This window comes from Castanea sativa, chromosome 11 (assembly GCF_040712315.1).
Source record: "Castanea sativa cultivar Marrone di Chiusa Pesio chromosome 11, ASM4071231v1".
In the NCBI taxonomy this organism is placed as follows: domain Eukaryota; kingdom Viridiplantae; phylum Streptophyta; class Magnoliopsida; order Fagales; family Fagaceae; genus Castanea; species Castanea sativa.
The window spans coordinates 45,462,635-45,534,723 of NC_134023.1; the positions used below are offsets into that span (position 1 = coordinate 45,462,635).

General features: G+C 35.8%; 4 protein-coding genes across 6 annotated transcripts in view; 1 reads left to right on the forward strand and 3 right to left on the reverse strand.

Moving 5' to 3' along the window:
* LOC142615774 (vesicle-associated protein 1-2-like) overlaps positions 1-4,190 on the reverse strand; it is a 6,165-nt gene extending 1,975 nt beyond the window's left edge. Inside the window, exons 1-6 of the mRNA XM_075788602.1 lie at positions 3,935-4,190; positions 3,687-3,757; positions 3,460-3,541; positions 3,171-3,286; positions 2,886-3,050; positions 2,698-2,751 (exon numbers count right to left, since the gene is read on the reverse strand). Of these exons, the coding sequence (XP_075644717.1) occupies positions 2,698-2,751; positions 2,886-3,050; positions 3,171-3,286; positions 3,460-3,541; positions 3,687-3,757; positions 3,935-3,986 (540 nt within the window). The 5' untranslated portion in view covers positions 3,987-4,190. The remainder of the gene's footprint in view (positions 1-2,697; positions 2,752-2,885; positions 3,051-3,170; positions 3,287-3,459; positions 3,542-3,686; positions 3,758-3,934) is intronic.
* Positions 4,191-10,202: 6,012 nt separating this feature from the next.
* LOC142617747 (uncharacterized) lies at positions 10,203-15,391 on the reverse strand. Of its 3 annotated transcripts, XM_075790701.1 has the most exons (3): positions 15,292-15,353; positions 12,823-12,897; positions 10,203-11,603 (listed from the first exon to the last, which is right to left on the reverse strand). In XM_075790701.1, the coding sequence occupies exon 3, from the start codon at positions 11,557-11,559 to the stop codon at positions 10,552-10,554; it is 1,008 nt and encodes a 335-aa protein (XP_075646816.1). In that variant the 5' UTR covers positions 11,560-11,603; positions 12,823-12,897; positions 15,292-15,353; the 3' UTR covers positions 10,203-10,551. The 3 variants fall into 3 exon arrangements, with proteins under 3 accessions (XP_075646816.1, XP_075646814.1, XP_075646815.1); XM_075790699.1 differs by lacking the exon at positions 12,823-12,897 and having other exon boundaries at positions 15,292-15,391; XM_075790700.1 differs by lacking the exon at positions 12,823-12,897 and having other exon boundaries at positions 10,203-11,587; positions 15,292-15,373.
* An 18,064-nt stretch (positions 15,392-33,455) lies between these two features.
* Positions 33,456-34,017, reverse strand: LOC142616572 (uncharacterized). Its single transcript, XM_075789396.1, has 2 exons — positions 33,979-34,017; positions 33,456-33,869 (listed from the first exon to the last, which is right to left on the reverse strand). The coding sequence occupies exons 1-2, from the start codon at positions 34,015-34,017 to the stop codon at positions 33,456-33,458; spliced, it is 453 nt and encodes a 150-aa protein (XP_075645511.1).
* A 34,305-nt stretch (positions 34,018-68,322) lies between these two features.
* LOC142616573 (uncharacterized) lies at positions 68,323-71,481 on the forward strand. The gene is made up of 6 exons (XM_075789398.1): positions 68,323-68,399; positions 68,507-69,270; positions 69,502-69,931; positions 70,022-70,213; positions 70,367-70,622; positions 71,377-71,481. The coding sequence occupies exons 1-6, from the start codon at positions 68,323-68,325 to the stop codon at positions 71,479-71,481; spliced, it is 1,824 nt and encodes a 607-aa protein (XP_075645513.1).
* The last annotated feature ends 608 nt before the right edge of the window (positions 71,482-72,089 follow it).

Genomic DNA, 72,089 nt, shown 5'->3' on the forward strand with positions numbered 1-72,089 from the left:
CAATATCCTAAAAATTGATCCACCAAGTTCTCCATAATTAAGAAACAACCTCTAGTACACCATTCTAGTAAAATTTAATAAAAAGCTACTTACTAAATGAATAGCTAAAAGTACTGCCCAAACAAGTTAAAATAACACTCAAGTTTCATTGACATGTTGAAAGAAGGCCCTTTCATTAGTGGCCAAAACTTTAAGGACGGAAAAATCCAAGAAGATGTGCTTTCATGGCATTACAAGCTCAATTTCTTCTTGTAATATTCCAAAATTTTTTAATTTTCATTTCAAGCAAAATGCGTGTTACAATTAGTCCTTTGGATCCAAAATGCAGAATTGGAAAACAATTACAGACTGCTGCTGGCGGCAGCAAATTCACACAAATTGGATGATTAAGCAAAATCTCAAAAGGGGCCAGTGAATGGTGTAAATCAGTTAAATGCCTAAGAGATTCTCAGTAAGATAGCAGGTTTCCTCTATATGATTATGTAAGCTGATTCAATGGGTTGGAGTCATTGTTCAATGAATAAAGTATGACATCAACTGCCCAGCTGGCTTACGTAAATAACCAGCCAGGCCATGAATAACTGGTTAGGTGGACCTGGCTGGTAAAAGTGGCTTACAACAACATCAATAAGCTGAATACAAGTGGTCAGGAAAAACAAGAAGAGGGATTTGAACTGCCACCTGACTTAAGATGGAAATTAGGCATAAGGTCACTTAAAAAAGGAAATCAGGTATATTAAAAACAAGATAACAAGGTAAAGAGAGAATATGGTCTGTAAAGGGGGAATAAATGCTTGAAAATGATGCAAGAAACAAGGAGATTTGACATTATTTGAGGAATTATTGTTCTATTCAAACTAAATCCAGGAAGTAATTTCCTCATTTCACATAATGCATTTCTCACATTGGACATTGGAGGAAGTCTCAGAGAGAGATAACCAATGGTCAAGTTCCCATTGAGCAAGAACTTACCCAAAATATAAAAAGTTCCTATCGAGGAAGAAAGAATATTTCCCTCAACTAAAGCAACCATAAGGGGTATAACTAATGAAATTAATGATGATAAATATATGGTCAGAATTAAAATCATCAGCTGCCCTGGACTGAGTTATTTCTGACAATGTTTATAAACATACATAGATATTCATAAGATATAATGATATATATATATATATATGTATGTATGTATGTATGTATGTATGTATGTACATATGCCGGCATATACATATGTGAATTGCATTTCATAGATTTGCTTCAAGATGTTTATCAGTCATTGTATAATAACATTAAAAAGCTATAGAAAATAATAATAAAAAGGCTTTTGATGTCGTTAACTACTTTAGATACACAACCTAGCAATTAACAAGAAAGTCTACAACAATCCCGATCAATTCCCTTATGAAAAGATTTAGATTTTTACTATATTGACTGTGCAAAGTTGGAGCATAATATGAAATTTTCATACTATAGATATTGCACATCAGAAAATGAAAAGAACGAGAGAGGGGCTTTAAGAAGCTGTTTCATAGAAAATCAAAATATCCCACCTTTGGTTTACAATAGAAAAGAAGGGCTTGTGGAAATAGCTATAAAAAATGTCTTCCTTCCTGTGTCTATTGGTGGTTAGTTTTTTTCTTTTTTTTTTTTGGGGGGGGGGGGGGGGGGGATATTAAAAGAAGAGACTCTTTGACTTTGGTGCTGGGAATTTACACTACGTACATCAATAACTACACTGTTGGCTTTGCAATGCAGCAATAAAGCATATTTAAACTTAAAAAATTAGAAGGAAACATATTTTTCCTAAAGAAAGAATTTATATCCTTCCTTATTTTGTTTGCCTTTAGGATGAAGTCAATACCAGAAAGCCCAAAGCTAGAGATTAAAGAAAAATGTATGTGTTTATGTTTAGATGTATGCATAACTAAAGAGAGAACATATATATTAAAGTTGTCCAAAGAAACAGTCCACTACATAGAAATTATCAGGTATAAGCTAAACAAGACCAATGTTCATGGTTGAAGAATATCTTATAAATGACAAAGTGATGGATATCAAAGAATTTTGTAAAATTAATATAAATTTTCAAAAAATTGAAAAGAAATAAAATCAATCTCCACTTGTTTTATGAGAAAACTAATAAAAGCAACAAAAAAAAAATAGTATTAATTTATTGTGTTGTTCTAAAAATTATTTTAACTAAACTAATTCTGTTTTTCATAAACTCAGGTTAGTGAAAGTTTGTTCTTTTCTGAGCTCCCACACAATCATATATCTACGATCAGGATCTCTATATCTCTTCTTCCTTTTTTTCCCCCTAAATCCTCTAGCAATCAAATAGATTTTGAATTTAGTGGACCCTATTATTGCTTGTTTAGCTGTAGATCAATCTAATCAAGGATAACAAAGTCCACAACTCCAGATGGAATTTTTCCCACTTATTGACTGTTTAGTGAAAGAAAATTCCTAAAATCCAAGATTGTGATTAAATAAACTTTGACTTGTTAGCTTTCAAAAGTCAAAAATTGTGTCAGTTATTAAACTGTACCAAATAAACAAATGGAAGCGAGAACCACACAAATAATTACACAAGCTTAGTATAATTTATGACCAACCACCAAACAGACCCCTAAATTCAACCAGACAACCACTTACTGAAAATACAAACTATTTCAAAATGAACAAGACGAGTATAATAACCTCGGGTGAGTTATCTTGATGCTCCGGTCGCGCCGCGTAAGCTCGTGATGTTACCTACAAGCACAATCACATGTATACAAAATCAATCAAACCAAAACACAATATGACTAAAACAATAACACCTTTTTTTTCTTATACAAAACTTAAACCCTTTTTTGAATTCACGCGCTGATCCATCAAATACTCACAGTTGTAAATTCAGAAGTATTAATGTTCCCGTTATCAGATACTGAAGCCCTAGGCGAAGACCCCTCTTCCGATCCTTCATGAACTGGCGATGGTGGTCGTGGTGGAGCAACATAGACAACCCGTAATTTGCTCTCCTCGACATGATGCCCTGACTCCTTATTAAACTAAAAGGCAACAACAAAAAATACCATTTCCTTAATCTATATATTTTCCCACTTTAAACTACTACAACAACCAACAAAGAAAAAACCCCACACAAGAGGTATCATTTTTTGTATTAGTACCATTTCTGGGGTTATATCTTTTGCAGCAGCTCCGGGACTCGCCACCACGCTTTGGAGCAAGAACTTGTCCTTGCATTGCATATCCGGCGGTACCTCCTTTTGAGCTTGCATTGTAACTGCATAATATATGAATTTCAAAGATACATCACTTAAGCACATAATATTGGTGACAACAATAGTTGTAAAGCTGAAAAATTAATGTAATAGAAACTATGATTAAACATAAACAAAATTAAAACATAAAATGTATTAAGCACAAAATTCAAGTAATTATTAGAGAGAGAGAGACCTATAACATCACAGGAAGACCTGGGCATCACAATTCCAGTATTGGGTCTCACACAGTACTTCTTTGGATTTGTAGTCTTCACCTATATATCAAACAAACCCATATCCAAATTTTCACACAAATCAATATTACAAATACCCAGAACACCAAAAACAAAAAAACCCACAAAGGGTGTTCAAAAAATTGGAAATTTGAAAGTGAATTATGAAGTAGTTTCAGTGTAGTACCTTGAAAGCCACGTAGTTATCGGTCTTATTGAACAGTTGCAAAGAGCATGAGATCTGCTTCCTCGGCTCAACTTTTTAATAATAATTTTTTTTTTTTTGTTCATGAAACAAAAACAAAAGGAAACAATTGGAAACACAGAAAACAAAAGCACGGATCTGAAAGCAGAAAAAAAAAATTCTACTTTGTAAAAGCAAAATAAAGAGAGAGAGAGAGAGAGAGAGAGAGAGAGAGAGTTGGGAAAGCTTACAAGGGAATTGGAGCTCTTGAGGCTCGATGCTGAGAAGGTCGCCGGTACTCATCCCTAGGCGATCGGAGAGAGACCGCCGGAGAGAGATAGAAACGGTTTACCGGTGATGAAGAGAGAGAGAGAGATTTGAGAGAGAGAGAGAGAGATGGAAGTTCGAATTTGAGAGAGAGAGAGAGAGAGAGAGAGAGAGACAACGATGCAAAAGCAAAGCAACAACGTTACGTGGGACAGTGCTGTATTTGTCTGTCTTTGGTCTGGGATCGTTGTTGCCTCCGGTACCCCTTTGTACACTTCATCAGGTTCCAATTATGGGGGGCTCTCTTGTCTTTTCACTTCACTTTTTTTTTTTTACCAAATAAATTTTATTTTTGAAGATACTTGACTTTTGACTTCTTTTTCTTTTTCTTTTTGGGTTTTTTTATAAAATATTTGGAAAATGACATTCTGAATCTTGAATAATTTTTTTTTTTTTTAGAAATAGATTTAATCTGTGATGTCAATTCAAAAGATTTTATTACTTGAGTTAATTGGAACTTATGATCTAAAGCATGCACAAATATATGTTTTTTTAATATAAATAAAAATTATATTTAGGGATTAAGATAGCAAATTGGAAACGTAATCCAAGAATTAAAAATTAAGAAAATCTTCATTTAATTTATTTCAAACATAAGTCAAGATTGAACTTATCACCACATTATATTACATATCAAATTTTAATTTTTTTTTAATATTCATTAAACAAGTTTGAGCTTGTTCTCAAGCTAATTAAATAACTTATTCCTTTTCCATTTTAATAAATATCATGACTAAATTTTTTTACTCATTACAAATATTTTGGCTAACAATTAATGATAAAATTATAGTTTAAACTTTAAATTTAAACATTAAATAATGTTAATTAAATATAATGCTTTTCGTATATAAAATTATAAAAATTCAACAGTAATTTTTACCCTAAAATAGAATATGTATATCATTAATAAACTTACAACTTATTGCTCAATTTACTATTAAATTTATCAATAAAAAAAAAGTGAACTTATGCACATAATCACGAGCTTGTTTACTTATATAATATTATGTTTGAGTCTGGCTAGTTTATAGTTTAAGCTTAAACCTAAGCATGAGCTGTCTCATTTGTTAATTAAACGAACATAAAAAAGTTTTTTTTTCTCCGGAAATAAACCCAAGTTGTTCTTAAATAACTGAATCTGTTTACAAACTAACCAACAATTCAGGAGAAGTTCCAAACTAGAACCTAAAATTTTAAGAGTTTCATTTCATTATTATTATTATTATTTACATGAAGTTTGTTGATGCACAAACATGTCTTGCTAGGCTAGCTACCTTCACTACTCTATTATATGTACCACACATGGTTCTTATCCTGTTATAACTAATAAAGCCGATTCAAGGTGTCATGACGGAAAAGGTAACAAACTCTTCACCTAAGTGCATGACACCACCAATGGATCCATGTATATCTTGACCTATAAAGGACAAGTTCAAAGGATCATAGAATGGTTATCTAAGGCACTTTTAGTAAAAGTTGGAGCATGATAAGCCTTTAAGAAAACTACTCCACGTATACATGTGCAGTCTATATATATATGACCACCTAAGTCCTCCCAAGATGGTCCATACTTGTGCTTTAACACTGGTTTGTTTTTTTCTTCGGCATTGGATATGAAAACAAGGTGGCCTTTATGGAATGCTCCACCAAAAACCAAGGCACCTTCGGAGGAATACAACTTTAAACCAAGGTACGTACCTACGGAGGAAGACACACTCCAATTGGAACACTACTCTTTTGAGGGTTACATTTACCTAAAGCTAACAACAGTAGCAGCTCCAAAAAAAAAAAAAAATTTAAGGGGTGGTTATTATAAAACTTTAATTATACAAAATTTAATAAAAAGATAACTTCATACATAAACAAAAAATCATTACATGATAGTCTCATTATCAATGTTACAAGCTACATCTCTTCAAAATTTTAGTTAAATAAAATTTTTCTTTGACTTTTTTCTTTTTATTTGTAAAGACCTAATATATTGTTAAGGGGACTAAAGTTTAAGAACAAAATTTGGCTACAAACTTAGTTGTAGTCACTCTCATTAAATGAATTAATATTGTTACATATTTTGAAATCATAATCGATGAATTGCATGTTTTCTATGTTCTTAAAACACGACAAAATTTCATGCTAATTGGATGTTATTTATCATTTGATCCATAAAATTATTTTTTATGTATAATTTTAGACTACAAAACTCGAAATTTAAATATTTGATTGACGACATAGCTATTGATCTTTTATCTTCCTGAAATTTTGCAAATATGGAGGATTTAAGAAAAAAATATAATTAAAAGGTGTATTTATTAAAATTCACATTCAATAAATATAATATTAAATAGAGTTGTAACCAAACTTGTTGCCAAATTTTGTTTAAAATTTTATTATGTTGGGCCTAAAAAAAAATTTAGAGTGGTCACAAATTTTTTTTTTAAGGATAAAGAAACCATAAATTTTTAACATTTATACATAATAATTTTTTTTTTAGGTCAAGGTGGTCCTGTGACCACCCTGTACTCTATGTAGAGCCGCCCCTAGCTAACAAGGTGATTGTACTCTATGCAAAGCCGCCCTTGGCTAACAAGGTGATTGTACTCTATGCAGAGTTAGGGTGGTTGTAAGGCCTCTAAGGTGCATGGATGTTGACCATCCCTTGGAAGTTAGATTATTATTATACCTTCAAACCTCCGCCAAAACATAATTTTAAGATTATAACAGTTTAAACTTTATAGTTTTTGTAGTTAATTTCAAATCGAATCTTGGATTGTTGCATTCAAATCATTTAAATCCTGAACCATCCAAATATGATTTTAGAAGTTAAATTTTGAATTTGATTGAGAATTTAAGTTGGTAAGATTTTAAAGTTCATGGTCCAATTAAATTTTTTTTTTTTTTAAAAAGAGAACTATAGGGTTTCATTTGTAACAAACTTTAACTTAGAATTTAGTTTGAAATTTTCAAAAGTATAAAGCTTAATTTGAAACCAATTATAAGTGTAGGATTTAAGCTTATTTTGCAATTATATTAATTGATTTCTTGTGATGCAATGTTAAAGCCAACAAACTTACATTTTTTTTTAGAAGTTAAAATCCAACACACTCTCTCTCTTTATATATATATATATATATATATATATATATATATATATATATATATATATATATATATATATGCAAAACTTAATGTGTAGTTCAATTTTTTTATTTTTTATTAATTGACTTTTTGTGATGCAATGCTAAAGCCAACACACTTAAATAAAAAATTAAAAAATTAAAAAAATTAAAAGCCAACGCTCTTGTGACTTATGAATTAATAGGTTCCCATGATGGGCATGAGTCACCGATTGTAAACAATCTTTCAAAACTTTCCAACATGTTTGTTGAAAATGTATTATTAGTTATCATACGATTTGGTGATTTCAGTAATACGTTCCTACAACTATAATATATACTCATAAATCTTTAGAAGTACCCATAAAATAAAATAAATTAGAAGTAAATTGTTCTACAATCTACATAATAACTTATAAATTCAACAAAGTTTTGCTACGATTCATTAAAATCCCACTCATACCCTTCTATGTGTTTCAATAGCGACACCTGAATGAGTCTGATATGTCCCAAGTTCCAAAGACATTCCAATTATAAGATTGAGTTTATATGCCAGCCAGTGGGAAGAGGCCAAAAGAAAATAGTTTAATTTGGATTTATTGGACAGTAAATTAAGAACCATAAAAGTTCTAGAACCATAGTCAAAAAGTATATTAGGTGCTTCTTGATGGGCCAGACTTCTCTTTTTTTTTTTTGTTGGTAACAAAGGATTTTCATAGGAACATTGCTACAAGTACATGCCCAAAACGTCTAAAGATAATAATAAAGTAACATCTGTAGCCTGTAGGGGTTCATAAAAAATTACTAAATCGATTATAAAAAAAATTAAAATAAAAAATTACTAAATCATGCTCATGCTTAACGTCCCTTTTGGATTTTGGTAAGCATTAACACACTTGTTGTACGGTGAATATTTATGAAATAAGAAATTATATGAATATTAGTGTGACATCTGTTACTAATTCCACTATACTTAAATTATTGAATATATTTTTAAGAGAAAGAAATACTTTTACTTTTTGGTTTTTTCTGTTTGGAATACTTTTCCCCCTCTTTATAAAGAATCTTTATAAACTGTAAAGAGGAATGATTTTCTAAATCCTTTTTTCCTAAAGGGGTTTTTCGAAATTTTATTGTCATGATTGATAGGGAATAATGGTTCTAACAGCCGATATGATCCTAAGAATGATATCATTAATTCGTGGATTGATTAGACTTTAGGATAGTTGAATTGAGTCAAGAGTCTTATAACTCAATTTACACTTTTTAGTAACTAAAAGAATGATAGAACCCACTATTTTTTATTTATTTATTTCTATTTTATATTTACTACTTTTTTTTTATTTAAAATTAATATTAATATTAATATTAATATGCTTTTTTTAATATCTAGTATCAATATCAATATTATTTCTTATTTCGAGGTAAAATGCCTATAAAAAAAAAGAAAAAATCGTGGGCGGGAAGGTTATAGTAGCAAAAGCCGTTGGAGTTTTTATTTTATACATTGGAAGGATCCGTTTTGTTATTAACAAACTAGTAAAGGGGAAGGGAATAACTGAATTCAAATCCAATATAACACCTATGCATTTGTATTGAATTGATTTTTTAGTGTAATATCCAAAGTTCAAATTCTCCTCTTTTTATTTATTTTTTATTATGGACGTTCAAATTCTCCTTCTCCTATCATACTATCAATTTTTATTATTTAATTTTTTGTTATAGATCGATTAAACTGAGTAAATTAATGAAGAGGACTAGATGCTGACCTCGTTCTTATCATTATGAGATTATGTACAAGCCAAGGTGACAGGCATATACATATATAATAATGCAAGTGAAGTATTTGTAGACAGACAGACTCGATTAAAATTACTTTAACGTAACTTCAAATAGAAACAATGGGATGTTGACGAGTTACTTCATCTTGAGTTTTGACCCTGAAAGGAAAAGGAAAAGAAAAAAAAATGAAGGTAATGTTTAATTGATTCTCATGATGGTATTTGTTAAGAGATTCGACGTTTGACCAGAATAAAAACCACGAGTGAAACTATTCACATAATTGGTTTGGTGAATCTAATAGCAAAGTATGTAAAGTGGGCAACATTACTAAAAGAATGGTGCAAATGTAATCATGAAAGGTCGCGAATCTATGCTCGTAGTGCCTCTTATATAATTTTTCATACACATTTCCTAGTTATATAATAAGTTTATGGACTTTGAATGTTTATGTGACATTTGCCAACATCATTTACAAGTAGTCTATGGCCATAAAAAAATTATATTATTATTTATATTAAAAAAAAAAAACTTTTTCCTCTTATTTTCTACACTACTTTTAAGTTTTAAGTGAATAATCAAATCGGTAAAGTTTAAGCAAATTAACAAAGTCCATCTAATTAGATGTGTTCATGTTCGATAGTCTATTAATTGTTGGAATTTTAAAGGGGCAAGCACACTGTTTTTCTCAACGCTTAGATCCTGTCTTGGGTTTAATCATTGCAAATATATAAACACTTATATATGCCACTTGTTCAAGACTTTAATGGAAGAATTTTTAAGCTTTATGACTTGGCGTTATGATTCTACTAAAATGGTGAAAAAGAAAAGTCATATATCATCATGTCAATGTACTCTTTATTTTCATATTTGCACATGATATATACATTCTTTTGCCAGAAATTATGTGAACTAGTCCCGAATTCTCACAGATAAGTGGCGATGATGATAGCAGAAAGTACCCTTTAAAGTTCCACTTTTATTTCTTAAATAATTATAAGCAACATCAAAGTTGCAGTGGCAATTAATTTGGAAATACATGGTCATAATTCGGACAAACTTGTCCAACAATAATCTCAAGCTCATGATTTGTTTGTTTGATTTGACATAGACCATTGACCAAAATAGTTAAACAGCACAAAAGGACCATTTGAAGAATATATCCATTTAAAAGAATTGTACAAAAAGTGAAAACATTCCCAGATGAAATTGTCATCCTACTCTTGGTACACATTCTATTTGTAAGGAAACTTCATTTTCTTGGATCATGATGCATATGTATTTTCACATATTGCTGTCCTTTTACCCAAAGGTCCACAACTATTACATTCACATAATCAATTTGATGTTTACGTACCAAACCATACAACAAATCTATTGACACCTCTGACATAATACAGCCCATGACTGATGTACATCAAGCCTTAGTATCAAACTAATTACAATTAGTGAAATCATGACCTAATCTTTATATATATGTGTGTGTGTGTGTGTGTGTGTGTGTGTGTGTGTGACTAGATTTCTCTTAACATAAATAAGAATGAAATGAACATGGTGATTGAACATGTTTTCTGATTTACAACTTATTCAAATTGTGTACTAAAAAATCATATCGGAAGATACGAAGTTCTCCCTGAGGCTGGATATTGCTAGCTTTCAGCAGCAGGAGACTGTTGTGGACGAGCTCGAGCAGTGAAACCAGCAAACCAAGCAACCCTCATGAGTTGCATACCTAGAATCAGCACCCACCAGGACACCAACCCACGAATTGTGTGCATAGTCCATGCCGGTGCACTCAGTTCGGCCCCAAGCTTCAACCCCCTCATCAGCTGCAACACACGGTAAGCCTCATACACCACAGGGGTCACCAGCCATACTGGAGACTGCCAATGCCACGTGAGCATCTCAGTCAGAATCTGTATTGACAGAAGCAGAAGGTATGGACCCAATAGAACAGCAAATGAGATGAAAGGTAGCTGTGGTTGGAGGACACCCTTTTGGGATCCATAAAGCAACATCAAAGGGATGATAAATCCAGTTACAGTTGCAACCATGTTCCAAAATTGGTAACTAAAAGGAGCTTTGCTTTTGCAAGCTTGTGATGGCTGCTTTGGACGGGCACAAGAATCAGCCATGAGGAGAAAGAGGGTTGCACCAAGATTAAAAATGCAGTCAAGTCCAATCAAGGAGAGCAGACTGGCTATGTTGGGGCCAAGGAAGATGGAAGATATAGGTAGCCACAAGGTTGGAACCATGCCTGTTGCAAGTAGAAGAGAAGGGCCCAGAAGCCACATCGGCCATTTGAGGAACTGAAGCTGTACTACTGGCTGATTACTTGAGTCAGTAACATCTTCAGTGTTGGTAACTGGTTTTTCATCTGTATTGTTAGAATTAAGGGTTTCAAATATATTACTGGTTTCCTTCAAGAAGTTATCACTGTCACTCTCAGTGGGAGCATATGTGACTTGTGGAGATTCCCAAGGAGTCAATTTTGTGCAGCCAACCTGGGTTTGTTTAATGCGAACTTGAGGGAAGTTGAGTACACGGAGCACATTTGATGATTTCCACAATTTTAGGCTTCCAGGGTGGATGCGGGAAAAGGTAATGGTTGACATTGTGGAATGAGGCCTGACTAATGATGAAATTCCTTGGTTCATGGGTCAACTTTTGCAACTTTGCCTGAAACTACAATTTTCATTCTCTAAACATATGCCATTAAAAAATATGGGGTAAGAAGAATATAGCAGAAGCCACTTGCAGACATAGGCAAGATAAAAGAAAACTGATGTTACCCAGTAAAACATTATAAACACTGACAAGAAATCAATTCCTCATATACAGTTACAAAAACAACAGCAAAGCCTTAATCACAAATTTTTTGGGGTTGGCTATGGATTCTCAACATATTAGTTGACCACATTATTTTTTTCCTCCATTTTATTCTATTTGATGTTATAGTCTCTATTAATTCTTTAAATGACATGTCCTTTTTTAGTACTCCTAATGTTATTTTTGGACTTCTTCTGCCCTTTTTCGTTTTCTCAACTTGAATCAACTCAATCTTTCTTACCGATTCATTAGTTGCTCTCCTCTGCACATAGATGAACAGATATACTAGTTTTCTTTTTTGGATAGGTAATAAACATAGATACTACTTAACTAAACAAAAAACAGAAAGAAACATAACCTTCTGATATACAAGGATACAATTCAATTACAAGAGCTTCTTTACAGATCCTTTTAGATTAAATTTGGTAAATTAATCACACACCTAGTGGGTATTAAGTTGGTGGCTGCATTACCCTCCACTCCTTTCTCATGGATGAAGAATATGACATGTGAGCTAGAGCTCATTCCCAAACCCTTAGATTTTAACATGCGAATGTTAATTTACTCTTATGAATGATAATTTCATTGATCAAAAACACAAATAGTGCACAATGCTGAGCAGTAAGCACAAACAGACTCCACCAATCAGAACAGAGAACCACTCAGAGACAAACCAGAAACAAAGCAAGAACCAAAACAGACCACTGACCAAAAAAACAGAAATGAAAGCACAGAAAGACTCAATACGGACCAAACTCAAGATGCTAAAGCAGAAATAGGGACAATAATTCTTTATTAGTTCCTTACAGCATATAGTTTCATTTTAATTGCTGAAAGACTGGTGAATTACAATTAAATATACTTCATAATGTAAAAGCACTGGACTTGAAGATGGGTTAAAGTCACTGACAATAACATAAATAAAAACTTGTTAAAATTTTAAAGCAGTCACATATTGGAGAAAATAGAGATGGAATCAAGGATCAAATATTAACAATGGTGTCTAGTTTAAGCTTAATTACTTCTTCGTACTCCAAAACATACTAGTTCTTTATAAGGGAAGTCATCATATGTATCAAAGGAAAGCTTACACTAGGTAAAGGAGAGTGAGATGAAGCTGAACAATGGTTCTGTTCCTCACAGACACAGCTCAACAGCAACAATGTCTGTTATGATGTAAAGGGTTATATATGTTTAGAATCAAAGTGAATATAAATCTGGTAAGTTATTCAAACTACTAAGGTATCACAATCCTTTTGGAGGGTGAAGTTCACTCAAACATCCACATTTAATCCAATCGTATTGATAAAAGAATTTCAGAGAAAAAATTCTCTTCACTTAAAAAAAAAAGAAAAAAAAGAAAAGAGAACAAATTCTATTGATGAAGAGTTATTTTCAGCTGATCGCTGAAAGACTCAAATTGTACTTAATATTTAGGAAAGTATAACCTAAATGGAGTGCAGCTTAAGTGTACATACAAACTCAAATACAGTAGCATATAAGATATACAAGAATTGAAACATATGTATTAGGAATTGAAAAAAAAAAAGGATCAGATATCAGGTAATTCACACACAACAAGTTTTTGCAATTTAGATTTGGATTGACGCTCTCTTTTATTTATTTATTTTCTCCCAATAATCAACTTGGATTGATGCTCAATTCAACTAGGCAGCAATCTCTGGCTAACCTATCAGAATGAACAATCAACAAAGTTTTTTTGATGAATAACAATCAACAAAGTTACACTATGCCACCTAAAATATAATAAGGAACCGCCGGGGGGGGGGGGGGGGGGGAAAGGATAAGAAACAAAAAGGAGAACCACATCACTCATGGCTATTAGGTAATCAACTTCCTCTTCTCCCATGCAATTCTGTAAAAAGCTACCCAGCTGAAGCCATTAAGGCACAAACAAAAGCACAGACAACAGATGCCATTTCCCGAGATCCTAAACATGATCCAAAAATCTCATGCATGTGGAGTCATGTGCAGTGCCATGTGTTTTAGGACACAGACACATCCTAAATGAAATGAAAGAAAATATTGTAAAAACACATTAAATTTAAATAAAACAAAAGAAAAGAAAAACTCTCCAAGGAAGCATATAAACACAATAGACTGTCCAAATACCTTTCTTGAACTGCAAGAAGATGCTAGAACCAATGTAACTACAACAGGAGTGTCAAACCACAATTTGATAATCATGCTTGTGAATACTAAGATACTAACACTTTCAATCTGTCTCAAGTACACCTCAACCCTAAAGCCTAACTTGTAAATTATGAATTTCAGTACAAATCAGCAAATTCTACAATTTTGTGGCAAGTTTAGAACTCTCATTAAAAGCCATGCTCAGCACCCAATTCATACCACCATTAAATGGCAGGCTCTCTAGTAACCCAATAAAAATGATAACGAATCCAATTTCCTAATTGACAATAGTATCTAAAACCACTCACTACTTTTGTCTTTCAACAATTGCACCATGCACTTTCTGTGATCTCTAATAGAATCATACAAGTTGAGGAACTCTTTCTATTGAGAAAATAAACCTTAGAGTGAGGACCTACAAAAACTAACTATTAAACGAAACGGAAAATCACACATTATATTTGGACTTGAGAATTTAAAATCAAGAAATTAGATGAAGAACAATTGCTGGTATATAACGCTTTATATGAAATATAACAATACATGACATAACACAAAAACCAACATCTTACACCTAATCATTTCAAATTAACATATTAATAAAGCTTAAATCCATCCACTGATTTCACAATAAAAACTCTGTACTTCTTGTATTTTATTAAAGCCCTTTAAACTAGAAACAAAAATCCAAACCCTTCTCCTCAAATACTTCCTTCCAAACGAAAGCAATTGGCATAATCAAAATTTCTCAACCCCACCCCCAAACAAGTGAACCGGGTTTCGAATCCTACTCACACCAAATACCAATTTGTGTCTCCTCCTGATGGTAAGGAGAAATTATCCGCAACAAATGTCATAAGTTCAAATTCTATGGTATCGATAAAAAAAACTATGGTCTCATTTATTAATTATGATTGGTCTCATTTACAAACACAAGACATCAAAACTTCACATATCCTAATTATGTTAAATAAAACAAACATAATTAATACAATCATAAAAATAAAAAAATAAAACAAAAAAAACAAAAAAAACTAGAGAGTAATTCTAATTCATGCTTTACACATGAAAACAGTAGCCCTTAGTAGTTAACAAAATCATCATTTTTATTAGAACACACTGTAAAATCAATCTGTATGACATGAAAGTATATCAACTTTAACTGAATACTACTAGTGCCCAACTACAAACACAGCTGTATCTAAAGAGAGACCAAACTACACATAAAAATTCGATTTTTGTCTCGTACTTCCTCGTTTTTTTTTGTCAAATCGATTTTCTGTCTGAGGAACCGAAGAGGGCATAATAAAGAAACAGACATGAATCGAGGAGGAGAATTTGTCGCTAATTATTAAGAACAGAAGTAACTGAGAAGAGAGAGAGAGAGAGAGATTAATAAATGGTACCTGTGGCTGATGACCCTCTTCGACAAAACCCTCAGTGCGGTTTCACTTTCACTTAAGAATCTTTGGCTGTCTGGGCTACTCGTTTAGGCCTAGGTTGTTACTGTTATAATCATTTATTAATTATCGTTTATTATTACGGGTGGATGATATGTTATCTATATTTTTATAATAAATTACAGGTAGTTGATTATTATCGGTTTAAATTTGAATATAAAAGGTTAAGGATATTTTTTTCTGTTCTAACAATAACAATCAATAATAATTTATTATTTAAAATTTATTGTAAAAATTTTATAAACATATAATTTTTTCATAATAATACTCTATCCAATATGGTACACTCGGTTTGGTGGGGTGACAAATTTTGTAAAATAATACTATTTTAATAATTATAATCTAAATTCGCAAGTTTGGAAATTTTCCATTAAAAAAAAAAGAATCTATTTGGAAATGTAGCTTTTTTTTTTTTTTTTTTTGAGAAAGCTGAGTGGTCCAAGATGGGGAAGAAGTTTCAAATCCATTATTTCATGGATATTATAAAGTTTTAGGAACTCTTAAGTTTTTTTTTTTTTTTTAAATTAGAAAAAAGAACCGTTAAGTTAATTGTTTAGCTTTCTCAAAAAAAAAAAGGTTAATCGTTTAGGATATTGAAAGGAGTAATGCTTAATCCATAACATTTTTCACAATGAATTCTAGGTTGTTAATTGATTCTAATTTGGACATACTGCTGAATCACTTTTTTATAGTTACTTATGATATGTTGTGAAAATGTTGTGTGCGTAATATTACTCTTTTAAAATCGTGTTTCTAAAATATGATTTTTAGTTGAAACTCAAGGGTCAATAAAAATTGTGTTTTTAAGACATAATTTTAAGTGATCAAATCCTGTTCTAAAACACGATTTTGAAAAATATGTTAGATCTCTAAATTCAAAAGAATTAGAACAATGACAATTTAAATAATTAATAATTAAAAATATATTATCTTATAATTTTTTTTATTAGTAGGTTCAATAGTCTTAAAAGACATTCTTTAAACTTGATCAAGTTCCACCTAGTGTATGTACTTTTGGGGTGCCTAATGAGTAATGACCAACGAAAAATATCCCTTTTTCATCCATAAAAATTTAAGTTATGTTTTCATGTTTAATATTCTAAAAGATTCATCAATTCTTTTTTTATTTTATCAAATTCAATACTTGGCAAAAAGAGGATTTAATGCTTATTGTAAGGACACAATTCAAATTCCCAATCTACGATCGGAAGGAAATGGGCTTAAAAAGCCTTTTTTTTACAATAAATTTGTAGAGGATGGGTTTGTAATCTAGATTTCAAGGATGGTTTAGATAACAAGGAAAAGAACGGGCTTTGGGCCCAATGGCACGAAAAAAAGAGTTATTTGCAAGAGTAAGATTGAAAGTTCCTCCTCGGACACAATCCGAGGATAGTTTATAATAGTATTTCCTAAGGTTGGATACAATTATTGATTATCATATACTATTGACCATTTTTCTTACTGAAAAAGCCTCCATACTCTTCGTAGGTCTTCCCCTTTATTTATACTTCCTCCTCTTCTCTTCATCATCTTCCTCCTCATGGTTACAATGCTGGTTTAGGATACTTGTCTCATCAATTTTTCCTTAAAGTCCGCTAGGGTCAAGGACCAAGTTCCAAACTTCATGCTCAGGTCCCATCTTTCCATCTATGCAGTCAGTATATCAATTACAGAGCTTTTAATGTATGGGCGGTGGTAGCAGCTTTACCTTAGATATTCCACCGCTCTTTCTATTGTCCTCCACGTGTACAGTGTATTCCCGTAGTCATAGGATTCTTTATAACATAACCCGGGGACACTAAACCTCTCTTCCTATGTCCTCAGCTTAACAATCCGAGAACAAATCTACTCCTTGGACATAATTGGTCATTCGTTTATCATATTTTTACTTGGCATTTCTTTATGAGATACATTCAGATACTCCAAGATCATTTTGATGTCTTCGGATTTGGGTTTCTAGCCCAAAAGACTTTGTTGGACCATCCTTGGTAAATTACTGGGCCCAATGCCCCTACAATAGCCCCTCGAGATTCTTTATTTCTTCACCTCGGGAGGAAAATAGGATCTCGACTTAAAACACCTTTTTATCTTGCGGAATTTTGGCAATATTGATGATGGGGAAATAACTTTTGAATTACCCGTCGCGTGTTCCCGATGCTTCGGTATGCGAAACACTCTCGAATTAATTACTGGCGCCTCTATGTCCCCCATGTTTCAAAGATGTGACACATATCCAACGGTTGAGAGCGATTCCTGTGTTAAGGTGGGAATTCGCCCGCTTCATAACTCCTTTTGATATATAAGTACTAACTTCCTTCAAAATTCTTCACACTACAGTAACCTTATAACGTACCTGCCACACTTACCATCTTCTCATACCTTCTCTTTTTATCAAATACCCTGTCCGAGGTGACCGTGCCTTCTTCTTTTTTAAAGTAAGTTCTTCAATACTCTCTCCCCTCCTTATCAGCTCTTTGTTTCTTTTGTTTCTTTCCCTCCCATCTTTTTCTTTTTCTCTGTATCTTTCATCCTCGGCGTAGTTCTTTTTTAGTTTTCTTCACACCCCCCTTTTTCAAAGATGGGTAGATTTGCGTCCCTGGTGGATTCAAACGAAAAAAATAGAGCAGTTCAAGGTTAAGTACAAAATCCCCTCGAACGTATCTATTAGGTACTGTAACGAGGAGGAATATTATGTAAAAAGAAAAACGGGGGAAGTTGTGATCCCGATGATTGCATTCATCGAAGGGGGAATGAAAATCCCCATAGGAACCGTGACTAGGGACTATCTTAGGGCTTTTAGATTAGCTCCCACCCAGTGCGCCCCAAATGTCTTTAGGATCCTAGGTTCCATAGATGCCTCAAATGAGAAGATGAACCTAGGGCTCACTCACCACGATGTGAACTAGGTTTATAACCTCCATTACCTAAGAAAGAAAGACGAATATTACCTAAAATCTAGATACCCAGAAGTTAGGCTAATTCAGTGTCTGCCTGAATCTAATAAGGGCCTAAAAAACGACTTCCTAAACGTATCAGGAAATTGGCACGACGGCCTCCCCTGTCCGACAAGGGAAGGGACTCCAGGTGAAGTTTTTTGGCTTCTATATAGAACCCTTAAAACCATTATATTATTATATACATACTATTTATTTTTTTTGTCTTTTTACTTATTCTTACCTTTTTCTGTTTGGATAACTCTACAGATCCACACGCAGCGGATCGTCATCCTAATCTTGTCGATTTCGGACGGTTGGACAGGATCCTACAAGTCGAGGTTTTTGTGCATACTGACGGCCAACTCTGAGCGGCTCATTTGATCCTCGGCTACACTCCGATTTCCAAAGCTTTTCAGGCGCCGAAGTGCGTGATCAAAGCCCACGACCCTCGCCTTCCTCGGATTAGCGTTGCCGTTGAAGGTTTCCTGCTACCGGAGGGGACTCCTATTTCTCAAGGTACTTTGGTCACCCAACCAATCCAACCACCACAACCTATTCCAGTTGGGATTCCCATAGTCCCTTTTCCTACACAATCCATCCCTGGTGAAGTTACGTCTTTCCACCCTACCGTAAAGGAAGAAGAAGAAATAGTTGAGGTATCTGATTCCGAGGACGAGTTCGAGGTTTTTAATCAACCCCACTCTCTGGAAGATTCAATTCCCATCCTCGGCACCTCCACACAAGTTTTGCAAGCCACTACTCAACAGCCTGATAACATGGGCATTCAACGTAAGATCAAGCCCAGCCTAAAAGATGTACTTGAGGGCGCTGACAAAGGCCTTAGAGCCCAAGAACCTCCTAAAGAGGTGCGCCCTCGGACCCAAGAAAAGGGTGTTGACAAAGGCCCTGAGACTAGGCTCCCTCCTCCCCCTCCTTCCCAAACTCAACGCATCAACACAGCTGACCTTAAAAGGAAAAGGGATCAGCCGAAAGGAAAGGAAGTGATGGAGGCAGGAAAGGGCTCTCTTCCTAAGGAGCCCGAGATTGAAAAGGGTGGTAAGTAGGCCCGCACTGTGCAGACCAGGTCGGAAAAAAGAACCTAACAGCAAGTGGTCGTGCGCGCCCCTTTATGGCTTCCTGACATGTCCATGGATGACCAAGCTATCACCGTGGACGTGTCCATCAGAAACTCCGATGAGGGGACAGCTGCATGTGTCGCAGATGCATTGGAGCAGACGCTGTTGCTCCCTGAGGACATGGGTGAGCTTAGAAAGAAAAGGGACCATAACGTTTTTATGATTTTGAAGAAGAAGCTTGCAATGGTGAGTTTTTTCTTCTAAACTTTGGCTATTATTATTATTATTATTTTTTGCTTTTAAATACATATATATATATATATATATATATATATATATATATATATATATAAGTTTTATATTTTTCATTCACAGGCCGTTCAATTTGCCCATAGGGCAGAAGAGATTGCCATCAGCTCCTATAAATCTTTGAGGGCCGAGGAATCAAGGCGTGAAACCGCCCAAAAAATTTCGAACCTTCAGAAGAAGAAGCTGCAGGAGGTCTCAGCCAAGTTGGCTAAGGCAGAGAGTGATAAGGCAGGCTTAGAGGCTGATCTGAAAACAACGACTAAACAGGCTGAGGATCAGCGCCTAATGCTCCGACAAGCCGACGATAACCTCTCTGCAGCACGAAGGCTTATTGAGGATCTCAAGAAAGATCTAAACGAGTCTGAGAGGATCAAAGAAGAGGCCATCAAGGGCAAAGAGGAAGCCCTTGAAGAGAAGAAAAGAGCTGAAAAAGCAAAAGAAGAGGCCGAGATCTCAAGGGACCGAGCTGAACAAGAAGGTTACGATATAGGTGTGAAGGAGATCACGGAAACCTTCAAGGCTCAGGTTCCCGAGGTATCTAGGCATTACTGCCTCCAAGTGTGGAATGAGGCACTTTCCCAAGCTGGGGTTGATGCCTCTTCCACTCTTTGGAAAGCAGAGAGTGTCTACTATCCTCCTGCAATTCGAGCTTCTACCATTCCTGAAACTGCTCATGAAGCCGCCCAGGTATCATCTCGAGGATAAGAGAGGCGATTTGGCTGAAGACTTAACTCTTCCCGAAGATACCCTCAAACAAGTTGATCCGGTACAAGAAAAGGCACTAGAAGACATACGCCTTTAGTGACCTTCGTAAATCTTCAAAGGATGAGGCTGGGTGATCAAGCTAATCTAATAACTTTGAAGGATGATCCCAAAGGCAAAGGAATTGCTTTGATGAGTCCTTGGTGCGGCTTCCACCTCCTCAAGACCCTAAAGGCCCTCTCGAAGATTAAGTGAAACGATCGCTTCTCCATAGTTTTTGTTGTTGCTTTTTTTTGTTTTATTTTATTTTTTAATTTTTAATTTTAAGTGTAATTTTGCAAGTTTTTTGTAATTGCAAAAGTACTATTTGAATCTAATATAAGCGCGAATGCTACTTTCTTTGTTAGATGGCCCTCACTTTTTGTTTTGTTTTGATCATATCACTCCAAAAGTACTATCTTTTTGCTCTCACTAAAGTTAAAGCCATAACCTGGATTGAAATTGATACTCTAGGCAGGTTTAATATGCCAGGAACTGCATTAAGTGATGCTCATGGATTTCTTTTCCATTTATCATTATGTCAGAGAGACTTTAAGTAATTGATTCTTCATTTTGGACTTCTAGTTGAACTATGTTAAATATATGAAATAAGGCATATGGTCTATTGACCTAGGCATGCAAAGCTTTGATACTTTAACAAAAAGAAAAGAAATGTTAATTTTTCCAAAGTAGATGATCCGAGGACCAGGCATAACTAAGGTTCTGTTTAACACTTGGTAAAGAATATCAATTTAGATGAGGTATGTGGTATGAGGATCCAGGCACACCAAGCTTCAGTTTGATACTTAAATGAAACAATTGAAATGTTAATTTTCCCAAAGTAGATGATCCGAGGACCAGACATAACTAAGGTTCTGTTTAACACTTGGTAAAGAATATCAATTTAGACGAGGTATGTGGTCTGAGGATCCAGGCACACCAAGCTTCAGTTTGATACTTAAATGAAACAATTGAAATGTTAATTTTCCCAAAGTAGATGATCCGAGGACCAGACATAACTAAGGTTCTGTTTAACACTTGGTAAAGAATATCAATTTAGACGAGGTATGTGGTCTGAGGATCCAGGCACACCAAGCTTCAGTTTGATACTTAAATGAAACAATTAAAATGTTAATTTTTCCAAAGTAGATGATCCGAGGACCAGACATAACTAAGGTTCTGTTTAACACTTGGTAAAGAATATCAATTTAGACGAGGTATGTGGTCCGAGGATCCAGGCACACCAAGCTTCAGTTTGATACTTAAATGAAACAATTGAAATGTTAATTTTCCCAAAATAGATGATCCGAGGACCAGACATAACTAAGGTTCTGTTTAACACTTGGTAAAGAATATCAATTTAGACGAGGTATGTGGTCCGAGGGTCCAGGCACACCAAGCTTCAGTTTGATACTTAAATGAAACAATTGAAATGTTAATTTTTCCAAAGTAGATGATCCGAGACCGTACATAACTAAGGCTCTGTTTAACACTTGGTAAAGAATATCAATTTAGACGAGGTATGTGGTCCGAGGATCCAGGCACACCAAGCTTCAGTTTGATACTTAAATGAAACAATTGAAATGTTAATTTTTCCAAAGTAGATGATCCGAGGACCAGACATAACTAAGGTTTTGTTTGACACTTGGTAAAGAATATCAATTTAGACGAGGTATATGGTTTGAGGATCCAGGCACACCAAGCTTCAGTTTGATACTTAAATGAAACAATTGAAATGTTAATTTTTCCAAAGTAGATGATCCGAGGACTAGACATAACTAAGGTTCTGTTTAACACTTGGTAAAGAATATCAATTTAGACGAGGTATGTGGTCCGAGGATCCAAGCACACCAAGCTTCAGTTTGATACTTAAATGAAACAATTGAAATGTTAATTTTTCCAAAGTAGATGATCCGAGGACCAGACATAACTAAGGTTCTGTTTAACACTTGGTAAAGAATATCAATTTAGACGAGGTATGTGGTCCGAGGATCCAGGCACATCAAGCTTCAGTTTGATACTTAAATGAAACAATTGAAATGTTAATTTTCCCAAAGTAGATGATCCGAGGACCAGACATAACTAAGGTTCTGTTTAACACTTGGTAAAGAATATCAATTTAGACGAGGTATGTGGTCCGAGGATCCAGGCATACCAAGCTTCAATATGATACTTAAATGAACGAAGATAATGAACGCAATGTAGTTTTAACAAAAAACGGCCGAAGTGCCTTTTATTTAATAATAGTACCTTCGTAAATTATTTACATTCTAGGGACGTTGTACAACACGTTCGTCCAAATCTTCCAGATTGTAAGCCCCTATTCTTGCGACCGAAGTAATACGATAAAGTCTTTTCCAGTTGGACCCCAATTTTCCCCACGCAGGGTTCTTCGTTGTGCCCAAAACTTTCCTTAATACCAAGTCATCAGGTCCAAGAGGTCGAAGTTTTACATAAGAATCATACCCCTGCTTGAGCTTATGTTGATAATAAGCTAGTTGAACCATGGCGTTCTCTCGTCGTTCCTCAACTAAGTCTAAATTTCTCCTTAATAGATCGTCATTGCTATCTGGAACGAATGAGCTTTTCTTCAGGGTTGGGAACCTAGTTTCTAAGGGTATTACTGCCTCGGTTCCATAAGTCATGGAGAAGGGTGTTTCACCTGTGGATCTTCGTGGTGTAGTTCGATACGTCCACAAGACATGTGGCAGTTCTTCCACCCACCTCCCCTTAGCGTCACCTAACCTTTTTTTGAGTCCACTCACTATTACTTTGTTGACAGCCTCGACTTGCCCATTTCCTTGGGGATAAGCCGGAGTGGAATATCTATTCGTGATGCCCAGATCACAACAGTATTTTCGAAAGGCTTTGCTATCAAATTGTAAACCATTATCTGAAATGAGAGTATGAGGGATGCCGAACCTGGTAACAATATTTTTCCATACAAACTTTTTTGCTTCCATGTCTCTGATATTTGATAATGGTTCGGCTTCAACCTATTTGGTGAAATAATCCGTTTCGACAAGGAGCCATCGCCTGTTTCTTGTTGCTTTGGGGAAGGGTCCAACAATGTCTAAGCCCCATTGAGCAAAAGGCCAAGGGCTAGATAGAGGATTAAGGACTCCCCATGGTTGATGTATATTTGGAGCGAATCTTTGACATTGGTCACACTTCTTCGCATAATCCTGCGCCTCCCTCTACATATTTGGCCACCAATAGCCCAGAGTAAGGGCTCTGTGAGAGAAAGACCTTCCCCCTGTGTGACTTCCGCAAATCCCTTCGTGTAACTCTTCCAAAAGTAGCTCCGTTGCCTCGGGGTGCATACATAACAAATATGGTCCCGAAAAGGAGCGTTTGTACAATTTCTGGTCCTCGGATAACCAAAAAAGAGTGGCCTTTCTGCGAACTTTGTCTGCTTCGACTTTTTCTCCAAGCAGGATGTCAATTCTGAGAAATATTATTATCTGATCCATCCAACTAGGCCCTGTCCTAATTTGAAGAATTCGAGTGGAGTTACCATCCGTCCCAGTGGGTTTCAACAGATCTTCAACAAGGATAACTCGTGGTAGACTTTGTGCCGAGGACGTTGCGAGTGTGGCTAATGAGTTGGCATAGGTATTGCCATATCTGGATACATGTAATAGTGAAAAAGACTCAAATTTAGATTGCATATACCTGACCTGGGTTAGGTATCCTTGCATTCTGGAATCTCTTGCTTCTAGCTTCCCTTCTACTTGGCCTACCACCAATAGTGAATCTGAGAACATTTACACCGTCTTCCCTCCCATTCTATGAACCATGTTCATCCCTGCGAGGACGGCCTCATACTCTGTTTCGTTGTTGGTGGCCGAGAATCCCAATCTCAAAGATTTCTAAAAAATAATTCCCTCCGGGGATATCAAAACTAGCCCTATACCAGATCCCCTTTGATTTGCTGCTCCATCAACATGCACTTTCCATAATGGAGGCTCTTTGCATGAAATCATGCCTACTGATATTTTACCCATGCCTGATCCTTCATCATATTCTTCTAACGAAGGCTCAGCAAATTCCGCCACAAGATCCGCGATGACCTGCCCTTTTATAGAGGTGCGAGACATATATTTGATGTCGAAAGCTCCTAGGACAGTTCCCCATTTGGTAATTCTTCCCATATAATCCGCACTTCGCAGAATCGATTTAAGAGGGAGTTGTGTAAGGACAACAACCGTATGAGATTGGAAGTAATGGGGAAGTCTTCGTGTAGCATGTACCACCGCCAAGATAGCTTTCTCCAGTGGCAAATAACTCAGCTCGGCCTCATGCAGAGACTTGCTTACATAATAAACCGGTCTCTGGATATTATTATCATCTCGAATAAGAACCAAACTAACTGCATGGTTAGCCATTGCAATATATGCAAACAGAATTTCATCAACTTCTGGTGGAGACATAACAGGCGGTCGCGAGAGATACTCTTTAAGCTGTTGGAAAGCCACCGCGCACTCCTCGGTCCATTCAAAGCCCTTCCATTTATTCAACAATTGAAAGAAAGGTCTGCATCTGTCCGCGGACCGAGATATAAATCGGTTGAGAGCAGCGGTCATACCTGTTAGCCTCTGCACTTCTTTAGGATTTCGAGGTGGGTGTAAGCTGTTTATTACCATAACCTGAGCAAGATTCACTTCAATTCCCCGGTGAGTCACTATATAACCTAGAAACTTGCCCGATCCCACACCAAAAGAGCATTTAGAGGCATTGAGCCGCAATTTATACTCTCTTAGCTTTTGAAAAGTGTTGCCCAGATCTTCCAGATGCGCAGAAACTTATTTACTCTTTACCACCATATCGTCCACATATACCTCAATAGTTTTTCCCAGTTGTGCCTCAAACATTCTCGTCATCATCCTTTGGTAGGTAGCCCCTGCGTTTTTCAAACCAAAGGGCATTACCTTATAATGATAATTTCCTGTAGGAGTAACGAATGCAGTCTTCTCCTAGTCCTCTATGGCCAAAGGTATCTGGTGATAACCCTGGAAAGCGTCAAGAAAACTCATCCGAGGATGTCCAACAGTAGCGTCAACCAATTGATCAATCCGAGGCATTGGGAATGAGTCCTTTAGGCAAGCCTTGTTTAAATCTGTGAAGTCCACACAAACTCTCCACTTCCCATTCTTCTTTTTCACCACCACCGTATGGGCTAACCATTCAGGATAAAACACTTCTTTGATAACACCTGCCTTTTTGAATTTGAGCACTTCCTCTTTTACAGCTTCGGAATGTTCCTTGGAGGACCTCCAAAGTGGTTGCCTCCTCGGTACTACAGCTGGATTGACCTTTAAATGATGACATATGAAGCTCGGATCAACCTTAGGGGCTTCATACGCATTCCACGCAAATACATCCATATTTTTCCTTAAAAATAAAATCAGCTCCGCTTTCTCTTCCTGTGGCAATTGAACTCCTACCTGAAAGAACTTCTCAGGGTCATCGTCTATGAGAATTTTCTCCAATTCTTCACATGCCGCTTCATCTATCTTGGCTGCGGCAAAAGACTTTGATTGCTATGCTTCTCCGTTAGCCGAGGCCGAGGACTTTGGCTCAGGTCGACACAGAATTACAGCCGTGACACACTGTCGAGCCACAAATTGACTCCCAAGTAACTCCACCACCTGGCCTCCAGAATGAAATTTAACCTTGACATGCAAGGTTGAGGAAACAGCCCCTAACGCATGTAGCCAAGATCTCGCTACAATAGCCGTATAGGGAGAATAGGCATCGACCACGATGAAATCTACGTCTACCACCTCTGGGCCTGATTGTACAAGCAGTCTAATTTGTCCCTTTGGAACGACAGCTCTTCCTTCGAAGCTTATCAAGGGTGAGTCATACGCCGTAAGATCTTTAAGTCTTAATTTCAAGCCTCTAAATAGGTCAGGGTACATGATCTCTGCGCCACTGCCTTGATCAACCATTACCCTCTTCACATCATAGTCCCCTATTCTCAGGGTTACCACCAAGGCATCATCATGAGGCTGGATAGTCCCCATCTTGTCCTCTTTAGAGAAACTTAGAACTGGTAGGATGCTCGTCTTAATTCTCTTCGGCTGATCCCGTGACTTTTCGGCCAATGTTCGAGCCACAGACATTACCCTTCTAGGAGCTAAGCCAGTCCTTCTAGGAGCTAAGCCAGTCCTTCTAGGTGCCGCAAAAATCACATTGATTGTACCTAGAGGAGGTCTTGATGAAGGGCCGTCGTGGTTTGCCACTCCTGATTGGCTTCCTTGCCCATTAGGCTGGTACAGGAACTGCTTCAGCTTTCCCTCCTTAACCAATTGTTCCAAATGATTCCACAAAGTGCGACAATCCTCGATGGTATGACCCCTCTCCTGGTGATAATGGCAATGGAGATTTTGGTTGCGTCTCAAAGGGTCCCCTGCCATTTTATTTGGCCATTTGAAGAAAGGCTCATGCCTTATTTTTTCCAACAGCTGCTGCACTGGTTCTCTGAAGATGGTGTTGACCACCTGTGGGGGTATGTGACCAGCCTACCTGGAAAAATCTCTTGCAGGCCTATTGTTGTTGTATCTGTCCGACCTGAAATCCCTCATTTCTTGTGGGATAACCTTCGCTTTGCCTTTTCCCTGTTGCTGATCTTCCTCAACCCTTTTGTACTCGTCGATGCGATCTATCAGTCGACGCACGCTTCTGACAGGTTTCTTCATTAAGGACTTCCTCAAGTCATGCTCTGTCGGTAGGCCGACCTTGAAGGTCCTTATTGCTACATCATCGAAGTCTCCGTCAATCTCGTTGAACATTTCCCAATACCTGTTCGAATACGTTCTCAGGGTTTCCCCTTCCCTCATGGCCATGGATAATAAAGAATCCAATTGCCGAGGAACTCTACTGCACGTGATAAAGCGAGAACCAAATGCTCTAGTAAGCTCTTTGAAAGAACTAATGGAGCCTGCCCTCAAGCCATCAAACCATCTCATGGCCACGGGCCCCAGGCTAGTGGGGAAGATCTTGCATATCAAGGTCTCATTCTTGGAATGCACTGCCATTCTTTGGCTAAAATGGCTCACGTGCTCCATAGGATCCGTCCGACCATTGTAAATAGTGAAGGCCGGTTGTGTGAAGCGCCGAGGTAACCTCCCTTCCTCCAACCTGCGCGTGAAGGGTGACCTGGAGATTTGGTGCAACGCCCTACCCATTGTGTCATTTCCCAAGCCCTTAGAGGAGTAGTCTCTGCCACGCCTCCCATGCAGATTGTCCTCTTCGGAAGAAAAAGATTCACCCGGGGGAGTCCTGGATCTCTGCCCGTAATTGTCATCCTCGGATCCTTCCGAAGAGGGGTCAGAGACCGAAGGAGTTCGCCTTCGCCTTTCGTGACGCAATTTTCTTTTTAGGCTGTCAATCTCCTTCTACATGGCCCTGGCATTCCTCTCATAAGGAACTCTGCTTCCTCCTTGTGAATGGCTGGCACTTCTGATGGTGTGTGTAGTATGTACACTACCTTCCCGGTTCTCTCCATGATCAGGATGCAAGGAGTGATCCTCATGCTGGGAGCCTACGGACTCCGCGCTGCGTTATGGTCCTAATCCTACCATGATGTTCTAAACTTCCTTAAAGACTAAATTCCCACAGACGGCGCCAATTGTAAGGACACAATTCAAATTCCCAATCTACGACTGGAAGGAAATGGGCTTGAAAAGCCTTTTTTTACAATAAATTTGTAGAGGATGGGTTTGTAACCTAGATTTCAAGGATGGTTCAGATAACAAGGAAAAGAACGGGCTTTGGGCCCAATGGCACGAAATAAAGAGTTATTTGCAAGAGTAAGACTGAAAGTTCCTCCTCGAACACAATCCGAGGATAGTTTATAATAGTATTTCCTAAGGTTGGATACAATTATTGATTATCATATACTATTGACCCTTTTTCTTACTGAAAAAGCCTCCCTACTCTTCGTAGGTCTTCCCCTTTATTTATACTTCCTCCTCTTCTCTTCATCATCTTCCACATCATGGTTGCAATGCTGGTTTAGGATACTTGTCTCATCAATTTTTCCCTAAAGTCCGCTGGGGTCAGGGACCAAGTTCCAAACTTCATGCTCAGGTCCCATCTTTCCATTTATGCAGTCAGTATATCAATTACAGAGCTTTTAATGTATGGGCGGTGGTAGCAGCTTTACCTTAGATATTCCACCGCTCTTTCTATTGTCCTCCACGTGTACTGTGTATTCCCGTAGTCATAGGATTCTTTATAACATAACCCGGGGACACTAAACCTCTCTTCCTATGTCCTCAGCTTAACAATCCGAGGACAAATCTACTCCTTGGACGTAATTGGTCATTCGTTTATCATATCTTTACTTGGCATTTCTTTATGAGATACATTCAGATACTCCAAGATCATTTTGATGTCTTCGGATTTGGGTTTCTAGCCCAAAAGACTTCGTTGGGCCATCCTTGGTAAATTACTGGGCCCAATACCCCTACACTTATTTTTAAACAAATTAAATCAATAGTAAAAAAAAAAAGAGCATCCAAGTACAAAAGTGCTTAAAAGAAAAATATTTAAAGGATATAATTTTTCAAGCAATATTAAGGATACTACAAATTTTATTATATAAACTTTATAAATTGATATGTTATCAATTACCAAAAAAAAAAAAAAAACCAATATATATTTATTACAATGTTGAAGTAACACCAATCATCTTTATTACTTAACAAGTATACTTTTATCATTAGAAAAGAAATTCAATATTTCTCTAGTAAATTTGTATTACCTTTATCATTTTTCTAATTTCACTCCAAATTAATGGGATGGTTTTATCAATGTGTATCTAAACAAGTCATGTGAATAGTCATTTAAATGTAGGATTGCAACGTGCAGAGTTTTGTCGAGTGCTGAATGTTTGTAGTAAGCTCGACGACAAAAGTAAAATATTCAAGTTTGGTGTGACCTCGAACCAACCTTGCAGACAATGCTAGAGCATATGCAATAATATTTTCCCCATTTTCTTTTCTTTTTTCAAACAATTAACTAATAAATTCAATCACATTAACAACTTTAACCAAAAGGTTTATGAGTGATTAATCCTTTAATAAATTGAATGAGAACATCTCTTGACTTTAACCATGCTATCTATGCCCTTGTTTTGTAGATGGTAGGTTTATCTCCTAGCAGCAGAAAATTCTGGTGTAGCTAAAACTCATGGGAACAGTCTTCCTACCCGAAGGCAGCGACCTTACCATGGCTGGATTAGTAATGATGGTGAGGTGGAACTAATGCAACTAACGAGTAACGCCAACTCCATTTCAGGAGAGAATAGCGAAGCTGCTTAATGAGCTAGATGGGATGAGAAAGCCTAAATTCATTTGGTAGGGAGGATAAAAAAGTTGGAAGATAGATGATAAAAAAGTGGGTGAGAGGACAGAAAGAGTAGGAATAATAAGAAGGTAGTAGGATAGAGAGGAAAAAAGTAGAGGGTTAAAAAATAATTTAATAAACATCCCTTGTACAGTTGTACTAGGGTTGTGTTCCTTTTCAGTGAGGTTTTTATTTATATAAATTTAAATTATATATTTAGTTAAATCACCCTATAATAGTCACTATACTTTTCCTGTTTTCATTTTAAGCATTGCCAAGTTGTCTGCCACTTAATTATGGATTTCTTGTGAGTCCTTAGTCCTGAATCCTGATAGAAAGATGAAATTGAAACCATGACCTCTTAATACTTAGCACAGATAGGGAGACATGTGAATCTTTCACTTTCTTTTCATTCTGCTTGGACAGGCATGAAATGATGCAAGCATAAAATAAAGAGTGAGGACGCAAAATTGTGTTGCTTGTAACTAATTCTGACGTTACTACTTTTCTGAACAGTAGCATACTCAATGATATATAATCATTGATTCATGTGAATATTATTTTAATGGACATGTCGGCATTTACTATGCTAATAGTGCATTCTGTTTGCCACGTAGGATATTTCTGTTAAGTGAATGATGGTAAGGACTAAAATGAAATGCATTTTTTATTTTAGGGACTAAAAGCGGTAAAATAGAAATTTATGGACCAAAATAGAAATGACCCCAAAATGTAGAGACCAAAAGTGTATTTACGTCATTTTTTATATAAAAAAATTATGGGATTTCATTTTTTTCAATGAACACTTTTTTAATTAAGAAATAAAAAATTAAATATTAAAATAAGGCTAAAACGATGTCGCTTTGGAGTGGGCTTAATAGCAACAACAAACGACACCCTAACAGAGGACTGAATTAAGGAGTTTTAAGACTTAGAGGACTAAAATGAATAAATATAAACTTAGAGGGCTGAAATAAAAAATAATGAAACTTAGAGAGTGTGTTTTGCATTTTGGCCTTTATTTAATCATTTAAAACCACTTAGTTAAAGATATATATATTTTTCATTTCATTTTTAAATGTCTATTTTTATTGGGAAAATATCATTTTCTTCTTGTGAATATATACTAGTTTATACACATATTTATAATTCATACTGGAATGTTCCTATTTTAAAGTGGATGGGAAATAATTAAAATTAAGAAACCCAAATGGCAAAATAATGAACCTTATGAATCCTATAAAAAATTGAAGAGATTAAAAAAAACAAAGGGAGAGAGAGAGAGAATGATAGGTACCTTTTCTTTCTCACTTTTAGGCCAAGTAGTTCATGTTATCTGTGGCCTGATACTCACGAATGTCCAAAAGGAAAAATAATGAACCTTCCCATGAACCAAAAACAGGGTCTAAAGGTACTCATAAATGTTAGAAGAATACACTAGCCAACGTACTTGTATCAAGCAAAAGCAACAAAAAAACTACCGCATCATATCAAAAAAACACAAAGTGTAGAGCCGTATATGAGAATGGCATGTCTCATCTAAACAATAATTGCTCAAATAGAAGGTTAATAATTAATACAAAACCCAACATGGCAATAAATGCAATTTAACAAAACCTGTTTCCATTTGGCAAAGAAGTTTTGGCACACATATAACAAAACCTGTTTCCATTTGGCAAAGAAGTTTTGGCACTCGTTGTAAACACCAAGCCAAGCGGTGGAATGTGCCAATGAAAAATGGTAAAAATAAATTAGTTTTTTGCACAAAAATCAGAACCCAAACTAATATCAGTATTAAAAAGAAATCCTATTTAAATCGATGCAAACACCACAAGTCAAAATCAATCTAATAATCCACTTCACATGAAGTCGTAACTCTGTTCAATATAAAAAATTTTGTATTTAGAATTTATTTTTAGTTCTATACTGAATTTAAGTTTGATGAAAGGGCTTAGAAATATTTTTTGTCTGCAATGTGTGCTAACTTTTAGGAAAAAGATACATGTGTGAGATATATTTAAATAAAGATGATGTGTGCTAATGTTTAAGAAAAAGACGTGTTAAATATATTATTAGTGGTTTAAACTTTTTTTGTAACTGTTTATAAAATCTAAAAAAGAAAAAAAAAAACAGTATGGGAAGCAGTTAAACACATGAGGGTGTTTTTTTTTTAAAAGAAAAGAAAAAAAAGAAGAAGAGAAAATGTGGGTTGTTTAACCTCTTTTCCAATTTCTTATTAATGAACAAAAAAAAAAAAAATTGGTTGTGTAAATGCTTGGTAGTGGAATGGGATTTGATTTTCTTTTTTTAATTTTTTGAATTTAGTCATTGAATTTCCTTTTATGCACGATTTTTTTAATTTTTTATGTACAGTGATAATATAATATATTAGGGGTATTTTAATCAATAGAAATAGAAATAACTAATTTTTTGAATTCTCTTAATATATAGAAATAAAAAAAGTAATTTGAGAAAATTAAAGTCCATTTTTGTTCAACGTGATGTTAGGCACCCTGAGTTTTCCCAGCGAAAGAGTGAGTAATTAGGGGGAAAAAATCCTTAAAAACATGTAATTGTAAAAGAATTAAAGCCAACCTCAAGTCCTCTCTCTCTCTTTAATAGTTGGACAAATCCTGCTCACTGCGTTTCCAGTTCTAACGTGACACCCGAAATCCTAAACCCAAACAACCAAAAACGGTGGGCCTTCAAAATTGTTCTTTCATTAATTTTATTTTGGGCTGGGCCTAAATAGTAAATACTCTCCAACCCAACGCACAAACAATCCGCCATCCTTATTTACCAGCTACCGCAAAGGCAAAAACTAACAAATTCCATTTCAAATAGAAATAAATCATAGAGTCATAGTATTTCATTGATGGGGGAGAGCCATGTTTAAACCTCCCTTTTTCACTAGTGGTTTTTATTTTTATTTTTAAGTATTTCATTGATAATGCGAACCAGGTAAAAGAAAAAAAAAAGTTTTTATCTTCGTTTTAAAACAGTTTTAATTTCTATTTCTATAAAATATATATTTTTTAAATAAAAACTATTCATGCACACCCCTAGATGGATTTTATGTTGTTGTTGTTGTTGTAGTAGCAGCAGTAGTGGTAACATTTAAGAGGTATCACCGTACATCCTTAGTGCGATGGTCACTCTACAAATATAAGTATTTGTAGGGTGTGAGAGGAGGGGGGAGCAAGACTGGGATTCAAGTTTCCAAGAGGGAGTTTCACACATATATACACTTAGATTATGCTAGAGTAGAATTTATATTTTGTCTATAAAAAATTAAAAAAAAAAAAATCTTTTAGGAGGCAAATGTGTTAAGCAACATCGTTTGCTGTCTGTTATTAAGGTTGCATAGTGGATGTGTTGGGCTCAAACCAATTTTGTTTTTAAGGTGTTTATTGCATGTAGATCGATTGGGTTTAAACAGTTTTATTTATTTATTTATTTTAGCCCCATGGCAAAATCGGAGTGAATTGTGTATATGATATATGATATGAAATCCTCTAGTTTTTTTATTTTATTTTTATTGGAAAACTAAAACTTTAATTAAATAAACAAAGATATTACATCATGGTGAAGAGCTTGTTCTAAAATCTTATATATATACCTACTATTTAATATTTTTTAAAAATTTGGGGGCACAACGCCTCTCAGCCTATACGTGGTTCCATCCCTATCCTTACCTACACACATGAGAAAATACTACAATGCGAAAATCATGAAAAGTTGCCCCAATGCCATAGATAATAGGAGCTACTGAAGTAGGAGAAGGAGAGATGCTAGTAAGAGCCCGATAAACAATAATTGAGTCACCTTCCAACACCAGTTCATGAATACCCACATCCTTTGCCAATTGAATACTAGCTTTAAAAGCTTTTGCCTCCACCTCTAGAGCACCTAAAGGATCGGGAATCTTCTTGCTTAGAGCTGCTACCACCAATCCCTTATCATCCCTGATAATAACCCACACAGCGGCTTCCTTCTGACTCGAAAACACAGTTCCATCCACATTCAGCATATAAAAGGAACCCATGGGTGGCACCCAGGTAGCATTCAGGTCTGGAGGCAGATGTGGAGAGACCACATTGGCAACCTGATACTCGTATAGGTATCTCAAAGTCTACTACACCAATTCCAGCTCGCCTTTCCTCCTCCATGTTGAATTTCATTTTGATTAACCCAAAACTACAAGCCATAGATACTGCAAGAGCGATCTTATCCTCTTTAAACATCTCTACCATCATAATATGCCAAAGGAGATCATAAAAACTATTGAACTAATACGGCCAAGACAGCCCAAAAGTTCCAGAACAATTCCAAAATTTGCACGCACTGGGACAAGACCTAAATAAGTGACCCGTAGATTAACAACCAGATTTACACTCCTCATATACATTATCATTAAGCACATGCCAGTGCACAATTTTCTTTTGCAGGAAGAATATCCTGACAAGCCCGCCAAGCAAAATGTCGAATTTTATGAGGAATCGCTAATCCCCAGAATAGTTTCCAAAACTTACGAAGCTGGCTTTCATCTGATGTGGACCCCGTAGACGAGGTAGAGGATAACTCCAATGCAAACTTATAGGCACTCCGTATAGTGAAACAACCATTCTGAGTTCCAGACCAGACCAGACCAACTTAGGCGGCTACCTATTGCTTAAAGGTATGCTCTTGATGACATCAACTTGAAAAGGTGAAACCAGGTTGTCAAGTACTTCTTTCTTCCAGCAGCAATTATCAAAATCCACAAGGTCAGCAACTCAGAACTCTGGATTAATATTAGCTATTAGGGACACCACCTTATGGTTAGAGGAATCTAGTTGCCACTTATCACTCCAAACCCGTATACTAGAACCATTCCCCACCTACCAACGTAGACCATGTTAAGCCACCTGTTGGGCTGCCATAATGCTTCTCCAAATATACGATGGATTGCTACCCAAAGATGCATGAACAAAGTCACAATTTGGAAAGTATCTAGCTTTAAGCACTTGGTACACCAAGGAGTTCTGCCAATTCTGTAGCTGCCATCCCTGTTTAGCTAAGACTGCCAAGTATAATGCTTAAATTGCTTAAAACCCATCCCCCACGTGATTTAGGTAAGCAAAGTTTTTCCCAATTAAACCAAGTCATCTTCTTCTCATCTTTTTTTGTTCCCACCAAAAATTACGAATCAAGCTAGTAAATTCATCACATAGAGAATTAGGATGTTTAAAACAGCTCATTGTATAAGTTAGGATAGCTTAAGTTACTGCCTTAATCAAAATTTCTTTTCCCATCTTTGAAAGCAACTTTTCTTTCCAGTCAGCTAGTTTCTTTGCAAGCTTCTCCTTAATGTCATTGAATGTGTTACATTTTTTCCTACCCTCCAAAGAAGGGAGACTAAGATACTTCTAATGTTGTTGGATAACCTGAGCTCCAAATTTGAGTTTAATCTCTTCTTGAATGATATTGTCAGTATTCGAGCTAAAAAAGAGCGTAGTCTTAGCTCTATTTAATTGTTGGCCAGAAGCTTTTTCATACACATGTAAGACATGTTGCAAAGAGTCATATTCTTTAAGGGTAGCTCTACAAAAATTAGACTATCATTTACAAAAATAGGTGAGACAACTTGGGACCCTACTACAAAGTGCAATGCCGTCCAACTCAATAGAACAGACAAATTTTTTTTTTTAACGAGGCTGATAAACCCTCAGCACATAATAAAAAAAGGTATGGGAAGAGAGGGTCACCTTGGCGAAGTCCCCTAGACTGTATGATATTGCCACAAGGTTTCCTATTAATTCACACCGAATAAGTAACAATAGAGATACATCTCAACACCAAGCTTCTCCATTTTGGATCATACCCCAGCTTCTCCATAATTTTCTCAAGACATGAACTTCATTTCATTTTATCATAAGCCTTACTCATATTAAGCTTTAAAGCCATCTCCCCTCTTTTTCCTTATTTTTTCTGATTGATATTGTGTATAGTCTCAAAAGCAACCAAGACATTATTAATGATCAATCTATCATGCACAAAAAAACACTTTGAATATCACTAATAATGGATGGTAAGATCCTTTTAAGTCTATTGCCTATAGCTTTAGATGTCAATTTAAAAACAACATTACATAAGCTAATAGGGTGGAAATCAGTCACTATTTTGGGATCTTTATTTTTTGGAACCAACACAATATGAGTATGATTGAAATTAGGAGGAGAGATACAAAAGTTAAGAAAATCAAGTAATTAAGTGAACAAAAAGCATGAATGGATTTACTTGTATCATAATTAGTTCTATCTGGATTATATTTTATCATATTATCAAAAAAAATTAACAAAAACATTAAAAATTGATCAGCTTATTCCAATTCACTTATTTCAAAAAGAATAGATTTTTAAATCCATGATAAAGTTAAACCTTAGAAAATTTAATCAAACTCTAAAAAATCTTAATAAATTGTAAGCCCATATTAATGGGTAGTTATTAGTTAAGATCAGGTTTTTAGTTTGGTAGATTATCAAAAAATAAATAAATAAAATAAAAGGTTTTAATTTGGTAAGTGGTAAAACATTTTTTCCGCTTAGTTCTAACTTCTAAGCCGGTTGTCATTTTCAAATTAAAAAAAAAAAAAAAAAATCTGTTTTGATTTCTCAATATACACATACACAATACAATACTTTTATTTTTAGTTGTGCTAGATCTCGGTCTGATATTTTATTATTTTATTTTATTTTGACCCATAAAGAATTGACACGTGTCACAATATCTCTATGTATACATTGTAATTACAATGTAAATTTACATTGTAGACACATAAAAATTGACGAATGTTGTACACATTAGCAAAATTTATACAATATATATATATATATATATATATATATTTTTTTTTGCAAATGTATATTATATTTGCCACTTTTTGTATGTCTACAATGTAAGCTTAAATTGCAAGTACAAAGTAAACATATAAAGATATTTGAAAAAAAAAAAGCTCGAACCAAATTGGCATTATTGAAGGAGAGAGAGAGAGAGAGAGAGCAGCTCAATGGAAACCAAAAACACTATTCATGAGCCATTGGCTCAATTTATATAGTTAGTAGAAATAGAAGTTTCATACTAACTTCTTGAAACAATCCTTGCAAAAATAAATAATGCTCCACAAGAGGAGGTAAAAAATGTTTTTTTAACCTTATATGCTTGATTTCTTTTGTTGTTAGTTTATTAACATGACAAAGAAAATATGAAGCATGGTGCTTAATTCTTAAAAAAGATAAATCATTAGTCTCTGGGAAATCAATGTATTTCATTGAGCTCAATGTATTTACCATAAACCTGTGTGTTGTTTTACATTGATTCTATATGTGTGTGCTTACTTTAAAAAATAAATTAAATTAGTAAACTAACACCACATTAATGTTTTCATTCAAATTCTATTCTTGAATTTTGCAAAATTATAGATTTTAATCTCTTTAATTCTATATCATCTTTTTATATTGAATTAGATAGATTTTCTTTGGAGTGAAAATGATGTGCCGTAAACTCAGTAGCCACTAAGCATATTTGGGCATTCATAGAATATTAGAATTGTATTGCTCTTATCCAATAATAGAATAAGAGATTGAATATATGTGTATGTTGTGGGCAATAAATCTGTGCCAGTTGTTTGGTAAAGACTAAAGAGAAAATAAAATGATCCTGAAACTTTATGGCTAAACCATATCTCCTTTTGATGTATAGTCCTTACTTTAGACTTTTTCTACCCACTTGAAATTAAGATTACATTGATTGTTGTCATGGTAGAAATTGACGTGCAAATGTTGACTATATAAATAAATAAAAAATTTGGAATCATAAATTCACTAAGGTTGTGTTTAGATTCGATGATTTAAATCCAAAGAATTTTAGGATCAATTACTAGCATATATTACTTGATATAAATTTAAAAGCATTTGATAATTTAAGCATTGGGGATTTTGCTTGAATTATGGATTTAAAATAATTTCTTATGCCTAATATTTTCAAATCTATATATTAATAAAAACTCAAATGCATCAATACATTTCATCAATGGAAACAAATTAGGCATCTCATGATCCAGATCACAACCTTAACAACCATGCATATATGGCATAATTGTGTAAAGTTGTCTTTGTTTTATTTTCCTTTAGATTTTTTTTTTCTTGGTAATTGAAAGCTCAGATTTGTGTTAAAAGTACAAGAGCTATTTAGACTCCAAAATAAAAGATTACAGCTCGGTTGATTTTATTCTAATTTATCTAAGTGCAAAAATAAGAGTAAATGAAGCGCAAACAACTGATACAACTCTAGTGCATAAACATGAACAACAAACAATAAAGGTAAATCATATGAGTAAGAGAAGAATGATGCAAACACAAGATAACATGCCGATGTGTTATCGAAGAGGAAACTGAAGAACTCGGCGAAAAACCTCTTCACCGCCCTCCAAGCGGTAATCGATCCACTAGAGAATAAAGTTGGAGTACATGAATAACAAAAGACCCTCCGAGCCTAGTCTACCCAATATACTTGAGCCTTCCAAGCTCCTGCTACCAACGGACTTCATAGAGTCATGTCTTCTCTAACTTTCCAGATCCCACAATATGCCCGATTGCATCCAAAACACTCTCTACACTCTGAAAATGTGTGGGTTGTGTTTTGGTACAAATCTTCTCTCAAAGTATGACAATGGGAGAGGGAAGGAGAAGAGGCTAGGATGATTTCTCACTAAGGATTAGTAGCCCTCTCTCTAAAAGATGGGTGTAGGTGTTGTAGAAAACCTATCTAGGGTTTTTCTCTCTAAATGACCTCCTTACACATTTGTGGGTAATGAGGGTATATATAGTGTGAGTGAAGGGTAAAAAAGTCATACTTAAAAAAACCTCCAGGCAGAGAGTTTCGCGGGTGTCTCACGGGAAGGCCTTACCCACGAGACAGTCGCGAAAACCTCCAGGTTGGCACGACGCTTCAGCTTCCAACGTGTGCTTCTCATGTGACTCTTTCGTAGGTTAGCATCTAGCAAGACAGTCACAAAATCCACTGATCTTCAATTAAGCTTGAGTCTTCACCAACTTAAACCCAATACAATAAAATCTCACAAAGTACAAAGAACAAAATTAAAGCAAATACAACACTTTTTGTCATAGAATAAAACTAATATAAAATATAGTTATAAATCACAACTTTACAGTAACCAAACAGGGGATATATGCCTAATTCCGAGTAGCTTCCATACCTACTTGGTTGACCATAGAGGCCAATGTTGATGTATTACAAACTTGCCAAACTCTAAGCTCAACCTCACGAGCTAATAAGGCTCCAGATGTTGAATCAGCCCATAGGCGACTCTACGTTGAAGCCATGGTGGTCACAAGACCACCATAACTGGAAAAAAATAATTATTATATATAAATTTTAAAAATTTATGACTTTTTTTAACTTTAAGAAAGATTTGTGATTACCCTAAAATTTTTAGGCCTAACATAATTAAACTTTGGACAAGATTTGGCAACAAACTTGGGTAAACTAAGACTATAACTTAATATTTTTTATTGGTTATAAATTTTGACAAATTCACCATTGGATTACATTTTTCTTCTTATATCCCCTCATACTTGCAAAATTTCAATAAGATCAGAGATCAATAGTTATGTTATCGATCATCTATTTAAATTTTGAGTTTTTCCAAACTAAAATTTTACATAAAAAAAATAAATTTATAGATTGAATAATAAATAACATCTGATTGTCATGAAATTTGACATGTGTTTTAAAAATATAAAAAATATGTAATTCAACAGTTAGATTTTAAAAATATATAGTCATTTTAATTTGTTTAGTGAGAGTTAGGCTACAACTAAATTTGTAGCCTTAGGCTACAACTAAATTTGTAGTCAAATTTTGTCCTTAAACTTTGGTCTCCTTAACAATATATTAAGCCATTACCAAAAAAAAAAAAGGAAAAGTCTAAGAAAAACTTTATTGAACTAAAATTTTGAAAAATATGTGGCTTGTAGCATTGATAATGATACTATCATACAATGATTTTAAAGTAAGATTGTAAAAAGAAATTGTAGGACATATGTATTTGTGTGTGTGTGTTTTTTTGTTAACATATTAAGTTATCTTTTTATTATATTTTGTATAATTTAGGTTTCATAATAACCATCTTGAAAAAAATTCCTAGAGCTGCTATTGAATTAGCCACCTATGAACCCCATAATAAACCTTTAGCCATTTACATTAAGTCAATTTTAAATGGTCCTTTTTTTTTGAGATATAGTTTCAAACTATAATGTCTGTTTTGGATGATTGTTCTTTTATTATTAAATCAAGACATTAATTATAATTTTAAATGGTCTCTCTTTCTTTTGTTTGTATATATGATGCTACAAATATATTTGAGAATGAAGGTTTGCTTGACAATATCTCTTGGACTTAAATCATGTGATCTATGTCATTGTTTTGCAGAAATTGAGAACCATCTCCCTGTCCCACTCCCACCACCAGAAAATATTGTTGTTGGTTGAATCTCACGTGGAAACTCTTGCCCAGGCCTCACCATATAGTCTTCCTACCCGGCAGCCTTGTCATGGCTGGATAAGGATTAATTATAAACTTGATTGTAGTCTAGGTTACAACTAATAATGAACAGATGACATGTGTTTATGTCATGTAAATGCACATAACTCACTTATAATGATTATATACAAACACTTAAGTGCTGTTTGATAAGTTATATGCATTGTACATGAGAGAGACACATGTCATTTCCTATTGTAACTAAACTTTATTTTAAAAATTATATTTGTATAAAACTATTTCAAATATTTAATTTTCAAACTTGAAAGTTTGTGATTTGACCTAGAGGTGACGCTTCCAACCCTAGTTTTCAGTAGAACGTGGTGCTTGCTCTCGGGCAAGCTTTTTGTTCTCGTCACAGCTTCAGCCGTGAGTGAGAGGGTTTCGTTTATGTGTTGTGGTGTCATGGAGAACTTGGCAAGGTTGTGGGAGCGGCTTTCTTTGTCTGAGGAGAAGGGTTCTTCGTACAAGTTTGAGACAATGGATGGAGGGTTTGGCCGTGTAGTTTCAGCAAAGTTTTTCACTCATAGGGCTCTTAATATGGAGGCTGTTGCTAGGACGTTCAAACCCTTGTGGCGCACGAAGTTTGGATCTGAAGTTAAGGATGTAGGGAATCACATTGTACTCTTTGTTTTTAGTGATGAAGTAGATGCTGAAAGAGTTCTCATGGGGGAGCCTTGGACCTATGATAAACACTTGGTTTCGATGAGGTGCCTGGAAAAGAATGTCCCCATGAAGGATTTGGCTTTTAACCGGACACTTTTTTGGGTGCAACGTCATGATCTTCCTTTGGGTGATATGACACCACGATCGGCTTGTGAGATTGGTAAGATCATCGGTGAGGTGCAATCCAAATTTAACGAGAGTTTTCTCAAGATGGTAGTTGCTATATGCACATTCGGGTGCATATGGATACATCAAAACTGCTATGTAGGGGACGTAAAATTTGTTTGGAGGATGGCACTGTTAGTTAGGCTAGATTTAAGTACGAAAGACTACCCAATTTGTGTTACTGGCACGAGCTAATGACACATAGCGATAAAGATTGCGATCTTTGGGTGCGAAGTCGTGGGAATTTGACAGAGAAAGATCAACAATTTGGTAGCTAGTTGAGAGCTTCAGCGACACTGCCTAAGAAGTGCTCGGTGGTTAAGGTGGAGGGGTGCGAAAGGGAGGAGTTGAGGAATGAAAGGCTGCCTATTGTGGTTTCTAACAATGATGACAGGGTATGTAATGAGGCCGATGATCATAGGTTGGACAGGTCTGATGTGGTTCCCATTGGACCAGACTGAAGTGAGTGTGTGCATGAGGATGGCATGGATAGGTCTGGGCTTCTCGGTGAAAAGCCAAGTATTCAAACCGAGGATTTCCATGAAATTCTTAATGAAATTGATATGGGGTTGTCCAAGTTTGATGGTCATAATCTGACTGATCCTCCTTTAAGTACTATGAATGGTTTGGCACCTTCTTCTGGTGATTCTAACAGTCCGAAGGTTCAGCACTCTTCAGTCACAAAGGGTAATACTCCATTAGGTGGGCAGATTCGACGTTGGAAGCAATTGGTGCGAGAACTTGCTACTACTATGAAGGAAGGGGGTTTGTTTTCAGCTAAACGTGGTTTCCAGGAAGGTATGGAGGTGGAGGATGAGTTAACTCCTGCAAAGAGGCGTAGTGCCAATACAAAAACTTTTGAAACGGTGGAGGTTGTTGATTAGCCCCGCTGAGAGCAATGAGTTGCTTAGCCTAGAATTGCCGTGGGCTTGGGAACCCATGTGCAAAAAGAGAGCTTGAGGAGTTAATTTAGGCTCAAGCTCCCTTAATTGTTTTTTTCTTAGAAACTTGGGTTGATAAGGAGTAGTTAGATAGGTTGAAATGTAAGATTAAGTATGCAGGCTTATTTGTTGTTCATAGTCAGGATAGAGGGGGTGGTTTTGCACTTTTGTGGCAGAAAGGGGTTTCGGTTTGGGTTGATAGTTTTTCTAAATTTCATATTGATGCTTTGATTAATGGTGGTACTAATGATGTTTGGAGATTTACAGGTTTCTATGGTGAGCTGGACAAAAATGCACGGGATGAGGCTTGGAACATGCTTTGTATGCTTAACCTAAAGCCACACTTACCTTGGTTATGTATGGGTGATTTTAATGAGATTCTCTTCATTGAAGAGAAGCAAGGGGGGAGGGTGCACCCTTATGGTCAAATGCAGGCTTTTAGGGATGTTTTGGATATTTGTGGTTTTGTTGATTTAGGTTTTAATGGTTCGGAATTTACGTGGCAAGGAAATAGACATGGGCCTGTAGTTTGGGAAAGTTTGGATAGGGGTGTTGCTAATTATGATTGGATGGCAAAATTTCCTGCAGCTTCTGTTTGGCATTTTCATTGTTTTGCTTCTGATCATCGGCCAATATTACTCTTGTTGGATTCGAATGGTGAGTCTGTGAGATGGAGACAGAAACCCTTTTGCTTTGAAGAGATGTAGTTAGCTGATCGAGGTTGTAGGGATATTGTTAAAAAAGCTTGGGAGGCTCGGCCTAGAGGGCAACTTATGTATAGAGTTGTGACTAAGATTAAGAAGTGTAAAAGAATGTTGCATTCTTGGAGTAAGGATCATTTTGGGAGTGTGAAAAATCAAATTAAGAAGAAAAAGGAACAACTATGGAAGGCTGAGGAGGTTTCGGCCAAGGGTGGAGATCATAATATGGTGACTCAATTGCAACGTGAGCTGAATGTCTTGCTTGATAAAGAGAACCGTATATGGTTTCAGAGGTCGAGAGCTTTATGGTTGGCGGAGGGGGATAGAAATACTAAGTTCTTTCATGGGGTGGCAACTCAACATAAAAGAAGGAATTTTATTAAGGGAATTCGGGATAGGCATGGTGCTTAGGTCACGGATGAGAAGCAGTGGGTGGTATTTTTGTTGATTTTTATGCTTGGCTATTTACTACCTCTAACCTAGCCGAATTGGAGAGAGTCTTAGCTAGGGTGCAATCGGTGGTTGATGACTCTATGAATGTAGCCTTATTACAACCTTTTGTTTGGGAGGAAGTGGAGGTAGCTATTAAGTAGATGGCCCCCTTAAAGGCTCCAGGACCGGATGGGATGCCTTCCATTTTTTATCAGACTTTTTTGGCCAGACATTGGTATGGAAATTTCTGATGCTGTTCTCTCTTGCCTTAATTCTGGAAATTTTCTTCGGTCTATTAATCACACTTTCATAGCTTTGATTCCCAAGGTCACTAATCGTGAAACTGTTGCTCAATTTAGGCCTATCAATATTTGCAAAGTTATATATAAAATATTTAGTAAAGTGATTGTGAATAGATTGAAACCTATTTTGAATTCTGTTATTTCAGAAGCCCAGAGCACTTTTATAGTTGATAGGTTTATTATTGACAATATTTTGATTGCTTTTGAGACTTTGCATCATATAAAAACTCAATGTTCAGGTAAGATTGGTTTCATGGCCTTAAAATTTGATATGAGTAAAGCTTATGATAGAGTTGAATGGGTCTTACTAGAAAAGGTCCTTCTGAAGATGGGTTTCAAAGAGGCGCAGGTAGGCTTGATAATGCAATGTGTGACCACAGTTACCTATTCAATTTTGGTGAATGGTGAGCCTTAGGGTTTTATTCGTCATTCAAGGGGGTTAAGGCAAAGGGATCCCTTATCTCCCTTTCTATTCTTATTTTGTGCGGAAGGCTTGAATGCTCTCCTTTTTAAAGCTGCTTGTGAGGGTGATATTAGGGGTTATTCTATTTGTAGAGCGGGTCCCAGAATTTCCCATATTTTCTTCGTTAATGATTGTTTGTTATTCTGTAGAGCAACGCCTATAGAGTGTGCTAATATCTAGTGTATTTTGGCATGGTATGAAGTTGCATCTGGGCAATAGGTCAATTATGATAAGACCACGGCTTTTTTCAGTAGGAATACTTTTGAGGAGATTCAAGAAGAGTTAAAGGTGATGTTAGGGGTGTCTGTGATAAAAAGTTATGAGAAATATCTAGGGCTTCCTTCCTTTGTTGGGCGTCATAAAAAAGTTTGCTTTAACCACATAAAGGAGCAGATTTGGGATCATATGCAAGGGTGGAAGGATAAATTACTTTCTCAAGCCGGTAAGGAAATTATGATTAAAGCGGTGGTTCAGTCTATCCCTACTTATTTTATGAGCGTGTTTCGTCTCCCTATTGGTTTGCTTAAGGACATCGAAGCCATGATTTGGAAGTTGTGGTGGGGTTGTTCAGAAAATTCTAGGAAAATCCATTGGGTTCTGTGGGAGACTCTTCGTTCCTCAAAATCGGTTGGTGGTATGGGTTTTAAGGATCTTCAAATGTTCAATGATGCTATGCTAGGTAAGCAAGTTTGGCGTTGTTTCATGACAGAAATTCTTTAGCCTACAAGGTATTTTGGGTTAAATATTTTCAAACCGACAATATCTTTGATGCTAAAGAATCTCCTAGATGTTCCTTTGCTTGGTGGAGTATTTTGCAAGCCCGTGAGGGGGTGTTGAGGGGTGCTCATTGGCGAGTGGGCAATGGAAAAGATATATCCATTTGGCAGCATCATTGGATGCCATCTGAAGGTGGTGGCTATGTGATTTCTCCCTAGTGGGATCAGTCCCTTCAGTTGGCCAAAGACTTGTTTTTGTTCGGCTCTAAGAGGTGGGATAAGGAGCTGATAGACCGTAATTTTTATCCTTGGGCGGCTGCTGTTATAAAAGGCATTCATGTTAGTTAGGTTATGGAATTGGACACGTTGGTTTGGCCTTTGGCTTCTGATGGAATGTAATCGGTCCGGAGTTCTTATCGGTTGTATGGTGAGTTTAGTCGACAGGCTCTGCCTAACTCTTCGTGTGTTAAGGGAGGCAAAGAGTTGTGGAATGGTATTTGGAAGCTCCGGGTTCCTCCGAAGGTTCGTCATTTTCTTTGGAGAGTGGTCCGAGAGGCGCTGCCTAGCAAACTCAATCTGTTGAAGCGGAATGTGGTGGCTGATGGGCTGTGTGAACTCTGCCAGGAGTCCAACGAGGATTGTCTTCATGCGTTGTGGTTATGTGACTTAGTGAAGGCTATTTGGAGGCCTGATCAAAGTTTTTCTTTCATGCTTTCCAAGCATTTTCCCAGTTTTGCCAATGCTTTCTTGTTTCTGTGCAAGGAGGCTTTTCCTCGGCTGGTGAAGCAATTTGTCATGGTGGCATGGTGTATTTGGGAGTGTTGGAATAGGGTCAGGTTGCGACAGTAGGTTTGGGGGGTTGGGGACGTGTGTAGGCGTGCTTGTGAGCTGTTGAAAGAGTTCCATGCTGTGCATAAAAAGGTTCCCTGAACGATTGCTCATAGTAGTGACTCTCGGTGGACACCTCCGTCCTCTGGTATGTATAAAATCAACTTCAATGGTGCTTTATTTGAGGAGCAAGCTTGTGCAGGTCTAGGAGTGGTTATCAGGGATTCGGCAAGATTGGTCATTGGTGCTTTGAGCCAAAACATTTGGCACCCAGGGTCTGTGGACATGGTGGAGGCTCTAGCTGCTAGTAGAGCCATTGTTTTTGCCAAAGAACTTTGTCTTCAGTTTATGGTGGTGGAGGGGGATTCCTTACGTGTCATCCAAGCTATAATTGCTGCTCAGCCTTTGAGGACTATGTTTGGTCATGTTATTGCTGAAATTCATAGTTTAGTTTCTAATGTTAATTGTAGTTTTTGTCATGTTAAGAGAGAGGGGAATAAAGTTGCTCATGCCCTCGCTCGTAAAGCAGTTGCATCTGCTGATTTTGATGTGTAGCTAGAAGATCTACCACGTGATTTGGAGGATGTTTTTATGTTTGATTTGCATTAATAAATTTCCTTACCGGGTTCTCAAAACAAAAACAAAAAAAAGTTTGTGATTTCCATTAATAATGACATATAAAAGAGCTTTTCGGTACATAGTTGCAGCCCTAATATTGACCACTCAAAGATTAAAAAAGGCAACTCTGCCGCACTTTCCTTTAAGTGCCTGTTTTCCAAGTGCAAAAAGTGCTTTTTGAAACCAAATTTATAATATATATGTGTTTAGTAAACCAAATAAAACCTGCTTTTTGGAAAACGCTACTTTTTTATTTACTTATTTTACACAAGATAGAATTTCTATTCTAGCATACTCTAAGTGTATATGTGTGTGAAGCTCTCTCCTGGAAATTTGAACCTCGGCCCTTGCCCCCCACACCCCATAAGTATTGATACTTGTAGAGTGACTATTGCACCAAGGATGCGCGATGGTGCTACTTTTTGAAATGAGAAGCAACTTCACTTTAACACACCACAGCTCTTCCGAGCTTTTGCAAAAGCGAACACGCTTTCATAAATATTATTGTTGAGAGGCTGTCTTCAATTACCAAATTGGCCAAACATTTTATTGAAAACATTTTAGAACAAGCCTCTCCGTGCTGCTTCTTCTTCTTCTCTTCTCTATTTTTTTTATTTTTTATTTACGTCTTACATATCTCTAATCTCAAAAATCCTCTTGCTTTGCTTCACATTGGCTAGTAAAAAAAAGAGCTCAAACACAAGGGACTCAAAACTCAAAAGACAATCACAGATACACAAAACACAAAAGTCTCAAAACACACTGAAGCTCACTCACACAACAATGGAGTGTACTTGGCTTGAGAGCTTACCTTCTAGCAAGAAAAAGGCAATAGAAGAGCTTGTTCAAGGACGTGATTTTGCAAACCAGCTACGTTCTTTGCTTAATAAGTCAGCTGGAGACAACAACAACAACAAGGCAGCCCTGGCTAAAGATCTTGTTCTGAAAAATCTTGAAATCCTTTACTAATATGTGGTGGAGTGTGTGGGGCTTTGTGTGGAGGAAAGTAAAAGAAAAGGAAAATAAGAAGATGAGGAAGAAGTGAACGAGTGGAGGAGAAAAAAGTGAAAGAAAAAAGTTTAAAAGAGTTTTTGGGTTTGGGTAAAGTAATGTGGAAGAAAATATAGAGAGTAGGAACACAGATTATTTCACAACTTTTTTTTACAACTATGATGTTAATAAAATTTTATTTTACAAATTAAGATTAATTTTAAATTAGTATTATGAAAATATTATGACATTTTATTATATCTCTAAATTTTTTAAATTAGTACTATTTTTCTTTAGAAAAAAATAGAACTATTAACAAAATATTTTTATAACAATTTTATAATAAAGTTTACATAGTAAGTTATTATTAGTTCTCATCTAGACCTATTAGTGACATTTTTTTTTCCTATCATTAACAACTTGTCATATAGACTTTGTTGTGAAATTTTTGTGTCCATAACTTGCATTAAGAGAGGTAATTAAAACAAAGAATTCTCTTTATATATACATTGTCCTTTTTTTGGTAATTTACCTCTCAAATTGCTATTTTTATAAGTGCTAGCCAAACACTCAGTTTTTTCAACAATCACTTTTTAACGGCTTTTATCAAACACTCAGCTTTTACAAAAAACCTAGTTTCATGTCGCACTTTTTGAAAATCCCACTTTTTCAAAAAACCCAGTTTCAAAAAGCTGAAACAAACTCACCCTAAGTTTCATGTTGAATTTCTGTTGCTTTGGTGTTTGACTGTTCTCTATATTAATATAGAGCATTTGATTAAGAAGCTTGCCTTCAAATAGTCGTTTAAAAATTTCAAAACTGCATTGCATGTTGGGATCTTTAGTGAAGTTCAAAAATCGAAATCGTAATTTTGGTATTTTAGCTAAGCAGTTGCATGTTGGGATCTTTAGTAAAGTTCAAATCGTATACCAAATCTACTATAGTTAATTAAATGAAAATAATCCACACTAATTACTAGGGGAAAATTTGAAACAAAAAAAAAAAAAGGCGCAAAAGTAAATCTATACTTGCTGAAATTCCAATATAAGGGTACTTTCTTTCACTTGTGAACGTATATAAATGCGAAGCACCAGAAGAGAGATGTGTATTCCAACATGTAGCTCAACATCAGAATTCTGGTAGACAAATGGTAAGGGGAATGCGTCTGGCTTTTATTTTTATTTTTTCCTAAGTGAGTCTCAAAACACATTAACTTACCTAGAGTTTTGTGTTGTGGGTCCAGCCCACGTGATAGCCCATTCAATGAACTTGTATTAAGAATTCTACTTCAAGGAGAATTAGGAGTCGATCAACTCCTAGAAAAGTAAAAGAACTAATCCTAGTTGAAATGTTTGAAATAAGAGACCGTGGCTAATGATATTGAGAGGATTAGGATCTGGTGCAATATCTTGTGGGTCCAACTCACATGATAGCCCATTCAATGGACTTGTATTAAGAATTCTACTTCAAGGTGAATTAGGAGTTGGTGAACTCCTAGAAAAGTAAAAGAACTAATCCTAGTTGAAATATTTGAAATAAGATACCGTGGTTAATGGTATTGAGAGGATTAGGATCTAGTGCAATTCACCTCATTTGTCTCACAGTTTTTTTTTACTTTTCATAAAGTTTTTCTTAACTTTTTTTAATTAATGGTTAAAATTGAAAGTTATTTTTTACAATTATGACTCTTAGCCATTAAAAGCAATTGTATCAAGTATTGTTATATATAAGAGCGATGAGAGTATTGCACCTGATCTCAATCCGTATTGAGATTGTGGTGTTCGTGTTGGCGAGGTTATATATAAATATGGTTTGTGCTGAATAAGGGGGCCACATATTGAAGAATGGAGAAAATGGTTGCCGGGCAAAGAGAAAAGGATTGCCGTGCAAAGAGAAAAGGTGAGTGTAGCAATACGTGGAGAAGAAAAAGTAAAAAGCAAAGTGTTGCCACCAAATGGTAAGAGGAATGCATACGTTCTCTCTCTGGCTTTTATTTTTATTTTTTCCTGAGCGAGTCTCAGAATACATTAACTTACCTATGTGTTCTGAGTTTTGAAAATGACAACAGTTGTAGTCACTAACATCAAACCTTAAAATTTCTAAGTTTTGTATGAGATTATATAAACGTGACAACAATTTGTTGACCCTATTATCTCCTTACTAAGAGCGATGAAACTTGGACGAAGGTAACATTTGGTCAGGGTCAGGGTCAGGGTCAGGGTCAATAATGGGGAGAGGATCTCTCCTTACAGCTCAAAATGACACCCTCTCCCTCTTATTCGACTCTGACCCTCCTCAATTAATAAGCAGAGAGGTCGTTTGTAAAGAGAGGATATAAATTCTTACAATTGAAAATGACACCACTCCCCACTTACTGACACTGACGGGCCTGACCCACTTCAATTATAAGTAAAGAGGGTATTTGGTATTTGTAAAGACACCAGCCCCCCTTGATGACCCTCCATCACCCTCCTCAATAATAGCAGAGAGGATGTAAAATTCTTACAATTGAATATGACACCCTCTCCCCTTTGGGGCCGGCTTGCCTCCTGTTAAATTTTTAACCGGCAATCTCTTGTTCTCTTAATAAAATATCTAGGTTTTCAGACCTGGATCGTTCAATGAATCGTTAGGGAGAGGTTCAAAGTTTTGAAGGTCAGATCGAGATTGAACCGAGGCCGAACTGTGATAATATCATAATTAATTTAATTTTTAAAAAAAGATAAATAAATATATTAAATTAGTAAAAGGAGAAAAAATGACTAAAATAACTAAAATAAATATTGAAATTTATCTTTCAAATGTATTTTTTATATCATAAGTTTTATAAGACAAATATGAAATATTAAATTATAAGAAAAAATAAATTAGATATCAAATTTCTTAATCAAGGGAGTTGATAACATAATGGAAATTGTTTCAATTTTGTGAAGAGAGGGAACATATATATATATATATATATATATATATATATATATATATATATATATATATATCCTTAACATTTTTGTGCAAGCCTATATTTAAATTAATCTTCAGTTTTCCCCAACGGAGTCCATTTTTTCGATAAACAGTATACTTATTAGAACACGCGAAAATAATAATAGTGTTTTCAACTGGGTTTATAATACATTACATAACTAGAGTACAGCTACAAAAAGGCTTAACCTTTGTAGTTGTAAAATGATGTTATAAATAGCGGACACTAAACACACACAACCAATGTAGGATAAACATTTTTCTTAGTAAATAGTAGTACTTATTAGAACACACCCAAAAATAATAATAGTGTTTTAAACCAAGTTTATAATACATTACATAATTAGAGTACAACTACAAAAAAACCTAACCTTTATAATTATGGACTGAAAAGTCCATTTAAATGGTCAACTATTTATGAAATTTAAAATTTTAAAAACCAAATTGTAAAATCTGGAAGTTTGGCAAACTTAACCATTAAAAAATTAGTTAAATACTAATAGAAAGCCCAAGTTAATGGATGACAGCCAAGCATTCGGTAAAAGTATTTTGACACTTTACACTTTGAATCTTTGACAGCCAACCATTTACTGTCTAGTAGGACTGTAGGAGGATAAATTATTGGTTCCTCTGGGTGGACCACTGATGTGGTCCTCCCTGCTCCTACCAGCCAATAGGAGTACAAAAACTGTCCATTTTTTTGATTCAGCTCTACCTTAGCACTAACCCATTACTTACCCATTATCTTAACTCTTGTTAGCAACTAAAACCATGGTTAAGACTAAAACAAACTCAGCAAGAGAGCAACCCAAACCTTCACCATGTACACTTCTAAGTTCTAACTCAAGTTCTAACTCAGCATTTGGAGAAAGTATATGCTTCTCGCGCTTGCATTGTCTTCCAAATGTGGATGTCTATTTTTGCAATTGCGACGAAACAAAGTGAAGAACAAAAAAAAATTATTGTCCTTGTGTGCACTGGGATAAATGCAGTTCCATGAACAAGATAGACTTTTCCTAAGAAGATGATGATGAGATTCAAATTGGTACTGAATACAAAAACCATGTAACGGGGTTCTATGATAGCCTTGTCCAATGAACCAGAAACTTCTGCCACAGCTTTAGAAAAGCCAGATCTTTGCTTCATTAAATCTATGAAGTTCATAGTCATTCACAAGCACCATTAAAGCCATTTGCAATGTCTCAGTTCCAAGAACATTTTCAAGAGCAAACCCAAAACAACAATTTCACAAGATGCTAGCATACGTATCCATAAGCACGTTGGAAACTCAAATTATATACATTAAAATTAATATAAACAAACTACACAAGTATCATTAATGTCAAAATTTATGGGTTGGACTGATTGAACCCAACAGTTAGCAGAACATCCATAAGCCCTTCTTCTTTTCTGTAAAATAAAAAACAAATTTTAAATTACTATGAGTTTAAATGGAACATTAATATTGTTTCTTCTATGGTTTGTAAGACCCACAATCATTCAATACACAAAAGTAGAGAACAAAAGAGGGAAACCCAGCTAGACTCACCTAGTGGACTTCAATTTAAAGATGTCACACATACAAACTTTTACACACTTGGGTGTGTGTGTGCATATACACAACAAGAGTAGTTTGGTGCACCGGTGGCACAGATACAACCCTTAGTCCCTCACTACAATTTTAAGCACAGATCCAACCCTCTTCATCATTACGTTGGACATTCAATATCAACTTCAAATAATTTCAGCATTTGGCCTATTCAATCAAGCCAAAATTATCATCAAATGCAAATTCCCCAAGCGTGTGAGAGCATGGGCGTCGCTAGATCGAATGAAGAGGCCGCCGCTTTCGCTCAGGTTCTCGACGAAGCTGGCGTCATTCTTCTCATTTGCGACAAGGTCGAAATCTCTCTCAACCAGCATCTTTGCCGAGAAGCAAAGATTGGACCCAAAGCCCACAAGCTCCGATCGGTTTTGGTATCGGATTTGGTGGTCATGGGAATTTTGGGTTTTGGTTTTAAGATTCATGCCCATTCGATCTTAACAGGGCATAAAGATGTTTTAAGTTTTTTCAAATTTGTAATGTTGGGTTTCATGGTTTTGCATTTGAATGTTGTTGATGCTGCGAAATTGTCAAATTGATGTCCCAAAGTTTTGAAGAAAGATTTGGGTGAGAAGGTTTGGGTTGTTGAGTTAGAACTTGGGTTAGAACTTAGAAGTGTACACGGTGAAGGTTTGGGTTGCTCTCTTGCTGAGTTTGTTTTAGTCTTAACCATGGTTTTAGTTGCTAACAAGAATTAAGGTAATGGGTAAGTAATGGGTTAGTGCTGAGGTGGAGCTAAATTTAAAAAAAAAAGGACAGTTGTCGTACTCCTATTGGATGGCAGGAGCAGGGAGGACCACATTAGTGGTCCACCTGGAGGAACCTATAATTTCTTCTGTAGGAGACCGTGATAGAAAAAATTAAAAGCTCATATTCTAATATTCATCATCTCATTTGCAAAGAAATAGAAGACTTCAGAAGACCCAAAATGCAAAAACAGCAAAAACGCAGAAAGAAAGAAAAGAGAGAGAGAGAGAGAGAGAGAGAGAGAGAGAAGAGAAGAAGAAGAAGAAGAAATGGAGATGCAAGCTCAAGATCTGACTGCATCTCACTGTGGTTGAGAAGCTTCAACAATGACGGTAAGTATCCTAAAAAAAAAAAAAATCTGACTTGCTTGAACCTCTAAGAACCGTCCACAGTTTTTAAAATCAAGAGGTTCAACCACGGTTCATAGGGTTCGCTGCTTTTTCTACCTATATCGGTTTTGGGAGCTAAAAGAACCGTTTTGATGAACAATTCCTGGTTAACGCGGTCAGACTGTACGGTCCGGTTCAGGTTTCAAAACTATTATAAAATATAACCATATCATTTACTAATTAAGCAAGGCTGAGATAAAATAACAATGAGTCAAGAGAACCTAACCTTGGTTATTGACCCATGCCTCTTCAATTGTAAGGAGAGAGGGTGTAAAATTCTTGGAGTATTCGCATTTGTTTATGCAAAATTTTTTGTTTATTTTAGCATAAGAATTTTTTTTATACATAACCACTTTTTAAAAATACATATATCAGATTATATATTCTAAACTCAATTTCATTATAATATCAAATTTTATTAATTTTTTAATTGTTTCTATTTCTTCACACACAACAATCAACATCCACTCTCTTTCTTTATCTTCGAGATACAGACAAAACAATTAAAAAACTAAATGTAAAATAAATAGTGTCAGTGTAAATTTTATTATAACTGTGTATGAGTTTAACACAATTATACATAGGTGGATGCGGGAGATTTGGGGGTTGGTAGGGCAAAATGTGGAGCTTTTCATATTTTGCAAAATACTAGTGTTAATGCTCTAAACCAGGGATGGAGCTAGGACTTGGAGTTAGGGGGAGCAACTTTGTTTCTGTCTTCTAGCTTTGTTGCTTCTTAGCCGCTAAGTGTTTTTTCACCCCTTGTATTGGTATTTGATGGGTAAAATTGGTTGATTAGGCTTAATTTTTTTTTTTTTGGTTTTGTTATTGGAAATTTTTGTTGTTGGACTAATTTTTTTGGGCTTATATATTTTGTTTTAGATTTTAGATGTATAAATTTTTTTTATAGCCTTTAAAAAGAGGAAAAATGTTAGAGTTACAAACTTTTTTACAAATTATTGATATGATAAGTGATTATTGGTAAATAAAAAAGTGATGTAAGTGGCGAGCCTATATGTAAACTAGTAATAATTTGTTCCTCAACGGTTTGTAAGAATGTTGTAGAAAAATTTGTGGTTATAGCATTACTTTTAAAAGAAATAACTATATAGTTTAGGGGGCAAAGTATAATTTTAAAGAATAAAATTGCTAAAAGTAGTACCTATATCTATACTAGTAATTTAAAAAAAAAAATTGAGGGGAGGGGGGCCAATGTGCCTTCCTCCTTGCTCTAAATTCCCAATCCACTTCAATCGTAAGGAGAGAGTATTTGTAAAGAGAGCATTAAATTCTTAGAGCATCCACATCAGTCTAGTTAAAATCATCTAAAACACAAAAAACTACCAATTTTACACATTTTGAGCCAAAAAATGCACACATCAGTGGGTGTAAAAATATGCAAAATTGTGCAAACCCATCCCCGAGCTACAGGAACGTGTAAATATACACGGTTACTGTAGCTCGTTTATCCCTTTTTTTATTAATTTCCATTGGTTCCTTTTTCTCTCTCTCCTATCCGTGCTCAACAACCCAGTTAACTGCTCATCTTCGTTTTCCTCAGATACACATAAACACACCCACAAACAAACACACAGAAATCATCACAGCGATACACTTCTAAAAAAAAAAAAAAAAAAAAGAGATACACACAGATAGTAGATCGGAGCTCGGATCGGAGCTCGTGGCTTGTGGATCGGACCTTGTGGATCGGAGCTCCGAGCTGGTGGATCGTGGATCGGAACTCGAAGCTCGGATCGGAGCTGGTGGATCAGAGCTCGGAGCTCGGATCGGAGCTGGTGGATCGGAGCTCGGAGCTCGGATCGGAGCCGGTGGATCAGTGCGGATCGGAGCTGGTGGATCGGCGCGGATCGGAGCTGGTGGATCGAAGCGGATCGGAGCTCGTGGATCGGACGGATCGAAGCAGATCGGAGCTCGTGGATCGGATGGATCGGAGCGGATTCGAGCTTAGAGCTAGTGAATCATGGATCGGAGCTCGGATCTGAGCAGATCGGAGCTCGGATCCGAGTGGATCGAAGTGTTGAGAGAGAGAGAGAGAGAGAGAGAGAGAGAGAGAGAGAGAGAGAGAGAGAGAGAGAGAGAGAGAGAGATTCTGAAACGGGTAGAGAGAGAGATGATCTGAAACGGGATGGTAGAGAGAGAGAGATGATTTGAAACGGGATGGTAGAGAGAGAGAGATGATCTGAAACGAATAGAGAGAGAGAGAGAAAAAAAGTCTGAAATGAGAAAGGAGAGAAAGAGAGAGCGAGAGAGAAAAGAATGAGAAATGAGAAAGAAGAGAAAGAAAAAAAAATCATAAATGAGAAAGAATCAGAAATGAGAAAGAAGAGAGAGAGAAAAAAAATCAGAAATGAGAGGAGAGAGAGCGCGTGTTTGTTGGTTAGGAAAAATAATAAAAAATTGTGAGAGTATTGATTATTTAATTAAAAGATGGGTAAAATAGAGGAACTGATGTGAAGATTTTGTAAAAGTGATAGTGTAAAATAGAAAAGGTAGATTTTTTGTGTAAACTAGAGGAAATTAGTGCTGCTGTGGTTGTTCTTACAATTGAAAATGACACCCTTCAGTCAAAAAAGAAAATGACTCCCGCTCCCCTAGTTGTCCCTAAACCTCCTCAGTTGTAAGTAGAGAGAGAGAGAGGGTGTTTGCACGTAAAGGAAGAGGGTGTCAAAATCATACAATTGAAATATGATGACACCTTCCTAAAGTTTGTGAGATTTTCTACGCCTATGTTTCCCTCTCGCTAGTCGCAACTATCTTTAAGTAGGATCTCTTGGTAGTTGGTACATGTTTTTCAGGAGGAAGGATTTCTTTTTGCTGAACTCGAATTAGTGTTTCTAGCAACCTATATAGCCGAAGTAGTTTTTATAGGAGTGAGGCATGGAGAGAAGAGTGGGAGCAGCCTCACAAGGCAGAGAAGATCATGCAAGGTTGGTATTTCTAGCTACCTCTATATTGTGTTCATTATCTTGTTTCTAAGAAATTATAGAATATATGGAGAAATTTGGTTTTATAGTTTGATAAATTCTGCACTCAACAGTCAACACTTAAAAAAAGCAAATATTATATAGTTTTTGGCAGCTTCATCTAAACTTCCATAAAGAGGCTAAATTAAACATGTTCGGACGCTCACTTATTCTCGACTTTCTAAAGATGGATACCCACATATTGTTTATTTGTTGTTGTTGTTGTTATTATTATTATTATTTTTTTTTCTCAATCTCGCATGTTCGTGCTTCCTTGCTACATAGATGGTCATTGATTTTCTATTTTTTCCACCCATAAGAAAAGGATGCATGCTCTCAATTAATTTTTTTTTATAAATCAATAATTATAGTAAATAAAAGTGATTTAAACCCTGAATATTTTAGTTAAAAATACTAAAAAATAAATAAAGCGACATTTTGTGTTCCTAACATCCAAAAATTCAATAGTAAAATGATCGGGGGAGTTCCTATTCCTTGTTCTCCATTCAATGGCTCTATGCATGTGCCACCTGTCCTAAGTTTTTTAAAATTAAATCGTTGCCGTCACTTTCCTTTTTTACTTTAACATAACAAGTGAACCTCAAAAATAAAATAGAATAATTGAGTCTCATTGCCCATTTGGATACCATGTTTTCACGTTTATGTTTTCATTCGTGCGTTTTCTCTTTTTTTTTTTTTGGTTCAGCTACAGTTGTTGACTAATTCAACCGTGAACAGTGCATCCATGCACTGGATGCACTGTTTATGGACCCACAAATTTCACTTTTCAACAATTTTTTCATTAAAAATGGGTCACATGGCACTATTTACACATTTAAAAATTATTTTGCTGCAGTGTTTTCAGTTTTCAGTTACAGCAAAATTAGTTCTATCCAAATGGACCCTCAATATCCGCTTTGTACTTTTTTATTTTTTATAATTATCCGCTTTGGACCTCGTCATGCGTGTTCAATTTTCCTCTTAAAATTTTACTCAAATTTGTTTTTTCTCTTAAAAAAGAATTGTGGGGTTTAGATTTGATTGAGAAAAACTAAAAAATATAGATTTTTTTTACTATTTAGATTATTTTTGCTATTATTTATGATTTCATTACACTTTTTTTATACTATTTATGAGTCTCATTGTATTATTTTTAGCTACCTTTGTACTTTTAGTTTTAGCATTTTTTTTTTTTAGAGTTTTAGCTAAATAAGTTTTTCCCAAATGGGCTCTTAGCCTTCGTTTGGATACAGATTATAAATGAAAATTATTTCACTATTTAGCTTATTTTTACTATTATTTATGAGCCTCACTGCACTTTTTGGTACTATTCATAGACCCTACTGTACTATTTCAACTAATTTTTATTTTTATCCACCGTACTTTCAGTAATAAATTTTCTATTTTAGCAAAATAAGCGATATCCAAACAGACCCTTAGTTTCACTGCTTCCACTTTATTTATTTATTATTTTTATTTGAAAAATGATATATTTACAACATTTTTATAATAAATGCTAAGTTACAGGTTGTTTATCAGTGGGCAAAATAGTAATTCTAATGGTAAGTTCAAATTAGAACTTATAATAATTTGTTATCTAAAATTTGTTGTGAAAATATATGGACACTCTTTTTATTAACCAATGCATGTTTTTCACTAAAATGCCTATTTATAAACAAACTCTTGATGAGTACTTAGGTCTAATTTCAACGGTGATCAGTTAATTCGCCAAATTGTGAAGAATAAAAATAAGTATCTATTATATACTATCAATAATAGGATTCTCTGTTTGGGCTTCATCATGTTGCGTATTAAATTATCCTTACACAAATTCTTAAACTCTCTAAAATACCCCTATCTTTTAGGTAAATAATTTTATATTAAAAAACCTAAACAGGTTAAAAGAGTGATTTGCTGTTCCTAAGTTTTAAGCTTTTTCCCTTCTCTTCTCTATCTAAATTACCACTTTTTAATTTTAAATTCAAAATTTCAAACTTTAATCACACGTACTAATAACTTTTAAAAAAATCACACAGAAAAAAATCTTAAAAATTATGACACTATCTTTATTTTACTTTTAAACATTATGAGTTATAACACTAAAAAAAAAAACCCTCATCGCATGCACATAGCATGTGATGAGGCTAGTATTCACATAAGTAAGTTCATATTTGGAAATGAAGGTTTCCAAATGGAATATTTTCTATTGTCTTGGCTGACATTGCTCATTTTTCTTAATTATTAATTTACTGTTTCTTCCTAAAAAAAAAAAAAAGCAAAAAGCCGAAACACACCATAAAAGGGCCTAGGTTGTTTCACTTTCTAGGCCCAAGAGAGACACCTGTAAGACTTCGTTTGGGAGTCTATAAGGGAATGAAATGGAATGATCATAAGGGAATGGAAATGAAAGAAATGGAATGGAGTGGATCTAAGTAATAAGGGAAAGGAATGGAAAAGAATGGAATGAAATGGAATTAAGTAACCTTGATTGAATGTTTTAAAATAAAGGAATGGAAAGGAATGAAAATGAATGGAATGCAAGTAATTTTGTTTGGGAGTAACATAGAGGGAATTGAATGGAATTGAATCATTTTATGACAATATTACTATTAGACCCCTATTTTAAAATAAAGAGTTGAATATGTAGGGGTATTTTGTGAGCTTTAGTAAAAAAATTCATTAAATTTAATTTCATTCCCTCCAATTCCTCCCAATTTCAAGGAGAATGAAAATTTAAGGTTTTAAGGGAATAGAGAAGAATGAGTGTTTTCTCCTAACCATTCCATTCCCTCCTACTTAAACTCTTAAACAAGGGAATGAACTTTCCATTCCTTTCATTAAAACTCCCAAACAAGGGAAGGGAAAAATATTCTAAAAATATTCTTTTCATTCATTTTCATACCATTCCATTCCCTCCTCCCAAACGAGGCCTAAGAGTAAATCTCTAGGTGTGAACATGGCTGACTAAACTTGCTCAGCCTGATTGAGGCCATTGACTAGGTTTAGACTGTTGGACCTGATTAAATGGCACTTAAAACAAGTGTAGCCCAATGTTTAACCAAAGTTAAATGCAAATTTTTAAACATTTCATTAACTTGATCGCCTAATAGCATCTACGTTGGCGCTCCTAAGGCTTCATGTAACTTGGCTAGGATGCCTGGATAATTTAGACCTGAGATTTGATCAAATAGAAAAGGAGTGGGGGGGAGGGGGAGGGGGAGGGGACTTTATCAGGCGAACATGATAATGACCCAGGCTAAACATGGTCCACATTGAGTTTAATTGTCTTTGAAAAAAAAAAATATTACTTGTATTTTATTCATCAATGCAACTATATATATTTAAATTTAATTAAAAAATTAATGTACTATACATAAAATACTGTAATTAAGTTTTGCCATAAAAAACTATTAAAGGAAAACATATAATGATTTAAAACTTTGTAAAAATATTTCTTTGCAGGAAAGCATGCACATTTCTTTTTTAAAAGTTTATATATATATATATATATATATATATTGTGTTTGTGTTTTTCAAAATTTTACTGTTACTTGGACACCATAGTCTTAACTCTTATGGTATGTTTAGTTGAGGTGAAATGATAGAATGGGAGAGAAAATTGGAGAGAAAAGGGGAGAGGAGAGTGTTTGGTTAGGGGGAAGAAAATGGGGGTGGGGGAGTTTTCTCTTCAAGCCCACCATTTGAGAGGAAAAAGTTTTCTCTCCAATTTAGGAAGAAGCTAGAGCACTCCTAGTGAAGCAAGGGTGGAGGATTCAACAAAACCCAAACTCCCTTGTCCATAAAGTTTTTAAGGCGAAGTATTTTGTGGGTGGGTCGTTTTGGGAGGCGCAAGTGGGCCATAGACCATCCTATGTGTGGAGAAGTATCATGGCTACCAAGGATTTAATTATGAGGGGGTCTAGATGGGCCATTGGGAATGGAGAAAGTGTCCACATTTGGGAGGATAGATGGATACCAAATCCGGATTCGTTCAAAGTGGCCAGTCCGACGGGTTCCTCTATTGATGTTGTAATGGTTTCGAATCTCATCAATAGGGAGACGAGGGAATGGGATGTTGATTTGGTAAGGAACACTTTCCTCCCCCATGAAGCTGAAATAGTGTTGGGAATCCCAATCAGCCCTAGGCTTCTTAACGACTCCTTAGTTTGGGCATGGACTCCCAATGGCAGTTTCTCAGTCAGAAGTGCCTACAAAGCAGCCCAGAAACTGATGCCGAAGCTCAATCAGCAAGGTGAAGGAGGGGAAAGCTCAGATGGATCAAAATCTAGAGCCATTTGGAAGGTTATTTGGAACCTGGACTGCCCAAATAAGATAAAACACTTTATGTGGAGGGCGTGTAAAAATGTCCTGCCTACGAAGTGCCGTCTAAAGTCTAGGGGAATGGTGGTGGAGACAAGTTGCGACATCTGTGGTGGGGAGGAAACAGTAGGTCACATTCTATGGGGGTGCAAAATAGCTACCGAGGTGTGGGGTGCAACAAAAATAAAGCTCCCTCTTCTACCTGAAGCTCAGATGGATTTCATGGATTTAGTTGAGAAAATGAGAGAGAGATGCTTGGGGATAGATTGGGAATTGTTCTCAGTTACAGCGTGGAGCTTGTGGACTAATCAAAACGCTATTAGGCATGGGGGTGGTGGCAAAACTGCTATGGTTATGGTGCAGAAGACAACTGAATATGTGAAAGAAGTTAGGCAACCTCATCTAAACCAACCTCGTCCGCCTGCTCTGGGTTGTGACCTTGGATTCCCTCAAACCAGGGCTGGTACAAAATAAATACTGATGGGGCTGTTTTTGGAAACATTGGGTGTAGCGGAGTGGGAGTTGTGATCAGAAATGAGAAGGGCCAGCTGATGGGATCGTTGAGCAAAAAAATGTTACTACCTTTGGGAGCTTTGGAGTCTGAAGCTAAAGCGATGGAAGAAGGGATTCAGTTGGCTTGGGACCTCGGGCTCAAGGATATTATTGTGGAGAGTGACTCATTAGTTGTGGTGAATGCGCTAAGGGGGCAGGGGTCTATTCCAAGCTCCACCAGGAAGGTTATGGAAGGTATTGCAATGTCCTTGAGGCAGTTTAATTCTTGGAAGGCCTCTCATACCCGCAGGGGCAACAACCGAACAGCTCACTTACTGGCACAGCAGGCCAGAGGAATTGGCCAATGTATTGTATGGGTGGAAGATACTCCCCCAGCTATAAGGAACCAGATTCAGCTTGATGTATCAAATTTGAACTTTGCTTAGTTAATGTTAGTTCTTCATATGTTTCTTATCAAAAAAAAAGAAAAAAGAAGAAGCTAGAGAGAGAAGTGGGGAGGGAGTGAGTTTGATGTGAAATTATGCATATACCCTCCCATTTGTTAATTAGTTTTGCTTTTTTTTTTTTTTGGTTGTGGAAATGCTACTGGCTTACTACTGCTGCCTCTTTTTTTTTTTTTTTTTTTCATTTTTTCTTGTTTTTTATTTTCACTATACCACATTGGTTGGCTCTCTTTGTCTTTCTTTCTTTCTTTCTTTCTTTTTTTTTTTTTTTTTTTTTTTCATATCAAACGCACCACTTTTTTATTAGTTTTTTTTTTTTGCTAGATGTTTTATTATTTGTGTTAGTTTGTAAGTTTGAAGTAATTAAAAAAATTAATTTTTATAAACTATTTAAAATGTTGTTTTTTATGTACTAGGGGCATGAAAGTAAATTTATACAAACTACATTTATTTTTATTTTTATATTTAGTGTTTTTTGTCTCTCCACTTTTCTATTCCCTAAACTAACTAAACATATGGAGGGAAAACTAAATTTTTTTATCCATCAACTATTCCACTCCCTCTCTATTTTCTATCATTTCACTTTTCTACACTCGCAACCAAATGGATCCTTACTTAATGACTATAGATGCCAATGGGCTAAGGATTCAAGTTGGATTGAGGGTGCCTATTACATCCTCTAGCCACGATGATAGTGGGGCCCGTAGGCGGTATTTTTCCTTCTTTTCTTGGCTTTGAATTCAGTGATGTAGAGGTGAAAGAGAACGTGAGGGACATGGTGATTAGTGAGTGTTCAAAGATAAAGAAAACAACTTTTTATTTTTATTTTTTAAGTTTTTTATGGTATAAGATGTAGAAGAAAAATTATAGATAGGAAATGTATTAACATTCAAACATTGTGTGTGTGTGGAGAAACACATAAACATTCAAACATTCGGGTAAGACGGGATGAGTAAAACTTGTCCTCATTCCACCATCTTTTTAGGGCTGGAAAAAATTGTATATGATAGGAAGAGGTGAGTTAAGCGGGGTAAAGAAATTTTGCAATGTTGTTAGTGAGGACAAGTCATTTTTTTAAGGCATTGCTAACCGATCTGGTTATATTTAAGATAATAATAACCCTTTACTTGACGTTGGATGGTGTCGGAGTGGGGACAATAAATTCACTACAATTAGTTCATGATTTAGACCATAGCCAAAGCCCGCCCATAAAGCCCAAGAGTGGCATCATTACACGTTTCAATATATATGTATATATTTGGAGAACATTTCAACCAAATATACCATCCAACTTAACATCTCCTATCAAATTACCACCACCACCACCCCACACCCCCCCCACCCCCCAAACAAAAAAAAAAAAGGTCAAGCCCAAATTCTTGTAAAACGAGAATATTTCTAAATTCTTTATAGGACATACTATCATAGGTTATATCATGCACTAAGAGTAGAAAATATAACACGTTAATGGTCTAATGGATTGTTAATCTCTTGCCTCTTGGTCTTGGCTTGATAGATATTGCACTCATTATGGTAGACTTGGAGGAAAACCTAAGGGTTTGTTTGGTTGGATGAGCATAAAAGTGAGAGGATGGAAAAATAGATAGAAAAGATTTGGTTTTCCCTCACGTGTGTTTGGTTGGAGGGGTGGAAAAGTGGGAGGGTGGAAAACTTTTTTATTTGGTTGAAGAGAAAAATGAAAGGATGAAAAATGTAGTTTATATAAATTGACTATTATGTCCTTGTTATATAAGATATAAAAAATAGATATATTTGCACTCATTTAATAATATAAAAATTAACACAAATACATATAAATTTATATTAATTATTTTATTATTATAATAATTTAAAATTTATGGCTCCTGCTTACTGCCTGGGAGGACAATTTCAACCAAAAAAAAAAAAAAACGGAATGACATAAGAAACAACTATTGGCTTGCACTTTTTGTGTATATTGTTTAGTTATATTATATACGTGCTCTGTCCTTCTCAGAATAAAATATATATGTATATATATATACACACACGTGCTGTGTGAAGACCTCTGATAATAATGGAAAAAAATAATAATAATCATTACCAGTTGAGATGAATAAAGTGAGGGTAGGTGAGATGAATAAAGTGAGGGTATTTGTGTAAAGTATTTCATTCAACACTTTTTTCTCCCAATTTTTCTCATAAATTGGGAAGATAAAAAAATGTGAGCCTGGAGGGAAAATTTTCCTTCTTTGTTTCTCTTGTTCTCTCTCCTAAACCAAACAGTAAAAAATGTCACTTTTCATTCTATTTTCCTCTCTCTATTTCTATTCTCTCTGTTTTCACCCTAACCAAATATACCCTACGGCTCCGTTTGGTTAGAGTGAAAATGGAAAGAATGGAAAAGGAAGAGAGAAAAACAGGGAAGAAGATGATGTTTTCCTTTGTTTGGTTCAAAAGAGAAAACACACAATATAAAAAATATTGGAATAAAAAATCAGCCCGGGCCCACAAATTTTTACCCTCCCAATTTGGGAGGAAAACTGGGAAGAAAAGAGAGAAAAGGAGGCCTAGCTTGTGAATTACATATTTACCCGTCCAAGGTGATGTCTTATATGTAGACCTTTTTTCCCTTTTTATTTTCATTTTTATTATGGGAACTTGCGTTCTGGTGAGTCAGGTCCTTGACTCATTGTCTTTTCAACCTTTTTTTTTTTTTTTTTTTTTTTTTAATTCTTTTCTTTTGAGTTCGCACTACACCCTTTCTTTTTTCAATTGTTTTGGTTTTTTTTTTTTTTTGAAAAAGGGTTCTTCAACTTCTTATCCTCTTATTTTATTTTTTTTAATGAAGAAATCATTCATACATATTCTTTTAATAAAATAATGTATTATTTTTGTTTTACCTAAATTAAATATAATAGTAAATTTATACTAACTTTATTTTCTATTCTCTTACTTTTTTTCTAAATCAAACAAAAAACTCTCATCCCTCTATTTTTCTACCCTTCTAATCAAATACATATGAGAGAAAACTAAATTTTTTCCTATCATTTCACTTTTCTATCCTCTTTTCATTTTTTATTTTCCTACTTTTTCACTCTCCAAACCAAACGGACTCTAAGAGTTCAAATTGATAAAAGTTACATAGACTTTGTGGGATTTTCATTTTCTCGTACTTCGGAAAAAGTAAAAATATAACTGCAGGAGTTTTATTTGTGTATGTGCCAGTGAGGAAGAATTCAATTCAATCATAGCATTCCATCAGCCTTTTGTCTTTCTCATTACACTGCTTACTGCCCTCGTGGGACTACACTTTCAAGTCTTGGCCATCTCTCCACTCAAAACACATTTCGCAATCACCTTGCTTCTCATCATGGCTGCAATTGTCTTCAGCATTGCCAATGCGAGGATAAACGCCCAACCTCACAACTCAGAGTACCTTTCCCTATTTCGCTTCACTTATTTGGCTTCTGGGTTTCTAATTTGTGAGCTACTTGTTGGATTACTAATGTCTCCCTTATGGTGGTTCGTGGTGAATTTATGCACATTCCTAATTCTAGAGATATTACGTCGCTGGCACCAACCAATTTATCAATTTGTTTGTCGGTCACGTGATTGGCTCCAACAGATATTCGAAGGAGTTCGTGCATTGCTTTTTGACTCGTGACACAGTGGAACAACAAAATGCCGGTAATCGGGCTGCTGTATTAGTGGCCCATTTTTGTTCACAAGTAATTAAAACTACCCTATATTGGAATTTAAATAAGTATAGTTTTCCCCCCTTTTTTTTGTGTATTTTCCCCTTGTAATAAGTGTGGATTTATCTTCAGTTTATTAACTCTACTGGATTTGGTTTACGATGTTGAACTTCACTAAAGATCCCAAGAAGCAACTGCTTAGATACTAAAAATATTCATTGCAATTTGTAATCTTTTAAATAACTAATGGAAGGCGACCTTTCTTAATTAAATGCTGAATAATTATCACGTTTGGCAAAATTTTCTTTTTGGATGAATATTATATTTATCCAATTGAGAAAACACCTAAATTATAGGGGGAAAATGACTATTTAGCCTTTATTTTTTAACTATGTAGCCAAACAACTCCGGCTAATGTCGAGTTCTACATGGAATTCATGTTTTGCCATTGTGCTAGTGGTTAATGTGACTTTTTGAAATAAAAAATGCCACGTGGAACTCAACATTCTTTATTGATAGGTTTTGAAACATAAGAGGCATCAATCTTGAACCGTTGCAAGTTACTGGGCATTTGATGCTAAGCAAAGCAGCAACTATGCACCCAAAGCAAACAAATCAAAGCAATAAAATACAATTATTATAATAACTGAAAACCAAGAATGCAAGGTGAAAAGGAATCTTAGGCTTATCAATTATTTCAGTAGAAACAACACCAACCAGCTGCATTTAAAAAAAAAAAAAAATCAAATCAACACTTATTATTAAATAATTATTACAAAGCTCAGTAGCTTAGTTCCCCTATGAATGAGTCTTTACATTTAAAGAAAGAAGAAAGTGTCAAAGACACCCAGAGATGCAGGGGCGTAGCCAGGAATTTGTACTTGAGGGGGCCAAGTTACAAAAGGCAATCTATTTTACCATACACATAAACAAAAATTTTCATACTATTATTTTAAGCACCATCTACCCATCATTATCCATAATATTGAAAATTTTCTTATTTTTTAATGAACTATTCAGCTCTTAATTTCAAATTAAAAAAAATGATGATATGGAAAGAGATATAATATATTATCATATAGCAATACAACAAATTGAACAACTTAATAAACAAAGCATATTCATAAAACTAAATGACCGTTATTATATATATAAAAGGCATAAATCTATAAATGGCCATATGATGTTGAAGAAACAAACAAACCTGAAATACTAAGACACAAGAAAAAGCTAGAATTGAAAGCAAATATGGATTTTTTTTTATTTTATTTATAAATGAAAGGAGTTTATTTGATTTCTACCATTGTTAATGTGTTTAGACCAATCAACAATGAGAGGAAAGAAACATGGGGTAGTGTGGGCTTGTATTATGAGAAAAAGTAGCAGTGATAACTTCTATTTTCTTTGAGAATACCGTAGGTGGCTTCTTGAGATTAAGAATGATGAAAAAAAAAAAAAAGTAAATTTTTGTTTGAAAATGAGTGGTAAAAGATGATATTTTGAGAGTGTGGATTATTGTCTATTGGATATTTGGATTGACCACAAATCATTTGGACAATTGGGAGAGCTAACTAGTATTTTATTTGAGGACTTGGGTTATCTATTGGACTAAGTAGAGATCCTAGAAAGAATTGGAGGGGCCGGTCATTATTTTCTAGGGGGCCATAGCTTCTTACTTATTTTTTTGCTATCAAACTCATAGCCTAATAGTAGAAGAAATCAAAATTTTGGGGGGGCCATGGCCCCCTCAAGGGATAACGTAGCTCCGCCCCTGCAGAGATGTGACTAAAGGAGGATATCTTGGTAAAGAATGGTGCCCTGTATCTTTGGCAACATGAAAGAAGTGTGATGTTCTCCTAAATCACCATTATGTGTTGTTTCCATTGTTTGAAAAATGAAGAAGAAAAGAGTGAATAAGTATGATGAAGATGAATGGAAAGAGAAGCTTCATCCCAATTCTTGACACATGGAAGGAGTTGGAGGAGAGCTCCGCTTTTTTTGTACTGGGCTTCGTGAAAACAAATTAAAAAAACCCATCCAAACAAGCATTGCCTACGTGGGACTTACTAATTTTGGGTGATGAGTGATGGAAAACTACAAATCCAAACAAGTTATGGGCCCCACAGTCACCGACCAGACCAGATTTGTTTGCTTTGCTATCCTCTCTCTCTCTCTCTCTCTCTCTTATTTCTTACTTTTAAAATAATCATAATTAAAAAGGATAATAGTGTAAAATTTTTTTTATCAAATTAGCAAGATCCTGCAACCCACATCTTAGTTCTGGACAGGACCATCCTAATTTTCTAACTAATACAGACTCCATGCTGCGCTCTTGAACGAACGAATTAACTAGAAACATGGATTGTAATGTCTCATCATCATAGTGCTGAAGATATCTGAAGCTCATTATGTGCCAATGAAAAGATTTTTTTTTTTTGATAATCAGCTCTTCAGATACTTTCATTAACTTGAAATAAAATTACATTGAGCTACATCTGTTTGAACTTGAAATGCAATACTGGGTGGAGTATCCTCCTGGGATGCACGAACGCGGCACCAGAGGTGCCGCACCCGCGTCCGACGCGGTGGGACGCGGCGACGCTCGAGGGATGCTGCCGCTAGCGCGTCAGTGCGGCGTCCGGCCGCGTCGGCCATGTGTACTCATCCTTTTCCAGCCGACTCGCGCCGACGCGGCGTAGACTTGGCGCGATTCGCGCTGACTCGGGCGGAATCGCGCCGAATCGAGCTGTATCGGCCGTATCGGGCAATATCGGCGAAATCGCCGAAATTTCCAATTCATCCCAAAATGGCCGATTCAGGCCGAAATTCAAAAAAAAAAAAAAAAAAGGTGCGAAACGCACTGTATGAACTTAAATCTAACCCTACTTCAGCCAAATCAGCCCACTTCATTCTCACTTCACCAAAGCAAAAAAACTTCAGCCGTGCTCTCTCCTCTTTGCCTCTTTGCTGTCTCTGCCTCTCAGCGGTGTGCTTTGCCCTCCATCTCTGCCTTCACTCTTTGGTCTTTGCCTTCAAGCTTCAGCCCTTCACTCTTTGCCTTCACTCTCTCTGTCTCCCTTGTTGCAGTGTCGAAAATCCAAGTCTTCATTCTTTCAATCTCTCTCACGCAGTCTCAACTCTCTCTCACGCATTCTCAACTCAGGTATTGATATTAATAAAGCTTTCACTTTCAATCTTAGTTTGATTTGTGATTTGTGAATTTGTGAATGTGAGTTTGTGAATCTGTGAACTTGTGAATTTCTCAAAGCATTCTCAACTAAGATTCTTAGTTTTATTTAGTTAATAGTTATTATTTGTGAATTTGTGAACTTGGTTTGATTTATTATTAATTTATTTAGTTAATAGTTATTAACTTATTATTTGTGATTCTGTGATTTCTGAACTTGGTTTGATTTATTCTAAATTTATTTAGTTAATAGTTATTATTTGTAGATTAAATTGAATCTATTGAATTTGCAATGGACGAAGTTACTAGCACAGAAACTTCACCTTCGTCTAATCAAGAAGTGCCAAATGATGAATCTTCTCTTTGGCAGTATGTGACTAAAGTAGAAAAACCAGCTGGTGCATCTGTTAAATCAGGGGGAACACATACTTTAAGTGCAATTATTGTGGTGTAGTTTATATGGGATCTTATTCTAGGGTTAAGGCTCATTTATTAAAAATTCCTAATAAAGGAATTAAACCGTGCCATAAGGTGACACCGAGTCATAGGCTAGAAATGCAACAAATGCATGATCAAGTTGAGAATGATAAGTTAGAGAGAGAACGAAGAAGTCAAATTCCCTTACCCCCACCTCCCCTAGGCCGTGGGCCTATACCTATTTCCCAATTTCGGAGACATGAAAGGAGTGATAGTACAAATCCGATTGATGGTAAGAGGAGGAAGGTGGCTGTGAATAATACTTTAGAGAAAGCATACAGAAATAATGCTAGACATGAGTTGGATAGTACAGTTGCTAGGATGTTTTACACCGCTGGGCTTCCGTTTAATTTTGCAAGGAACCCATATTATCGTAATTCCTATGCATATGCTGCTACTCATAGCATTCCGGGTTATGTTCCTCCTGGATACAATGCTTTGAGAACAACACTTTTGCAAAAAGAAAGAGCTCATGTTGAAGGACTTTTGAAACCAATTAAGGACTTTTGGCTTGAAAATGGTGTAAGTATAGTTTCTGATGGATGGTTTGATCCACAAAGGAGGCCTCTTATTAATATTATGGCTGTATCAGATGGGGGTCCAGTGTTTATAAAGGCAATTGATGGGTCAGGTGAGTTCAAAGACAAACATTATATTGCTGGGGTGTTGAAGGATGCTATAAAAGAAATTGGACATGAAAAAGTTGTCCAAGTCATCACTGATAATGCTAGTGTGATGAAGGCTGTTGGATCTCTTATTGAAAGTGAGTATCCTAAAATATTTTGGACACCCTGTGTTGTCCACACTCTCAATTTAGCTTTGAAGAATATTTGTACAGCAAAACACACTGAAAAGAATGAAGTTACATATGAGGAATGTAGTTGGATTACATGTATTGGTGGTGATGATGCATCCTTCATACATGTTTTTATCATGAACCATTCAATGAGGTTGGCAATGTTTAATGAATTTTGTCCATTAAAACTGCTCCAAGTTACTGATACTAGATTTGTTTCGGTTGTTGTAATGCTAAAAAGGTTGAAGTTGATAAAAAGATGCCTTCAAGCCATGGCTATTAGTGACCAATGGGCTTCTTATAGGGAGGATGATGTTGGAAAAGCTCAAAAAGTGAAAGATCTGATTCTAAGTGATCTTTGGTGGGATAATATTGATTATATCCTTGAATTCACAGCACCTATTTATGATATGCTACGAATAGCCGACACAGATAAATCTTGTCTTCATCTTATGTATGAGATGTGGGATTTAATGATAGAGAAGGTGAAAGGAGTAATATATCGGCATGAAGGCTTGGAAGATGATCAGCATTGCTCATTTTGGAGTATGGTGTATGATATACTCATTGATCGATGGACTAAAAACTGTACACCACTACATTGCTTGGCTCATTCCTTAAATCCTAAGTAAGTACATTTATTTTCTATTTTCTTTAGTTCCCCCTTCTAGTAAAACACACCTTTCATTTATATTTGTTTTTTAATCTTTAACTTTAGGTATTACTCCATGGAATGGCTTTCGGAGAATCCAAAACGCATTGCTCCACATCGAGATTATGAAATTTCTATGGAAATGAGCAAGTGTTTAGATCGATACTTTGAAGATGAGAATGAATTAAGTGTGGTGAAGTTTGAGTTTGCAGCATTTTCAGGAGGGAGGTTTCCTTCACCAGCTGCCTTGACAGATAGGTGGGTCTTACAACCTTTGGTTTGGTGGCAATACCATGGCACCGCATTTCCAACTCTTCAAACCCTTGCCCTTAAACTTCTTGGACAACCTTGTTCATCCTCATGTGCTGAGAGGAATTGGAGGACATACAAATTCATTCATTCCTTAAAAAGAAACAAAATGGCTCCTGCACGTGCTGATGATTTGGTATATGTGCATTCTAATCTTCGACTCTTGTCAAGGCGCAATGAGGAGTACATACATACAGCAACAAAGATGTGGGATATTGGAGGAGACTCTTGGAATGAGAGCGACATACATGGAGGAGCTGAAATTCTTGAGAGTGCTACCCTTACTCTTGATGAGCCAGAGTTGGAGGCCATAGTTATTGTGAATGCTAGCACTAGTACTACTACTAGTGAAAGTGAAGTTCGAAGTGAAGTTCGAAGTGAATTTATTGATCTTGATGATGAAGATGTTGGTGTTTGATTGTCTTGTTGATTGTCTTTTATTTAGTTTTAGTTTCAAACTTATGAGTTGTATTCTAATTTCTGAACATCATGGAATGTTTTAGTTTCAATCTTGTGGGTTGTATTTAATTTATGAACATCATGTTTTAGTTATTATCTACTATTGCTCTTAAATTTGGTATATGTTTATATAATGTGAAAAAGTATGCTTAGTAATATATTAAAAATGTAAATAAAAATATTTTTAATAATTTTTTAATCGCCGAGTCCCGCCGTACCCGCATCCACCTTTTTCAAAAATTGCCGAGTCCCGCACCCGCACCCGCACCCGTGCTTCATAGGTATCCTCTACCCAAATGTTACATACATTCAAAAATTTGGCTTGCCTAGCCAAGATATGAGCTGCATTGTTGCCACTCCTACGGGTACGAATGACATCCCATGCATTGAACTTCCTTAAGTCCACCAAGATTCCTTCGACCACTTTCCTTTTAGAGCTCGGCATCACACTCTGTTTTCCCAGGAAGTTTGTCACCATCTAAGCAACACTTTCAATAATGATATCTTTTAGTCTTAGGTCCCAAGCGAACAAAAAACCTTCCTCAACTGCCTTTGCCTCAGCTTCCAACCCACCCAATGGTAGCGCAAACTTCTTACTCAGTGCCCCCATTATTTTGCCCCTTTCGTTTCTGATAACCACCCCAATTCCACAGCATTTGATATCGTCAAACGTAGCTCCATTAGTGTTAACCTTGTACCCCGGATTTGGTGGCCTCCACGCTATCACATCAGGTGCAGCAATGCTTATAGTGGGCTAGTTTGCTGCTTGGTATTCCCTAAGGTACTCTGTGGCTTCCTTCACAATCACCTTGTGACTCTTACATTGTCCCTCATGTCTCACTTGATTTCTGTTATTCCACAGTCCCCACACGGTAGTCGCAAATAGCTCCCAGTTGACCCCTGCACACCTTTCTTTGATTTCCCACACAATGTCAATGAAGTCCCTTCCGGGGGTCTTGAAAGTAAGGGAGTTTTGGCCTGGTGCCACACCACACATCCACAGCCATTTTACAGCTCCATAAGGCGTGCCCCGACGATTCATGTAGCCCACACATATCACACCTTTCATCCTTGCCAACCCTGTGCACTTTCAGGTGTAGTTTCGTGGGCAATATATTTTTACATGCTCACCAGAGGAGGTGTTTGATTTTGTTTGGACAGTTCAGCGCCATACCATCGTCCATATTCCCCTCATCCCCGTGCTATCTGAGCTGACCCCTTCCTCCCCTCTCCCTCCTTCTGTTTTCAACACTTTTTGGGCCACATTGTATTAACTGGGAATCTTCCCCAATGAAAAGATTTTTGACATAATGTCATATGTAGCAGGTAGCGAACTTTAGATGGAGACATGCTTTAACAAGATACT

Bases quoted from the DNA above. Each gene is read 5' to 3' on its own strand.
- LOC142616572 (XM_075789396.1), bottom strand. From the start codon at position 34,017: ATGGTAGAGATGTTTAAAGAGGATAAGATCGCTCTTGCA. The intron at 33,870-33,978 runs GTATCTATGGCT...TACGAGTATCAG, and splicing joins AGGATAAGATCGCTCTTGCA to GTTGCCAATGTGGTCTCTCC.
- LOC142617747 (XM_075790699.1), bottom strand. From the start codon at position 11,559: ATGAACCAAGGAATTTCATCATTAGTCAGGCCTCATTCCACAATGTCA.
- LOC142616573 (XM_075789398.1), top strand. From the start codon at position 68,323: ATGGACGAAGTTACTAGCACAGAAACTTCACCTTCGTCTAATCAAGAA. The intron at 69,932-70,021 runs GTAAGTACATTT...CTTTAACTTTAG, and splicing joins GCTCATTCCTTAAATCCTAA to GTATTACTCCATGGAATGGC. The intron at 70,623-71,376 runs GTTCGAAGTGAA...CCAATTCCACAG, and splicing joins CTACTACTAGTGAAAGTGAA to CATTTGATATCGTCAAACGT.